Consider the following 72089-nt stretch of genomic DNA (forward strand, 5'->3'; position numbering starts at 1 on the left):
GCCATCTCAAACTTCAAACGTACTTTAGGTGGTCCGTGCTCGTCTCCTCCGGCAGCCATGCTCTGAAAATGCGAACATCTGCAAATAGCACGCAGACAGAAAGTGCTAGCCTGGAAAGCTCTTTTTCAGCCTCATCTGCCCATGGCACTGCTTGCACAGAGGCACAGAGACTGGGGCTGCTTGCTTTTTTTGATACCTCAGAGTTCAAAGGTATCTTAGGTGGTCCTTGCCGATCGCCAACGGCAGCCCTGCTCTGGAAATGTGAACGTCTGCAGATAGCTCGCAGCCAGAAAGAGCTAGCCTCGAAAGCTGTTGCTCAGCCTCATCTGCCCATGGCACTGCTCGCACAGAGGCACAGAGACTGAGGCTGCTTGCTTGTCTTGCCCCCTCAGACTTCAAAGGTATCTTTGTGGTCCATGCCGGGTTCCTCTGGCAGCCCTGTTCAGAAAATGCGGACGTCTGCAGATAGCTCGCAGCCAGAAAGATCTTGCCTGTAAAGCTGTTGCTCAGCCTCATCTGCCCATGGCTCTGCTCGCACAGAGGCACAGAGACTGGGGCTGCTTGCTTGTCTTGCCACCGCAAACCTCAAACGTATCTTTGGGGGTCACTTTCAGGTTCATTTCACAGTCTTGCTCCAAAAATGCGAACATCTTCCTGTAGCTCGCACCCAGAAGGTGCTAGCCTGGAAAGCTGTTGCTCAGCCTCATATGCCCATGGCACTTCTCGCACAGAGGCACAGAGACTGGTACTGTTTGCTTGTGTTGCCACCTCAAACCTCAAACGCTGCTTAGGAGGTGCTTGCTCTGCGCCTCCGGCAGCCCTGCTCCGAAAATTCGAACGGCTGCAGATAGCTCGCAGCCAGAAGGGGCTAACCTGTAAATCTGTTGCTCAGCCTCATCTGCTCATTTCACTGCTCGCACAGAGGCACAGAGACTGGGTCTGTGTGGAGTCCTGGCTGGAAGAGCGGGAACATAGTTTGGTGTGTTGAGCAACCCAGGTTCCGATCCGGAAGTGAGCCTTGGGAGCGGCTGACACGGAACCCTGCTGGGAAGGCAGAGCGACAAGCTCAGGACTCTGGAGCAGGGGGAACGTCACCATTTCCTGCCACACTCTCACTTCCTTCCTGCCACGTTGTTGTTTCCTGCCACAGTACTGTTTTCACTTCGAGATGCAGCTCTGCACCAATCACAACGAGTTGCAGTAATTTTGCCTATATATGTGTTGGGGGTTTAACCATTCAGATGCTGTAATTGTTTTGCTATATAAACCTTGTTTTGCTGACTAATAAAGGGTGAACGATCATACTCATATTGGGGTCACATCGTTGCAACGTATCCGTAACCCACGCCAAAATTTGATAGCAGACGATGGACGGTTTCCCTGCATGAGTCCCTCAGTCTACGGTGAGCAGCTAGAGAGGAGGAGTAGCGGAGACTCAGTCCAAGCGAAAGGCATTGAGCATCGCCCTGCACTGCCTCGCAGAGACGTTGGGAGGAGTGTTGGGACTGTGGCAGGTGATGGAGGGTCAGATGAAGTTTGCAGAATGACTTAAGAGAGGAAATTTGTTTTCAGCTTCCCGTCAAGAGAACCGCCAGACTTTCTCAGCACCCTGAAGGCCACGCCAGACATGAAGCCTGAAGGAGAATCTGAAAGCCAAGACTCACCCTTTTCCTTATCCCCCTCTCAACCTTCTGAGATTGGGTGCTTAAATGTTGCTTCACCTGGAGACACCACAGCCTCCCAGCTGCAGGAGGAGAGTCAGAGTGTCAGCTCTGAGAACTTCTAAACCGGGAGAAATGTTTGTAAAATATTAGCTGGACTGCAAGGTTTTGGGTTCCTGTTGCCATGGGTTGAGAAGGACTGCAGGGGAAGAATTGTCAAATGGACTGACCTGGTGATTTCTGTGATATATTTCACCTAAATTATTCAACAGTTTTTTTTCAACTTACCCAACGGCAAGTGTGTGTGTGTATGTGTGTGTGATCCCAGAGCCACGTGGAGGCTGGAATTTGTAGACAAACTCAGTCAAATGGAAGAGGGGTGGGGTGAAGCATATCTTCCCCGGAACCCTAATTACTTGTCCAGTCAACAAATGCAAGCTTCGTAAAGCAGCAGAAAGCTTAGTAAAGCAACAAGCTGCCAAAAGTTGAAAAAGGCCAAGTGCAAGGTGTGGGTGCAATCGCACGCATAAATCCAGGCTGGGGATGAAGGGGTGGAGAGTAGCCCTGCCGAGAAGGACTTGGGGGTGCCGGAGGATGAAAAGCTGGACACGAGCCGGCGATGTGCGCTCGCAGTCCAGAAGGCAATCGCATCCCGGGCTGCATCCCCAGCAGCGTGGGCAGCAGGGCAAGGGAGGTGACTGTGCCCCTCTGCCCCGCTCTGGTAAGACCCCCCGGGAGTCCTGCGTCCAGGGAAACACCAAGCCCAGGGACGCCCCAAAAGGCACACCAATTGCCCTGGGGCGTAGTGAAAGGCACACCAGGGAAGATGGGGTGCAGCAGAAAGCACACTGCGGGGCCTGCAGAGGCACCCAAAGGCACGCCAAGGAGCTGGGGGAGCCGAAAATGCACTCCGAGGGGCCTTGGGGTGCTCAGAACGGCATCGTTCGGGGTGCTCGGCCAGGGGAATGGCACACCCGTTGCCCCGGAGAGCACTGCAATTCACACAACAGGGGCCTGGGGCACCCTGAAAGGCAGAGCCACGGCCTGAGGCAGCATCCAAAGCCAGAGAGGCACGTGCAGGGGAAGCCCAGAGAGCTGAACGAGCGTCTCGGAGCACCCCAAACGGCACACTGAGGGGAACCGGGCAGACCAGCAAGCAAAAGCGAGGCACAGGGGCATTCCACAGTGGACAGCGGGGGCTTGGGGTGCCCTCCAAGGGACACACCCAGGGCTGCAGAGAGGGGTGCCCCGAGGGGTCCAGGGTGCCCCAGAACACACAGCCAGAGCCCAGGAAGCCCAAAATGGCACACGGGGTGTCCAGCCACCGCCTCTCGTGCTTGCAGGGAGCCTTGGCGGCCAGAGCCCGCCCTGCCGACCCCATGTGTGGGAGAGGAGAGGAGGACGGTGGGTGCCCCGAGCGTGCAGGGTGCTGGGAGCCTTGGAGAGGTGGCCTTGGGCAAGCTGGTGGACCTGGACACCGTGCGCCAGGGGCCGTTTCCCTTGGGCACGTGGCCTGGGTGTGCGCAGAAAGGTGCTGAGCACACGCGCACGTCCGCCCTGCAGGCCTCTGCCCCCAGCACCGCCCAGTTCCCAGCACCTTATGATGTCACTGAGCCGTTCATGACGTCAGCACACGCGTTCGCTAGACCTGGGGCACTGGCACAGACCCTGCACACACAGTACCTGGCGGTGCTGCTGGTGCTGTGCTGGTGCTGCTGGTGCTGTGCTGGTGGTACTGGTGGTACTGGTACCGTGCTGGTGGTAGTGGTGCTGTGCTGGTGCTGGTGCTGCTGTACTGGTGCTTCTGGGCTGTGCCAGTGGTGTTGTGCTGGTGCTGCCATTGCTGCTGGTGGTGGGCTCGGCCCGGAGGCAGTTGCCCGTACCCTGCCGCTCCTCAGGGCTTGGCTCCTCTGCTGGCAGCCGGCACCCGGCAGCGCCCACCCAATCCTGCCTGTCTCCGCTCGTCGGTGAGAGGCAAGGCAGTGCGGTGCCCATTCCTGCTGGGCCATGAAGAGCATCTGGCGGTTCCTGTGCAGGAGGAGGGCACAGAAGCAGCATGTGTCCTTCGGAAGCATCGCTGACAACAAGATCTTGCAGGACGTCTGGAACAAGCCACACTGCATGTCCATCACCGGGGGCTTGGCCCCAGCGCCGCTGCCGGTGAAGAAGCAGGCGGCTGTTGGTGACAACAACTGCCAGGAGAAGGACGAGAGGTAACGGGCGCAGGCAGGCGGGAAGTCTTTGGGAAACTCCTGGGCTGTTCTCCTGCCCTGGGGCTTCGCTTCATGCCTGGGCGTGTTGGTTCCCAAAGGAGGGAAAGATGGAAAGGGCCGTTGTTCTTGCGGTGAGTCCAAGAGGTTGCGCTGTCTGTCTTTCCAGGCCCAGACCCAGCGTGTGCCCTGCGGTCCCCAGGGAGCAGGAAAACGAGGGAGGAGCTGCTCCAGGCCATGCAAAACGGGTGTCAGCACCCAGCGCTCGCCGCAGGGCAGGAGCTGCTGGAGAGGGGCGGTGTGCACCCGCTCTGGGGAGAGCAGGTAGGACTCTCCAGCGCGGAGGAGGCGATGGGGAAAAGGGCTGTCGCCTGCCCTTTTGGTGGGCTGCCAGGGAGACAGGGTGTTTGGAAACGGCGTGGAGGGGTTCCTTGTCATCCGGGAACAAATGCTCTGCCAGGTGTTGTCCCTGGGAAGCAGAATTCTCGAGACACTGCTTCCTTTTTGGCTCCTTTCTCGTCACTTCGAGTGATGTCCCTGGCACATGGCGCAGGCGCGTGCTCTCGAGGAAACAAACTCCCAAGCAGGAGAAGAGATGCATTTCGCATCCGCGTTGTGACAGGTCTCTCACTAGGATTTCATGGGTTTGGGGTGTGTGTTTGTGCTAAGATTGTCTCGGGAAGCACGATGATTCGGGAAGCGCTCTAGGCACCAAGGAGCTGTATTAGATCACTGTGGTTCCAAAAATGTGTGGTTTTAATGTAGATGAGCCTGCCGTATACTGGGAGTCTGCCGGCCGTGAGTCGCCAGCTGATGAAGAAGCCATCGAGGAGGGCAAAAGCTCTGAGGGGGAGGTATGTAAACCCCAAGGCTTTACATTGGAGACTTCCTTTTAGGCTTCTATCACACCCTAATGCAGAAGAAGACTTTTCCATGAGTAATGCCAAAGGCAGGGTTCTTGGAAACTCTTTTCTCATCCGACGTCAAGTTAGTGACAGTCCTCTTCTGGGTCTGTGACATGCTGCCGCTCTCTCCTGTTTTGAGCTGATTTCCTAAGTTCCGTCCATTTTTATTCTTTCCCTTTGAGCAGACAGGAAACATCACAGCCCAAATACCGACCCCAGGGTTGGATTCGTCCCTTTGCCACCGGAGCCTCGGAAGTCCTGGGACAGCAGAAAGTGCCGATGTGCAAGAGATTCTGAGAGCATGTGATGTCCAGCTCACTGTGCCCGCGCACATCTCTGAGGTGCTGGAAACCAACAAGAGCTTGTGTCAGCAGCTGAACAAAGCCAAAAGAAAAGCTGACAGGCTGGAGCAGGAAGTGGAGCAACTGAAAGAAACTCTCCGGGAGAAGACACTGGCTTTAGATAGAGCAGAAAGAGAATTACATCAGGCTCGGAGGCAGGCAAAGGAGCAGCACGCTCTACCCCCGAAGAATGCTCAAGAGAGAAAAGATGTCATCAAGCAGGCAGAAGGGCTGCAGGAACAACTGTCCCAGCTCCAGAGTGAAAATGTTTTCCTCCGTCAGCAGCTGGGAGAGGTGCGGAACAAGGCCGCCCAAGAACATAAGGTGAGCGATGCCTTTATATGCGAGGCGGACAAAGTAGAAAAAGAGGTGAGATGATCACTGAGCAGGAATGACTGAAAGCAGAGCAGTTCCCAAGGCTGTCTGGTGCTCCGGAAAGTCAGCAGGTGTAAGCTACCTGCGTGGGAGTCCATCACTCGAGCTGGTTCTGGTTTTGTTGGAATTGCGGAAGGTGCCGGCAAGCCTTGAGACGTGCTTATAGACACATACTTAGATACAGTCTCCGCATCTTCCCAGCAGAATGTGCTGGAAACAGAAATCATCCTTCAGAGATGGCATTTCTGTAGTTGTCTTCACTTGCCAAGGATGGCTAGAGACCGTCAGCTGTGCAGATGTCGCCTTCTTCCAGGGGATGAGGCTGCTCTGCTTTGCGATGCACTTAGAGAACCGATCTCGGTATATTATCTAGTAACTGCAAGTCAAAAGACAGATTTTGGCTTCTTACCTTTTTCTCTGTCCTCCCGTGACATTGTTTCCCTAGAGAACAGTGGGACGGCTGCAAGAAGAGCTCACTGATGCTTCAAGAAAGCAGTGGATAGCAGAAAAGTCGCTGAAAGCTTCCACACTCCAACGCGATTACCTGAAGGAGGAAAACTCCCGCTTGCAAGAGGACTTGGACAAGGCTAAGGCCAAGGTATGCAAAGTCTGTAAACCTGTCAGTATGGAGGAAGCTGTTCCGTTGCTTCAAAGAGTGCCAGACAAGAAAATAATTTGGGAACAAATACAGGAGAGACTTCTCTGAGGACGTTATGAGCTTCTGCATCACTAACAACAGTTGTCCAGGCTCGAGGGTGCTTTTAGCTCCTTTCTCCTCGCTGCCTCCTCCCCTCTCACCTTGAAAAAGTCAGCTGGCTCTTCAGGGAGCTCGTTCCGAGGCTGTGGGAAGGCAGTGAGCTTGGGACAGCACCTGGGTGGGGAAGAACGAGGCGGCCGTGCTCTTTGGAGACTGGGTTCTGTTCCGACACCGTGCAGAGGTTGTGGCCATGTGATTGAGTTTGGCGGAGATTTGAGAGCCCTTTGCCTAAGACAGATTGTTTATTCCCTGCATCCAGATGTGTGAACTCTCTGCGCAGCTGGAGTTGGAGCGTGAAACATCTCTGCAGCTCGCACCTGCAAACCAGCAGCTGCGAGGGCTGGTGGCTACTCTTGTGCCGCACGGCTTGGCGACTGCTGGCGTGGCTCGTACGGCAGCAGCGCTTTCTGGAGAACAGTGTGAACAGATAGCACAGGCAGAAACGGGACAGAAGCAGCATCTCAGCCCACTTTTGCAGGTCAGTTTATGTACCATTTGCATCTGTAGTCTGCATTGCGTTCATTCGTGGTGGTGGCGATGGCGTTTTAGGTGTTTGGTCTTGGGCATCCGGCTCTCCTTGTTGGTGCTGTGGGTTTGCCTTTCCCGTAGGGAAGCTGGGGAGCTGCAAAAGGCTGCATCAAAGTGCCTCTGTGCGTGTGGTGGGACCTGTGTTCATGAGAAAGATGCCGCCTTTTCCTTCTCCCTGTCCATGCAGCGCTGTAGGCTGTTTAATACCAGCTTTTGTGTACAAATGGCAGGAAGAGCAGGCTTTTTGAGAGCCGGGGGCGTTGTCTTTTTCTTCCTGTTTCTTGAAGTTGCGCCTTCTGCTTTAGACACAGGCAGCCACTCCAGCCAGAAGAGAGGAGATCTGCACCACTGACGCCTCCTGGAGAAAACTGCTGGAGCAGAGAGTGAGCGCTCTGGAATCGGAGCTGGAGAGAGCACAGAGCTTGCAGGAGAAGAGCGCACTGCAAATGGCACGTGCGCAGGCTGAACTTAAAAGTTGGGAGAAATGTTATCTGGTGGACCAGGAAATTAGAAGATGCTTTACAAAGACATTAAAAAAGTAAGTCCAAATGTCTTCTGTTTTTCCCCCACGTTATGGGAATACGACCCTCTTCTTCGTGGCTTTTCCACCCCACTTCCCTTTCTTGGATCTGGTCAGCAGGATGCGTACGCTCAAGACGGCGTACTTCTCAGAAGAGCACGCCTTGGGCTCTCCCATTACGGAGGCCTGTTTGCCTTTCTCTTTACTGACCCTGAAGTAACACAACAAATCAGGCCTGTCTGCAGGACGTTTTGGTTCTTTTTCTTCAAACAGTTTTTTGTAGCCGTCTCTCCTTGCTGCATGGTGGTGGAAAAGAGGAGCTTCATTTCTGCTGCTCTTCTGCTCCACCTTAGGATAGACGCACTTGGAAAGGCAGAGGGGACACAAGAGGAGTCTGTGAGGCAACAGGACTTTGTTCAGCTGCCGTTATGGCGGTGCATCGTCTGTTGGAGTTTACAGCAGGGGGAGGGAGGGAGCCTGCAGTCCCTACCACCTTCAAGGAAAGGTCCTACAAGGGAAGATATAAGACAGGTTGCTCAGAAGAGCCTGAGAAGCAGTACCTTTGGGTGGCTGGGAAGTTTGTGTGCATGAGTCCAACAGCGCAGCATCACCCTTGGGGAACACCTTTGTGCCACGATGAGTAACAGCCGTTCTTGCATGCTCCTGCCTTTTTCACAGGGCTAATGAGATGTTAGCAGAAGCCGTTGCTAAGAGCCCTCAGGACCCGCGGTGCGGATGCTTCAGTGGCAAGGCAGAGAGTCTGGCCCAGACCAGGGCACAGAGCGGAAACCCATCGGGCTCAGGTAAGCAGCTCCAGATGTGGCTCTTCAGTGGTCAGGTGGGCTTGAAGAATTGAACCGATTTCAGGACCCTTGCTCCTCTGGAGTCTTGAGCTCCCAAAGCGCTGATTTGCTTTTGAGGCTTTGTCTGCATAAGGTGGGTGGGCACAGAAGGTGTTCTGGCAGGACAAATTCTACCTATGTCCACCTGGGAAGGATGGACCCGTGCTGTGCTGAGAGAATTTCTTGGCCTGGCTTCGATAGCGGAGCTTTGTCTGCTCAAAGACAGACGATCCTGTGCTTTGGTGGGGAGGAAGGCAGAAGCTGGTGCAAAACCTTGTGCTCCAGAAAAGCCCTCTGCTGAGCTTCCTGGGAAAACGGGGCACTTGAGGGCAAAGGGGCCTCAGGGCTCTGAAGTGTAAGCAGATGCCATTTGGGTGGGTTCATCTGTTGTGTGCGGTCGTGAAGATGAAACTGCATCTGCTGGGGATCCTCCCTGCACATACATCTCCTGCTCCTTGGCAAAAGCAGAATAAAGCCCAGGACGTGCCCTCGCAGGCCAACACCGCCTGACTGTGGCGCTTGCAACAGCAGCTATTAGAGGGGAACTCAATACTCCTGGAAGCTTGTCAGAATTGTTTGTCTGCCCCGATCCTCCTGTGCTTTCCCATGGCGTCCCTGCGTGAGCCCCCACAGCATGGGGCTCAGCAAGGCTCCATGGCTGGGGACAGCAGAGCCCTGGCAGCTGTCCCCCGCCTGCCTCTCCAGCGAGGGGGTCTCCGCTCTGCTGGAGGGGCCACGGTCGCCGTCCCAGCTCGGGGGAGGCCAGCTCGGCCTGCGGGACTCTCCTCAGCGTGGGTGTGGGGGCCGGGGGTCAGGCCGGGGGCCGGCTAGGGGGGTCTGGGGGAGGCCCGGTGCCGGTCCCGGGCAGGGCGGGCGTCCCCGGGGGCTCTCCCTGGGGCCGGGGCAGCCGAGACCTGCACGGAGCTGCTCCATGCTGCGGGGCCGGGGGCCTGGGGCTCGGGCAGGGCGGGGGCTCCATGGAGAGCGGCCTGGAAGAGGGCCCGGGGCCTGGGCTGGGAGTGGGCTGGGCGGCAGTGGCCTGGGCAGGGCACGGGGGATGCTGGGAGCTGTAGTCCCCGGCCCCGGGGCATGCTGGGAGCTGCAGTCCCTCTCCCCCACGCCGGGGCATGCTGGGAGCTGCAGTGCCTCTCCCCCACCCCGGGGCATGCTGGGAGCTGCAGTCCCTCCCTGGGCACTGAGCGCCCCGTCATGACGCCGGGGGATGGCCTGTCCTCTGTCCCTGCCCGCAGGGACACTGCGCTGGGCTGACCTTGGCTGGGAAGAGAGCCTCCACTCGGGGACACTGATTCAGTGGAGGAAAAGAAGGTTATCAGGAGTAGTCAGCATGGATTCACCAAGGGGAAATCATGCCTGACCAGTCTGATAGCTTTTTACGATGGCATGACTGGCTGGGTAGATGAGGAGAGAGCCGTGGATGTTGTCTACCTAGACTTCAGCAAGACTTTCGACACAGTCTCCCAGAACATCCTCCTAGGGTAGCTCAGGAAGTGTGGGCTGGATGAGTGTTCGGTGAGGTGGATTGGGAACTGGCTGAATGGCAGAACTCAGAGGGTTGTCATCAGCGGTGCTGAGTCTAGTTGGAGGCCGGTCACTAGTGGTGTCCCCCAGGGGTCAGTACTGGGCCCAGTCTTGTTTAGCTTCTTCATCAATGACCTGGATGAAGAGTTAGAGTGTACGCTCCGCAAGTTTGCTAATGACACCAAACTGGGAGGAGTGATGGATACACCGTCAGGCTGTGCTGCCATTAAGCGTGACCTGGACAGGCTGGAAAGCTGGGCAGAGAGGAACCTGATAATGTTCAACAAGGGCAAATGCAGGGTCCTGCACCTGGGGAGGAACAACCCCAGGCACCAGTACAGGCTTGGGGCTGAGCTGCTGGAGAGCATCTCTGTGGAGAGGGACCTAGGTGGCCTGGTGGACGACAGGTTGACCATGAGCCAGCAGTGTGCCCTGGCTGCCAAGAAGGCCAATGGTCTCCTGGGGTGTATTAGGAGGAGTGTGGCCAGCAGGTCCAGGGAGGTTCTCCTTCCCATGTACACTGCCCTAGTGAGGCCCCATCTGCAGTGCTGTGTCCAGTTCAAGAGAGATGAAGAGCTACTGGAGAGAGTCCAGCGGAGGGCTACGAGGATGATGAGGGGACTGGAGCTTCTCTCCTACGAGGAGAGGCTGAGAGAGCTGGGCTTGTTCAGCCTGAAGAAGAGAAGGCTGCGAGGGGACCTTCGAAATGCCTCTAAGTATCTGCAGGGTGGGTGTCAGGAGGACGTGGCCAGACTCTTTCCAGTGGTGCCCAGCGACAGGACAAGGGGCAAACGGGCACAAACTGAAGCAGAGGAAGTTCCGTCTGAACATGAGGAAGAACTTCTTCCCTCTGAGGGTGACGGAGTCCTGGAACAGGCTGCCCAGGGAGGCTGTGGAGTCTCCTTCTCTGGAGATATTCAAGACCTGCCTGGACGCAGTCCTGTGCAGCCTGGTCTAGGTGACCCTTCTTCGGCAGAGGGGTTGGACTAGATGATCCACAGAGGTCCCTTCCAAACCTGAACACAGCAAAACTCTGTTATCCTTGTAGAACCGGCCCCGTGCTCAGCCCTGCAAGCGCCTGAGCACCGGGAGGAAGGCGTGAACGAGCGGAGAGCGAGCGCTAAGTCACGGTGTCAACACGCAGAGAAGATCCAGAATTTTAGCAAGGCTTTCTGCAGCGGTAAACAGGCTCTTCAGCAAAATGAACGCTTCGGTAGGAGGCATTCCTTGCCTTTTATTTTAAATAACAAAACTGAAAATCCAATATCAAAATCCTTGTTTGAAACAGAGGTTTGGGGTTGTGTTTTTGTTTTTTTTTGCCAGATTGGGACCAAGAAAGAAGGTATGTTTTTATTTGTGTCTGAATAAAAGTCAAATTTAAGCTGAAATTTCCTGTGCCCAGCATGAAGCTGAAAAGGGAAAAATCTTTGTTCATCTTTTCTATAAGGAAAACTGTCTTCTTGCTAGTTCTGCTTAGGATTAGGATATCAGTGTATATGCGGACAAATTTCTGTCAGTCTGCTCCTAATACATCTTTTCCTATTTCTTGCACTCGAAATACGGGATAGTCTGCATTAACTGGTGTGATGGTTGCAGATGTTTGTTGATTCAGGCTTGGAGGGTTGGTATACAACCACAATTTTTACTGTACTGGCCATTTCGTAAACATAGGTGCTAGCACAGCACTGATACATGAACTGTGACTGTGTTTTGGTTTGCAGCAAATTATGAAATTTGTGATGAAAATAAGAAATATGGATCTTTGGGCTTTTCAAAACTTACCCTAGCTGTTCGTGAAACCCGTACCTAAATATCCGAGGTGAGGCATTTTCCATATTCTAGAGGTAAACTGAGTCTCTGGAATAACTATGGAGGGACCGCTGTAATAAACAGAGCACTGCTATTGAGCCTGGATCTCCAGAAACATAAACCTCTACCATTTGAATAAGAGAAGATGTTCCCATACGTCTGGGGAACTCCTCTCTCTGCTGTCGCACGCGTACACCTGTGCATAAGGGCAGTGCAATTTTGGAACCCTTATTCCTGTGAACCCTTATTCCTCTCTGAGCTTGGTGGAGGTCAAAGTCCAGACCAGGGCTGGTGACCAGGTGTTTTTCCTGTTCTGTACAGACAAAATTGAGTTACAGAAGGCCATGGAACACAACAGCAGACTGGACAAGGAAATCCTGGCGCTGCAAGCATGGGTCCAAGCACCTGACTTGGAAAGGAAAGCGTTCCTTGATTTGGTGAGTAGCCATCTCCCGCTGCCGGGTCTCCTGCGGCACCGAGGAGCCTTTGCGTGGCCGACAGCCCCGGGCTGGCTCTGGACATTCCGCCTCGCTCCTTCACCTGCCTCGCCGCTCTGATTTCCCCTCTCTTTTTCTGCAGTAAGTCTTTCCAGAGTTGCGGTTCTGACGTTGTGTGACTCATGGAGTAACAGACTTTGGGAAATGGGCAGAATAATTATCCAAAGAGTGCTTTAAGGCAGCTGCTGTTACTGCAGCCCTGAAAAAAGGCGGCTCTCAGAGCATCCTCTGGTGCAGGAAGGGTTCGATGCCTCGCCAAACGGAGGGGGCTGCGCGGGCTCACACTGCGTATGTGCTTTAGGGCTTGCAGCAGAGTCCTGAAAGACGCGAGCAGTATCGGCTCGGTGCTTGCTGTTACCGGCCAACGTCTGTACAATTTAAGCGAGCAAACAGAGTACGCAACATTCCTATCTTTTCCTAGGGACTGTTATTAAAGACAACAAATAAGTTAGTCTAAACCCCAATACCTAGCCATTTTTAAACAATTTTTAATTTATGCTTATGTTTTGATACTTCTCTACCTCTTTGGCTTTTTATTGTGGCTGCGTTGATTTGCTCAGTAGCAGATAAACTCATTCCTTTTCATTTTGTGTTGGCTTTCTTAAGTGACTGTCATTACCATTAATGTTTGACGTAATGAATTTAGGATTCTCTAAATGCAGTAGTCTTTATCAACAAGATAGTTCCTTACTGAGATTGCCAACAGTGAATGAACACAACAGTCTGTTTCCCATTAAAAAGTGTCATTTGGCACAAATTTGGTGTCTGTTCTTAACTCCAATTCTTTATATCAGTCCTTCAGCAGCCTGTAATTTCTTGCCGGCAGCCTATAATTACGTATGCTGCCCCAGCACAGATAGCTCAGCAGCTGTCTTGCTGGTCTCTCGGATCAAAATGAGTATTTTTAAATCAATAGAAGTATCTCTGACAGTACCATGCCCGTCTCTTTATGATAATATTGAAAACTTACTTTCTTGAATATAATTTATTCACATTTGAGAATTTAAAAATTTGAGTATGTAGTTCTGTTCCTTCCGCTGAAAGAAGTTGCTGGTTCTTCCTTAGCATAGCATCTAAGCGCGTCTGTAATCTCAAAGCTTGTATTTGCAGGACAGTCTGTTTCTGGGTCTGCAAAAACATTACGTAATTTAGTTCGTACTGCTCAGTTTACTTTTTTTTAATTCCAGATAACATTGTATTTGCTTTAGCACACTGCTTCTTTCGGTCGCTATGTATACATACACTTTTGTGTGTATACCTATGTTTTTATTACATATAAAGAGAGAAATACATAGACACAAAAAATTTGCAGAGAAGTGTAAGATATTGTTTTCTCTGTACAGAAAAAAAATGCAGCCAGAGTGAGACTGCTTCCAACCAACCACGTTGTTAAGCTAAAAGCAAATTACCTTTATTCCTTAGGAATGAGGTTTAACTGTTGGCACAGAAGTTAGAAACCCACCATTTTTAGTATGTAGAAGCTGAAACTCTACTTTGTTAGGAGACACAGAAGTTCTGCATCCTGAGGTCTTTTTGCTGCCGGTGAGTTCCGGACAGCAGGGTGAGGAGCAGGCTGGCCGGCTGGCTCTGGCTTGGTGGTCTGTGGGAGACCGACCCCATCCCTGCCATGTGCTCCACCAGTTGGTGTACTGAGCCTTAACCCTGCAGGATTCGGCATCTGCGTGGCGTGAGCGGGCTCGCCAGGCGCCTGTGGGTGTGGGTGGAGGCATAGCACGAGGCTGAAGAAAGGAAAAATGCGTGCTGAGAAGGTGGCCTGTGAACGCTTTGCGAGGGCTGGTAGCTTCAGAGACTAGCAGTGCTGCTAAATCTGTGAAAAATGATAAAGTGGGGACGGCAGTGTTCTGCTGAACCCATGTGAGGTCCGTGGCATCGACTGCGTGAGTCTCAGCTGGCACCCATGGGTGCTGCTGGCCATGCTTGAAGAGCACGGGATGGTACCTGCATCTGGTGAAGGTGAGCACCCTCTGCGGGGCTTCACCAACACACCCGGCCAGAAGTCACTGCGGTACGACCCCGTGCTTGTGAGTCGATGGCTGGGGTTTGCTTCCCGGCTGCTGCTCCGACTGGTAGCCAAGAGCGAGTGTGAGTGAGTGTGTGAGTGAGTGAGTGAGTGTGTGACGTGAAGAGTTACCTGCTAATAACAGTATTCTATTGATCCCATCGATAACAGCAAAGGCCAAAAGGCATCCTCAGAAAGAGTGATTGTCTACCCCTCTGCACCCAGTCCTGTTCGGTAAAAGGGAAAGTACGACATGTGCGTGATCAGTAATTGAAATAAATGGAGAAAAATCGCTTACCCTTGAACATAGCAGCGTTCCCCCTTTTACTGCTTTTAGCTCTCTGAATAGTCTGAGGCCGCCCGGTTGGAGCAGCCGCATGATCTCAACCGATCCCTCAAGCTGAGTGGTTAATATTAATAAATCTGCGGCGTATCTACAGCGAATTTGAGGGGAATGTTAATTCTCTAAGACAGCAAGATGAACCTTCACCAAAAATACAAGCAAATGTTTTCCTTTTGAAGGATGAACAGCTCAAAGAGGAGATCTCCGAGTATCAGAAGAGCGAGAAGCAAGAACTCCCGTTGCCTGCGCCAGACGAGACCGAAGAAGTCGCAGCGTGTGTGGAGTCCTGGCTGGACGAGAGGGGACATAGTTTGGTGCTGTTGAGCAACCCAGGCTTGGTAACGGAGACAGACCTTGAAAGTAGCGAACACGGAACACTGCTACAGAAGTAGAGTGGCAAACACGGAACACTGGAGCAGGGGGACTGCCACGTTGTTGCTTCCTGCCTTATCGTCACTTCCGCATCGAGATGCAGCTCTGCACCAATCACAGCGAGTTGTAGCTATTTTGACTATATATGGTTAAGATAACTAAACAATCAGAGGCTGTAACTGCTTTGCTATATAAACCTTGTTTTGCTGACTAATAAAGGAGAACGACCATACTCACATTGAGATTTCATTGTTACTCCGGGTCCGTCTCCCACTCCAACAACTGGTAGCAGAGGATGGTTTAGTTTCCTGCGGCAAAAAATGATTCATCTTCCTGCAGAATCTCCGAGTCTGCGGTAAGCAGCTAGAGGAGGGGAGTGGGAAAACAACGGCTGGGAGTGGTGTTGCCTGGGTGCAGCGTCGCAGGGCAGACACGGTCGGCCACATCCCAGGGAGTAAACGAGCCCCACTGGTGCTGCCTGGCGCAGCTAAAATTGAACGTGGAGGCCGGGGTCACAAGCATGGAGATAGAGGCTGCGGCAACGTTGCTTGTCGGTATGCTCTCTAAGAGAGGAATAGACGCAACGGCAAAGCAACTCGTGAAGTTGATTGGGCCGGGGAGGAGATGGGGTCCACACTGATATAGGAAGAGTCAGCAGTGGTTAAGCTCCTCCAACCCATCCTCTCCATGAGATGGTTACAATATGACTCAGCTACCTTGAAGTTTCTGTTGCTGCTGCACCGAGAAAGGACTTAAGCTGTTACTTCTGCTTTCGCTACATTAACACCCGAGGGAGGGACCTGCTTGGCAACAACTCTGCTGTTTCAGGGTCCTAGCCTCCTTATGCCATCTTTGAAAGCAGGAGGGGGTCCGAGTCAGCAGCCCGTGGAGGAAGGGAAACCTGCGGTCCAGGAAAAGCAGTACGCGCGGCGAGACCCACTGGCACAGGGTTTTCCACCCCCACTGCCAGAGTCACCACCACCGCCATCGTGCCGCGGAGAGGGATTCGCTGAGGCGCCACCGCCCGCAGGTTGGCCGGGTGCCGCCGCTGCCCCTTCCGATTGTCCCATGTCCCCGAATCCTATACCGCGGTATCCTCCACTTCCTCTGCCTACGCCGCCGTCTCCAAGGACTCCAGTGACTCGTTGTACAGATGAGAAGGTTACGGATACTTTGCTGCCGGAGCCACCAGTCCCTAACCCATATAACCCATTTTCTCTTCCAGCCCCACCTTGCGCCGTGCCATGGAACGGGGGGTTGGGAACCAGGGGAGGGTCGGGGGTACGGTGGAGAGGGATAGCTAAAGTGGCGTGTGAACTGTAAGGGGGGTAATCACAATACCAGCGAGTGCAAAAAATCAGGAAATAGATGAGTTGTTTGACTTGGATGTGTGGCAGAGAATCGTGGACTCTGTGCATGCAGGTTGGCAACAAAGAGGAGCGATAATTAGTCCCTGTTTTTCGAGCTGTTGTTAGCCTGACTCAGAAGTAATGGAGTGCCCATGGAATCACCGCGTGTTTTTGGTATTTTAACTTGGAAGGTGTTAGGAGATTTACCTTTTAAACATACTTCAAGGCGTGACGTGAATGCGAGCCAAGTATTAACAACTTGGCGTTTGGTTTATGAAGCGTTAAAAAATGTGTTAGCAGAGAAAAAAAGTGGCCAGAGTCATTCAGAAAAGTCCTTTTGTTGCAAATGTACCACCTGAAAAAAGCCGTGAGCAGGGGCTGGGTCCAACAGACCCTGAGCAGTAATCGGGTCTGCGCCCCGCCTCCGGCTCCCTGGAGAATGGGACAGTCACCGAAAAAAGGAGCGAAGGCTCCATTAAAAACTTTTTTACAGTGAAGTTTGAAAGAACAAAGCCTTGCAGTTTAAAATCCCTGAGAAAATCATTACTTGGAAATCAGTGCATACAGCTTTAAATGCTCTAAAACTTACAGAGACTATCTTAGAAGCAGCTGCTATACCTCTGTCCTTATCTCAAAAAAAGGACAGAGCAGCAGTCTGTTGAAATTTAACCCTACATACGACGAAATTCCTACCGAACATGAGAAATGTGGGAAGTAAATCTGCCAAAACCTGACGATCCTTTGAATCCAGAGAAATGGGAAGTGGGGTGTAAAAATCCGGCATCCCAAAAGTGCACGACAGGGTCTCGCGACAGCAATTGGCGTACCCGACCTGAGATCAAAACGAGGTGAATTCCAACATAAAAATGCACAGTCCCTCAGACGCTGTACAGCCGCTGCGCCAGCAGCCACCGCATCGAACGGGTCAGCAAACCTTACACCTGGTGGGGCACATGGCTCCCCCCGGGCAACTGGCGGCGTGGTTCTCTCCCACTCCACCCCCCCCCCCCCCCTTCCCTGGATCCCAGCGCGCCGGCCCGTCCTGGCCAGCCCAGAAGCGGCACGGCGAGAACCATCTTTCTGACATTAAAGGACTTGGTTACCAAAAAATGTATACAATTCAATTACTGCAGTAGAATTCCTTGTGAACAAACAGCTGGACTTTATTATCTTTCCAGGGTTCAGATGGTCTACCTAGATGATGTTATTCACTCTGCTGAAAGGTGAAAATATTGACTTTACAGCTGAAGATTTGTCCCCTCTATTTACTTTGTTAAAAGGGACTCAAATTTATTATTTTCCCGAAGATCAATAACAAAAGCAAAAACTGTTTTACAAAAGATTTCAGATAGAATTGCAATTGCCTTTACCTTCAGAATTAATGTCGAATTGCCAACAAATTTGTATATCATTTATGAAGGTTTTGTTTTACAGCCTTACCCTCTTTTCGATCAGTGGTGTGTTAACACGCAGCAGTTGAAGACTCTGGAATGAATCTCTTTGTCTCATACGCCCATGAAAACATTGACTTCAAAGGTACACATCATAGTGTCCTTAATAGCACAAGGTTGGAATCACTGTCAGCAAGTTGATATTATTTGCCTGCTGCTGGCTAAAGATGACTTTGTCGCTTTAAACAGTGAATCCTTATCACTGCAAGCCGCTCTAGCTGATTATTTAAATAACATACGTTATACCCTTCCACAAAATAAGCTGTTACATTCCCTCTCTCAAATTTCATTGCAGCGAAAAAAACAACGTGTTTCTGTTCCTATTAAAGGAGCACGAATAGTGTTTTGGAAACAAACAAATTCATCAGATTAACAATCATCTATTTTAGTCATTGAAGGATCCACACAAATTTTTAAGCTATCAGCGGCCTTGCACTTTTTTTCAATTGTTTTCGACTGAACCACTCAATGTTGTCACAGATTCTGCATGTTGTGAATATTGTTCAATGCATTGCAGATGAAATTGCTATTGAAATTAGAAAATCGTGTACGTGTGTATTTTATAATGCATATATAGTTACATACTACTCTACTAAAACCAATAACTGAAGAAAAAGTTGTAGCAGATAAATTGACAATGGCAGCAGTACTGCCACACGGTTTCAAGCAAGCCCGATTATCTCATGACTTCTTTCATCAAAACGCCTCTTCCTTGCATAAACAATTTGCTTTGCCCCAGGGGAAAGCTACAAAAAATGTTCATGCATGCCCTGATTGTCAATGTATTACACCCGTACCATCGTGTGCAGGAGGGAACCCTCGTGGTTTACGAGCTGATGAGTTGTGGCAAAGTGATGTTCCACATATATCAACATTTGGTCGACTGCATTGTGTACATGTTAGTGTGGATACTTTCTCAGGATTTCTGGTAGCCACGGCACATACGGGAGAAAAGGACAATTTCTGTTTTCCTACAGGACTGGAGTATACAACGTGTTACAGGTATACAACATTCTTCTACTGCACAAGCCATTGTCGAAAGTGTCCACGGGACCCTCAAAGCTATGCTAAATAAACAAAAAAGGGGGAATCCTATGGGCAGTGTTACCCCACAGGAACAGTTAATGTACTTAATTTTTAAAATCGTTCTGATGATCAATTATTTACAACAGCAGCTGACCGTCAATTCGGGATGGTCCCTCCATTTGTGGTTCGACCAAAAGTATGGTATAAAGAATTTGGGGAATCACAATGGACAAGTCCTGTAGACCTAATAATGTGGGGAAGAGGGTATGCGTGTGTTCTTCTTTCAACAGGCCCTTCACGTTTACCAGCAAAATATGTGAAGCTATATCATGAGCTGAAAGAACGTAATACAGAATCCGATGCCAGAGGTGACCACACTCACTCTCAGGGAGCAACGTCTGACATGGAAGCAGAAGAGACCCACTCTGGATGATCCTATTACACAGGGAACACTGAAAAAATTACAGCAAAAGCAAGTACTCTGATGACTGCAGTGGGTGCACCACCCACACCAGTTAATACATTCCTTGCATATTTGGCAATTATCTCCCACAACAGCTTTTGTATAACGAAGCTATCTTGGAGGACACGGTATACACGATTTTAGAACTGCGTCTGCACAAGAGCAAAGGTCAACTAGCAGACACCATGAGGAAAAGTATAAACCTTCACCTGAGGGCTCCTGACAACTGCCTAGAGGTGCCAATATGCATGTACAAAAGACATTAATATTAAAAAAAAAAAAAAAAAAGGGGGGGGGAGAAATGGAGAATGATAAGTACTTTGCAGAAATGTAATGATTATGTATGTTAACATGGCATAAATATCTAGTAAGAGTGTCTTTTCGGTACACACATTTGAGTAGAACTATTCCCTGTGCGTTCAGTACTGCAGTAAAGAATGCCTTCTTTCTAGAACTCCAACATTAAGTTTTAGGACGTTAATTATTTTGCTGTTTTCTAGTAATAGATTTTGGGTACCCAGGTAGGACGCTGCTCTTGAACTTCAATGGTCCGAGGGATTGCAGGACCTCCAGCCGGCACCGAGGGATTCTCGGGGAGAACCTCTGATCACTGGACCAAAATGTTCTGAGCACGAACCATTAATAAGGCAAAGGCATTCTTCCAGTATTGTTTTTTGTTGCCTATTTGTTAGTCATAGTAAAAGCTTCACAGCATTGAGCTATATCCCTGATGAGAAGGGAAAGTGTCCTTTCTAATCCAAAATTGAAAAGAGAGTACTCTTCCTGAAACTGAAGCTTGGGAATTTGTCTGGTAAATGTTGAATATTATTGTAAGTCCTGTCTTTGCAATATTTGGATTTATGCTGAAAACTTGGTGTGCCTGTGTGTGTGTGTGGTCGCGACCATGAACGTGTGATTTTATGTTACCGTGTTTGTATTTCTGTGATCTGATGGATTTATTTGGTTTCTGTGATCTAACGGATTTGTCTGGACTAAGTAACTGTTTTGTGTCTTTTGGTTTGGTAAGTTCTGCAGGTATTGACTATTTCTGGTTTTTGACTTTAGATTGTTGTATTTGGACTCTGATTTGTCGGGGCTTCGGAAGCATTTGATACAGCAGGGAATAGATGTGGTGATGTTTGCAGCTTTATGCTTTTCTGTACATTAATTTTAGCCTATATAGTTAATGAGTCATAGTTCTAGGTACATTGATCTTAACCTAGGTTATTAATATCGATAGCCAATACTAAATGTTATGGATGTTTGTATATATGATAAGTATACCTATAACCCAAGTGCAAATTTACTGCGCTCATACTATCGATACACTGCTATTTCGATGCCTGACGTGGTGAGATGCATTCCCTCCCATTGACAATAATGATATGTTGTGGTCAAGCGGTACTTTAGTCCCACCATCCACACAGGAAGAAAATTGGATACAAGTAAATCCAGCAAGAAAATTGAATACAAGTAAATCAATCTACACCAATATGCTAGGTAACAGATTTACCATCAGTATGAATCATTCTCAAGTTAATTTAATCTTTCTTTATATCCAGCAGGTTGTGGTATGCACTTCACATCTCTATGTCTTCGACTAGCATTCGTGTTCTTATACTGTTAGTATTGTAGTTTGTGTGGGCCTCTGAAAGAGTGGTAGCAAGCTGAAGACCAAAATTAATGTCAGCTCTCATCATCATCAACAACCTCATCAACCATACCTGGCTTGCTCAAAAAACAAAAAAGGGGAATTGTGGAGTCCTGGCTGGATGAGAGGGGACATAGTTTGGTGCTGTTGAGCAACCCAGGCTTGGTAACGGAGATAGACCTTGAAAGTAGCGAACACGGAACACTGCTACAGAAGTAGAGTGGCGAACACGGAACGCTGGGCAGAGAAGCAAGCCAGTGTTACCACAAAAGTCTTGCAATCCCTGCTAGAAGATCAGAGTAGTCTACGACATGCGGTATTGCAAAATAGAGCCGCAATTGATTTTTTACTGCTGGCCCAGGGACATGATTGTGAGGATTTCGAAAGCATGTGCTGTATGAACTTCTCCGATCATAATAAGTCCATCCACAAGCAATTTTAATGGCTTGAACAGCACGCCAATCAAATACAACAAAGCCAGGGATTTTTTGATGGATTTCTCACCTCGCTCTTTGGTAATCTGCCCGCTTGGCTTAACGGTTTAATTATAGAAATTTTGCGCATATGTATCGTGTTACTTGCTGTTGGAGTTATAATATGTATTTGCTTTAGCTGTCTTAAAAAGGCTCTCTCCAAGATGACGAAGCAAACCTGGCTTGCTCAAAAACAAGAAGGGGGAATTGTGGAGTCCTGGCTGGACGAGAGGGGACATAGTTTGGTGCGTTGAGCAACCCAAGTTCCGATCCGGAAGTGAGCCTTGGGAGCGGCTGACACGGAACCCTGCTGGGAAGGCAGAGCGACGAGCTCAGGACACTGGAGCAGGGGGAACGTCACCGTTTCCTGCCACACTCTCACTTCCTTCCTGCCACGTTGTTGTTTCCTGCCACAGTACTGTTTTCACTTCGAGATGCAGCTCTGCACCAATCACAACGAGTTGCTGTAGTTTTGCCTATATATGGGTTGGGGTTTTAACCATTCAGATGCTGTAATAGTTTTGCTATATAAACCTTGTTTTGCTGACTAATAAAGCTGTACGATCATACTCATATTGGGGTCACATCGTTACAACGGTCCGTTACCCACGCCTACATTGCTATAGATCTCCAGCTTTTTGCATTGTCTCTCTATGTCTGTTTTAGTGTGCTGCCCTCAGATTTTTCGTTTTTGCCTTGACTTCCTGAATCTTCCTCTCTAGTTCAGTTTTCTTTCTAAGTCGAAGGGTTTCCAGAGTGGCTGTGCTTTCTACATTGTCTTTCTACGGCTGTTTTAGTTTGCTGCCGTGGGTTATTAGTTTTGCCCTTGACTTCATTAATCTTCCTCCCAATTTCAGTGTTCATATGAAGTCTGAGGATTTCATATATTGTTGTCTTCAAGAGTTTTGTGCCATTCCTTCGTACTTACTTCTATTGTTCTATTATTTTTCCTTTGTTTCTTTAATCTCTGTCGGTTTTTCACTTTTTGACATTCATTTCTTGGTCTTCCTTTCTGTTGTAGTCATTCTGTCTTGGTTTGTGTCTTTATGCTGGCTTTTTACATTGTCTTTCCACAGCCGTTTCAGTCTGCTGCCACTCTTTTGTTTAGTATTTCCCTTGACTTCCTTCATCCTCCTTTCTATTGAGATCTTATTGAAGGCTAAGTTTTTGAAATCATTGCCTGTATTTGTAGGTATTTCTTGATTTGCTTTAAATCTTTAGCTTTTTGCGTAGCCTTGCTATGTCTGTTTTAATGTGCTGCCCTCAGTTTTTAGTTTTTGCCTTGATTTCCTGAATCTTCCTCCCTCTTTCAAGGTTCATTTGAAGTGTAAGATTTTGAAATCGCTGTCTTCAAGAGTTTTGTGTCATTCCTTTTGTCTCCGTCTTCCATTCTATTCTAGCCACCAAAAGAAATGCTGGGTGCGCACCAAGATGCCAGGTGGTCACCAAAACACCATATGCCTACCGAAAGAAATGCTGGGTGCTCAGTAAGATGCCAGCTGGCCACCAAATCATGACATGCCTACCAAAGAAACACTGGGTCCCACAGGGATGAAAAGTTGCAACCAGAACACCATGTGCAGACCAAATTAAACGCTGGGTACCCACCAGAGGAAACATTGGGTGCCCACCAAAACGCAACATGGCCCGCAAAAGAAACGCTGGGTGACTAAGAATTAGCCAGGTGCCCACCAAGATGCCAGGTGCCTACCAAAAGTAATGCCAGGTGCCCATTCATATGCCAAGTGACCACCAAAATGCTCCATGAACGCCTAAAGAATTGCCAGGTGCCCACAAATTAAAAACATGGGAGCCCACCATGATTTATGCCCCATGGCCACCAAAAGAGACACTGGGTACACACCAAAAGATGACGTGCCCAGGAAAATAAATGCTGGGTGCCCAAAAAGAGGCCTGCTTGTCACCAAAAAGCCACGTACCCAACAAAAAATATCGTCTGGTGCTCAGCAGTTTTCCAGGTTGCACGCAAAAGCCAGGTGGTCACCAAAAAAACGCTAGCAGCCCACCATAACAAATGCCATGTGGCCACCAAAATAAAGGCTGGTTGCCCATCAAGATGGCACTTGGCCACGACAACGCTACATACCCAACAAACAAAATGCTGGGTGCCCACCAAGATGCTGGGTACCAATGAAAAGAAATGCTGGGTGCTTGCAAAGATGCTAGGTGGCCATCTAAGTGCTTGGTGGTGACCCAGAAAAATACCGGGTGCCCACCAAGACGGCAACTGGCAAACAGAATAAACACCAGATGTCCACCAAGAGGCCAGGTGGCCAGCAAAAATCAGGTGCCCATCGAAATTAACTCTGGGTGCCCACCTAGATGCCAGGTGGCACCCAAAATGCCACATGCCCACCAAAGGAAAGGCTGGGTCCATACCAAATATTGGTGCTCTCCAGAATACATGCTGGGTGTCCAGCAAGATGCCAGGTGGCACCCAAAATGCCGGGTGCCCACCAAAAGAAAAGCTGGGTGCCCAAAAATAGGCCAGGTAGCCACAAAAAAGCCATGTGTCCACCAACTAAAGTCTGGTTGCCTGTCAAGATGCAAGGTGGGTACCAGAAGAAAAGCTGGGTGCCCACCATGATGCCAGGTGGCCACCGAAAAAATGCCATGCGCTCAGCAAGATGACACGTGGCCAGCAAAAGAAATGTCAGCTGCCTACCAAAAGAAATCCTGCGTGCCCACCAAAATGCCATGTGGCCACCAAAACACCAGGTGCCCACATGAATAAGCGATGGGTGGCCAGCAAACAAAATGCCAGGTGCCCACCAAAGGAAACGGTGGGTGCCAACCAAGAAGCCAGGTGGCCAACAAAATAAAAGCTGGCTGCATACCAAGATGCCAGCTGGCCACCAAAAGAAACGCTGGGTGTCCATCAATATTCCAGGTGGCAATCAATACGCCAGGTGCCCACGAAAAGAAATGCCAGGTGGCCACCAAAACACCACGTGCTCACCAAAACTAATGCTGGGTGCGCACGAAGATGCCAGATGGACACCAAAAAGCCATGCGCTCAGGAAAATAAATGCTGGGTGCCCACCAAGATGCTAGGTGGCCACAAAAACGCCACATGCCCACCAAAAGAAACACTGGGTGCCCATGAAGATGCTGGGTGGCCAAAGACATTCCACATGCCCACCGAAAGAAACGCTGTGTGCCCACCAAGATGCCAGGTGGCCACCAAAAGAAATGCCAGCTGCCCACCAAAATGCCACGTGCCAACCAAAATCAATGCCACGTGCCCACCAAAAGAAAACCTGGGTGCCCACCAAAACACCATGTGGCCACCAAAACACCACATGCCCACAAGAATAAATGATGGGTGCCCAGCAAACGAAATGCCAAGTGCCCAACAAAACGCCAGGTGCCCACCAATAGAAATGGTGGGTGCCAACCACGATGGCTAGTATCCAACAAAATAAATGCTGGCTGCACACCGAGACGCCAGGTGGCCACAGAAATACCACGTGCCCACCAAAACTAGTGCTGAGTGCCCACCAAGATGCCAGGTGGCCACCAAAATGCCACGTGGCCACAAAAAGAAGTGCCAGGTGCTCACCAAGATGCTGTGTGCCCACCAAAAGGAACACTGGCTGCTCACCAAGATGCCAGGTGACCACCAAAATGCCATGTGCCTGCCAAGAGAAACACCGAATGCCCACCAAGATGCCATGTGCTCACCAAAAGTAATGCTGGGTGCCACCAAGATGCTGGGTGCTCACCAAAATAAAGCTGGGTGCCCACCAAGATGCCAGGTGACCACAAGAACACCACGTGCCCACAAAAATAAATGGTACTTCCCTAGGAAGATGCCAGATGGCCACCACAAAAGTTCTGGGTGCCCACCAAGTTACCAGGTGGCCACCAAAACACCAGGTGTAAATTAAAAGAAAATCGAGGTGCCCACCAAGATGCCAGCTGGCAACCAAAACACAACATGCCCAGCAAAAGAAATGCCAGGTGCCTACCAAGATTGCAGGTGGCCATCAAAATGACACATGGCCACGAAAATAAACGCTGTGTGCCCATCCAGATGAATGCCACGTGCCTACCAACAGAAAAACTGGGTGCCAACCAAAGGACCATGTGCCCACCAAAAGAAATGCTCTGTACCCACCAAGATGCTGGGTGCCAATGAAAAGAAATGCTGGGTACTTGCAAAGACGCCAGGTGGCCACCTAGTGAAAAACAGAGGGGTAGCATTTAGGTGGCCTCCAAGAAAAAGAGCAGGTGCCCAGCAAGATGCTTGGTGGCCACCAGAATGCCAGGTGTGCACCACTAGAAACGCTGAGTGCCCATAAAGATGCTGGGTGCCCACCAAGATGCTGGGTGGCCACCAAAAAGCAAGGTGACCCAAAAAACACGAGCCGCCCACAAAAAGAAACACCCGGTGTACACAAAAATGCCAGGTGCCCACAAAAATACCATATGCCCATCAAAAGAAATGCTGGGTGTCCACCAAAAGACCATGCAGCCACCAAAATAAATGCTGGTTGCCAATCAAAACACCATGTGCCAACCAAAATAAACACTTGGTGCCCATAAAAGTGCCAGGTGACCGCCAAAATAATTGCTGGGTGTCAAGCAAAATAAATGCGGGTTCCCACCAAGATGCCCGGTGGCCATCACAATGCCATGTACCCACCAACAGAAACAGCAGGTGCCCACAAAAATGTCAGGTGGCCACCAAAATGCCACGTACTCATGAAAAGAAACGCTTGGTTCCCAGCAAGATGCCAGGTGCTCAGCAAAACTAATGCCGAGTGCCCATTTAGATGTCAGGTGGCAACCAAAGTGCCACCAGCCCACCAAAAGAAACACCAGGTACCCACCAAGATGAATGTCACATGCCCACCAGAAGACACAATGGATGACCACCAAAAGAAGAGCTGGGTGCATACCAAGGTGCCAGGTGGACACCAAATCATGACATGCCTACCAGAGAAATGCTGGTTGCCCACAGGGATGCAAGGTGGCCACCAGAACGTCATGTGCAGACCAAATTAAATGCCGGGTGCCCACCAAAGAAAACACTGGGTGCCCACCAAAACGCCACATGGCCACCAAATAAACACCTGGTGCCCACCAAGATGCCAGCAGGCCACAAAAATGCCATGTGCTCAGCAAAATAAATGCTGGATTCCCACCAAGATGCCAGGTGGCCCCAAAAATGCCCCATGCCCACCAAAAGAAATGCAGGGTGCCCACCAAAATAACACTGGATGCCCACCACAAGACACAATGGCTGCCCACCAAAAGATTATGTGCCCAGCAAAAGAAATGCTGAGTGCCCAACAAGATGCCAGGTTGTCACAAAACTCCATGTACCCACCAAACAACATCGCCTGGTGCCCACCAACATTCCAGGTGGCACCCAAAATGCCAGGTGCCCACGAAAAGAAACGTAGGCTGCCCACCAAAATAAATGCCAGATGGACACCAAAATGCCATGTGCCCACCAAATAAAGGCTGGTTGCCTATCAAGATGGCGGCTGGCCACGAAAATGCGACATGCCCACCAACAAAATGCTGGGTGCCCACCAAGATGCCGTGTGCCAAAAGGAATAAATTCTGGATGCTTATAAAAATGCCAGGTGGCCACCTGGTGAAAAACACCAGGTTAGCATTTAGGTGACCACCAAGAAAAGAAATCCTGGGTGCCAACCAAGATGCCAGCTGGCCACCAAAATAAACGCTGGGTGCCCATCAATATGCCAGGTGGCCACCAAGACACCATGTGCACAACAAACCTAATGCTGGGTGCACACAAAATGGCAGGTAGGCACTACAACGCCATGTGCTTACCTCGATAATAACCAAATGCCGACCAAAAGATATGCCAGGTGCCCACCATGATGCCAGGTGACCACCAAAAGGGCATGTGTGCACAAAAATGAATGCTGGACGCCCACCAAGATGCCAGGTGGCCACCAAATAGTCGTGTGCCCAGGAAAATAAACACTGGGTGCCCACCAAGATGTCATGTGCCTACCAAAAGTAACAGCGGGCTCCCATTAAGATGCCAGGTGGCCACAAAAATACTACGTGCCCAGTAAAACTAGTGCTGAGTGCCCACAAAGATGCCAGGTGGCCACCAAAATGCCATGTGTCCACCAAAAGAACTGCCAGCTGTGCACCAAGATGCTGCGTGCCCACCAAAAGGAACACCGGCTGCTCACCGAGATTCCAGGTGACCACCAAAATGCCATGTGCCTGCCAAGAGAAACTCCGGGTGCCCACCAAGATGCCATGCGCTCACCAAAATAAATGCTGGGTGCCCACCAAGATGCTGGGTGCTCACCAAAATAAAGCTGGCTGCACAACAAGATGCCAGGTGACCACAACAACACCATGTGCCCACAAACATAAATGGTGCGTCCCTATGAATATGCCAGGTGGCCACCACAAGAAGTGCTGGTGCCCACCAAGATACCAGGTGGCCACCAAAACACCAGGTGTAAATTAAAAGAAACTCGAGGTGCCCACCAAGATGCCAGCTGGCAACGAAAACACAACGTGCCAAGCACAAGAAATGCCAGGTGCCTACCAAGATTGCAGGTGGCCAACAAAATGACACATGGCCACGAAAATAAACGCTCTCTGCCCAACAAGATGAATGCCACGTGCCTACAAACAGAAAAACTGGGTGCCAACCAAAGGACCATGTGCCCACCAAAAGTAATGCTGGGTGCCCACCAAGGTGCTGGGTGCTCACCAAAATAAAGCTGGGTGCCCAACCAAGATGCCAGATGGCAACCAAAACACAACGTGCCCAGCAAAAGAAATGCCAGGTGCCTACCAAGATTGCAGGTGGCCACCAAAATGACACATGGCCACGAAAAGAAACGCTGTCTACCCACCAAGATTATTGCCACGTGCCTACCAACAGAAAAACTGGTTGCCAACCAAAGGACCATGTGCCCACCAAAAGAAATGCTCTGTACCCACCAAGATGCTGGGTGCCAATGAAAAGACATGCTGGGTGCTTGCAAAGATGCTAGGTGGCCATCTAAGTGCTTGGTGGTGACCCAGAAAAATACCGGGTGCCCACCAAGACGGCAACTGGCAACCAGAATAAACACCAGGTGTCCACCAAGAGGCCAGGTGGCCAGCAAATACCAGGTACCCACCAAAACAAACTCTGGGTGCCCCCCAAGATGCCAGGTGCACGCCAAAACTCCACGTGGCCAGCAAAAGAAACGCCGGGTGACTAAGAAGTAGCCAGGAGCACCCCAATATGCCAGGTGCCTACCAAAAGTAACAGCGGGTGCCCTTTAAGATGCCAGGTGGCCACAAAAATGCCCCATGCACACCAAAACAAACGCCAGGTGCCCACCAATCAAAAACCTGTGTGACCACCACGATTAATGCCACACGCCCACCAAAAGAGACACTGGCTACGCACCAAAAGACCACGTGCCCAGCAAAATAAATGCTGGGTGCCCAACAAGATGTCAGCTTGTCACCAAAACGCCACGTACCCACCAAAAATATCACAGGGTGCCCACCAACATTCCAGGTAGCACCCAAAATGCCAGGTGGCAACCAAAAGAAACGCCGGCTGCCTACCAAAGGAAATGCCAGGTGGCCACGAAAAGAAAGGCTGGTTGCCTATCAAGATGGCAGTTGGCCACCACAACGCGACATGCCCAACAAACAAAATGCTGGGTGCCCACCGAGATGCCAGGTGCCTACCAAAGGAAATGCTGGCTGGTTAAGGTGATGCCAGGTGGCCACCTGGTGAAAAACTCGGGCTAAGCATTTAGGTGGCAATCAAGATAAAGACTAGGTGCCCACCAAGATGCCAGCTGGCCACCAAAAGAAACGCTTACGGCTCTTCAGTATTCCAGGTGGCAACCAATACGCCATGGGCCCACGAAAGCAAATGCCAGGTGGCCACCAAAACACCATGTGGCCACCAAAAATAATGCTGCGTGCGCACAAAGATGCCAGGTGGTCTCTATAACGCCATGTGCTCACCCAGATAAATGCCAGATGCCCACCAAGATGGCAGGTGGCCACCAAATAGTCATGTGCCCAGGAAAATCAACACTGGGTGACCACCAAGATGCCAGGTGCCCACCAAAATGCCACATGCCTACCAAAAGAAAGGCTGGGTCTTTACCAAATGTTGGTGCTCTCCAAAACACATGCTGGGTGCCCAGCAAGATGCCAGGTGGCATGCAAAATGCTGATTGCACAACAAAAGATACACTGGGTGGCCATGAAGATGCCGGCTGGCGAACTAAATGTCACATGCCCACCAAAAGAAAAGCTGTGTACACACATAGATGACAGGTGTCCACGAAAAAGTCATGTGTGCACCAAATAAAGGGGGGTTGCCTGTCAAGATGCCAGGTGGGCACCAGAAGAAAAGCTGGGTGCCCACCAAGATGCATGGTGGCCACCAAAAGAAATGCCTTCTGCCCAGCAAGACGACACATGGCCAGCAAAAGAAATGACAGCTGCCCACCAGAAGAAATCCTGCGTGCCAAGCAAAACGCCATGTGGCCACCAAAACACCACATGCCCACAAGAATAAGCGATGGGTGCCCAGCAAACAAAATGCCAGGTGCCCACCAAAAGAAACGGTGGGTGCCAACCAAGATGCCAGGTGGAAAACAAAATAAAAGCTGGCTGCATACCAAGATGCCAGGTGCCCACGAAAAGAAATGCCAGCTGCCCACCAAAATGCCACCTGCCAACCAAAATAAATGCCACGTGCCCAACAAAAGAAAACCTGGCTGCCCACCAAAACACCATGTGGCCACCAAAACACCACATGCCCACAAGAATAAACGATGGGTTCCAAGCAAATTAAATGCCAAGTGCCCAACAAAACGCCAGGTGCCCACCAATAGAAATGGTGGGTGCCAAACACGATGGCTGGTGTCCACCAAAATAAATGCTGGCTGCACACCGAGACGCCAGGTGGCCACAAAAATAGCACGTTCCCACCAAAACTAGTGCCGAGTGCCCACCAAGACGCCAGGTGGCCACCAAAATGTCATGTGGCCATCAAAAGAAGTGCCAGGTGCCCACCAAGATGCTGCGAGCCCACCAAAAGTAGCACCGGCTGGTCACCTAGATACCAGGTGGCCACAAAAATGCCCCGTGCCCACCAAAACAAATGCCAGGTGCCCACCAATCAAAAACCTGGGTGCCCACAACGATTAATGCGACATGCCCACCAAAAGTCACACTGGGTACCCACCAAAAGACGACGTGCCCAGCAAAATAAATGCTGGGTGCCCAACAAGATGCCAGCTTGTAACCAAAATGCCACGTACCCACCAAAAATATCACAGGGTGCCCACCAATATTCCAGGTGGCAGCCAAAATGCCAGGTGGCCACCAAAAGAAACGCCGGCAGCCCACCATAGTAAAAGCCAGGTGACCACCAAAACTAGTGCCGAGGGCCCACCAAGATGCCATGTGCCTGCCAAAAGAAACACCGGGTGTCCACGAAGATGCCATGTGCCCACCAAAATAAATGATCAGCGCCCTCCAAGATGCCAGGTGACCACAAGAACACCATGTGCCCACAAAAATAAATGGTGCGTCCCTAGGAAGATGCCAGGTGGCCACCACAAGAATTGCTGGCTGCCCACCAAGATACCAGGTGGCCACCAAAACAACAGGTGTAATATAAACGAAACTCGAGGTGCCCACCAAGATGTCAGGTGGCAACCAAAACACAACGTGCCCAGCAAAAGAAATGCCAGGTGCCAGCAAGATTGCAGGTGGCCACCAAAATGACACATGGCCACGAAAAGAAACGCTGTCTGCTCAAAAAGATGAATGTCACGTGCCTAACAACAGAAAAACTGGGTGCCAACCAAAGGACCATGTGCCCACCAAAACAAATGCTGGGTACTCACCAAGATACTGGGTGCCAATGAGAAGACATGCTGGGTGCTTGCAAAGATGCTAGGTGGCCACCTAAGTGCTTGGTGGTGACCCAGAAAAATACCGGGTGCCCACCAAGACGGCAACTGGCAACCAGAATAAACACCAGGTGTCCACCAAGAGGCCAGGTGGCCAGCAAAAACCAGGTGCCCACCAAAAGGAACTCTGGGTGCCCCCCAAGATGCCAGGTGCACTCCAAAACGCCACGTGGCCAGCAAAAGAAACGCCAGGTGACTAAGAAGTAGCCAGGTGCCCTCAAGATGCCAGGTGCCTACCAAAAGTAACAGCGGGTGCCCATTAAGATGCCAGGTGGCCACAAAAATGCCCCATGCCCACCAAAAGAAATGCCAGGTAGCCACCAATCAAAAACCTGGGTGCCCACCATGATTAATGCCACATGCCCACCAAAAGAGACACTGGGTACCAACCAAAAGACCACGTGCCCAGCAAGATAAATGCTGGGTGCCCAACAAGATGCCAGCTTGTCACCAAAACGCCATGTACCCACAAAAATATCACAGGGTGCACACCAATATTCCAGGTGGCACCCAAAATGCCAGGTGGTCACCAAAAGAAACACTGTGTGCCTACCAAAGTAAATGGTGGGTGGTTAAGGAAATGCCATGTGTCCACCTGGTGAAAAACTCCGGGTAAGCATTTAGGTGGCCATCAAGATAAAGACTAGGTGCCCACCAAGATGCCAGCTGGCCACCAAAAGAAACGCTTGCTGCTCATCAGTATTCTAGGTGGCAACCAATACGCCAGAGGCCCACGAAAGGAAATGCCAGGTGGCCACCAAAACACCATGTGGCCACCTAAACTAATGTTGCGTGCGCACAAAGAATCCAGGTGTTCTCTATAACGCCATGTGCTCACTCAGATAAATGCCAGATGCCCACCAAGATGTCAGGTGGCCACCAAATAGTCATGTGCCCAGGAAAAAAACACACTGGGTGCCCAGCAAGACGCCAGGTGCCCACCAAAATGCCACATGTCCACCAAAAGAAAGGCTGGGTCCTTACCAAATGTTGGTGCTCTCCAAAATACATGCTGGGTGCACAGCAAGATGCCAGGTGGCACCCAAAATCACAGGTGCCAACCAAAAGAAACACTGGGTGCCCAAGAAGATGCTGGGTGGCCAAAGACATTCCACATGCACACCGAAAGAAACGCTGTGTGCTCACAAATATGACAGTTGGCCACGAAAAGAAATGCCAGCTGCCCACCAAAATGACACCTGCCAACCAAAATCAATGCGACGTGCCTACCAAAAGAAAACCTGGGTGCCCACCAAAACACCATGTGGCCACCAAAACACCACATGCCCGCAAGAATAAACGATGGGTGCCCAGCAAACGAAATGCCAAGTGCGCAACAAAACGCCAGGTGACCCCCAATAGAAATGGTGGGTGCCAACCACGATGGTTGGTGTACACCAAAATAAATGCTGGCTGCCCACCGAGACGCCAGGTGGCCACAAAATACCACGTGCCCCACAAAACTAGTGCCAGGTGCCCACCAAGATGCTAGGTGCACACCAAAAGGAACACCGGCTGGTCACCAAGATGCCAGGTGACCAACAAAATGCCATGTGACTGCCAAGAGAAACACCGGGTGCCCACCAAAATGCCATGTGCTCACCACAATAAATGCTGGGTGCCCACCAAGGTTATGGCTGCTCACCAAAATAAAGAACAACGTGCCCACCAAGATGCCAGGTGCCTACCAAGATTGCAGGTGGCCACCAAAATGACACATGGCCACGAGAAGAAACGCTGTGTGCAAAACAAGATGAATGGCACCTGCCTACCAACAGAAAAACTGGGTGCCAACCAAAGGACCATGTGCCCACCACAGAAATGCTGGGTACCCACCAAGATGCTGGGTGCCAATGAAAAGACATGCTGGGTGCTTGCAAAGATTCTAGGTGGCCACCTAAGTGCTTGTTGGTGACCCAGAAAAATACCGGGTGCCCACCAAGACGGCAACTGGCAACCAGAATAAACACCAGGTGTCCACCAAGAGGCCAGGTGGCCAGCAAAAGCCAGGTGCTCACCGAAAGGAACTCTGGGTGCCCCCCAAGATGCTAGGTGCCTGCCAAAACACCACATGGCCCGCAAAAGAAACGCCGGGTGACTAAGAAGTAGACAGGTGCCCCCCAAGATGCCAGGTGCCTACCAAAAGTTACAGCGGGTGCCCATTAAAATGCCAGGTGGCCACAAAAATGCCCCATGCACACCAAAAGAAATGCCAGGTGCCAACGAATAAAAAACCTGGGTGCCCACCATGATTAATGCATTATGCCCACCAAAAGAGACACTGGCTACCCAGCAAAAGACCACGTGCCCAGCAAAATCAATGCTGGGTGCCCAACAAGATGCCAGCTTGTCACCAAAATGCCACATACTCACCAAAAATATCACACGGTGCACACCAATATTCCAGGTGGCACCCAAAATGCCAGGTGGCCACCAAAAAAATGCCACCAGCCCACCAAAATAAATGCCAGGTGGCCACCAAAAGAAAGACTGGTTGCCTATCAAGATGGCAGTTGGCCACGACAACGCGACATGCCCAACAAACAAAATGCTGGGTGCCCACCGAGATGCCAGGTGCCCACCAAAGGAAATGCTGGGTGGTTAAGGAGATGCCAGGTGGCCACCTGGTGAAAAACTCGGGGTAAGTATTTAGGTGGCCATCAAGATAAAGACTAGGTGCCCACCAAGATGCCAGATGGCCACCAAATTAAACGCTTGCTGCTCATCAGTATTCCAGGTGGCAACCAATACGTCAGGGGCCCATGAAAGGAAATGCCATATGGCCACCAAAACACCATGTGGCCACCAAAAATAATGCTGCGTGCGCACAAAGATGCCAGGTGGTCTCTATAACGCCATGTGCTCACCCAGATAAATGCCAGATGCCCACCAAGATGGCAGGTGGCCACCAAATAGTCATGTGCCCAGGAAAATCAACACTGGGTGACCACCAAGATGCCAGGTGCCCACCAAAATGCCACATGCCTACCAAAAGAAAGGCTGGGTCTTTACCAAATGTTGGTGCTCTCCAAAACACATGCTGGGTGCCCAGCAAGATGCCAGGTGGCATGCAAAATGCTGATTGCACAACAAAAGATACACTGGGTGGCCATGAAGATGCCGGCTGGCGAACTAAATGTCACATGCCCACCAAAAGAAAAGCTGTGTACACACATAGATGACAGGTGTCCACGAAAAAGTCATGTGTGCACCAAATAAAGGGGGGTTGCCTGTCAAGATGCCAGGTGGGCACCAGAAGAAAAGCTGGGTGCCCACCAAGATGCATGGTGGCCACCAAAAGAAATGCCTTCTGCCCAGCAAGACGACACATGGCCAGCAAAAGAAATGACAGCTGCCCACCAGAAGAAATCCTGCGTGCCAAGCAAAACGCCATGTGGCCACCAAAACACCACATGCCCACAAGAATAAGCGATGGGTGCCCAGCAAACAAAATGCCAGGTGCCCACCAAAAGAAACGGTGGGTGCCAACCAAGATGCCAGGTGGAAAACAAAATAAAAGCTGGCTGCATACCAAGATGCCAGGTGCCCACGAAAAGAAATGCCAGCTGCCCACCAAAATGCCACCTGCCAACCAAAATAAATGCCACGTGCCCAACAAAAGAAAACCTGGCTGCCCACCAAAACACCATGTGGCCACCAAAACACCACATGCCCACAAGAATAAACGATGGGTTCCAAGCAAATTAAATGCCAAGTGCCCAACAAAACGCCAGGTGCCCACCAATAGAAATGGTGGGTGCCAAACACGATGGCTGGTGTCCACCAAAATAAATGCTGGCTGCACACCGAGACGCCAGGTGGCCACAAAAATAGCACGTTCCCACCAAAACTAGTGCCGAGTGCCCACCAAGACGCCAGGTGGCCACCAAAATGTCATGTGGCCATCAAAAGAAGTGCCAGGTGCCCACCAAGATGCTGCGAGCCCACCAAAAGTAGCACCGGCTGGTCACCTAGATACCAGGTGGCCACAAAAATGCCCCGTGCCCACCAAAACAAATGCCAGGTGCCCACCAATCAAAAACCTGGGTGCCCACAACGATTAATGCGACATGCCCACCAAAAGTCACACTGGGTACCCACCAAAAGACGACGTGCCCAGCAAAATAAATGCTGGGTGCCCAACAAGATGCCAGCTTGTAACCAAAATGCCACGTACCCACCAAAAATATCACAGGGTGCCCACCAATATTCCAGGTGGCAGCCAAAATGCCAGGTGGCCACCAAAAGAAACGCCGGCAGCCCACCATAGTAAAAGCCAGGTGACCACCAAAACTAGTGCCGAGGGCCCACCAAGATGCCATGTGCCTGCCAAAAGAAACACCGGGTGTCCACGAAGATGCCATGTGCCCACCAAAATAAATGATCAGCGCCCTCCAAGATGCCAGGTGACCACAAGAACACCATGTGCCCACAAAAATAAATGGTGCGTCCCTAGGAAGATGCCAGGTGGCCACCACAAGAATTGCTGGCTGCCCACCAAGATACCAGGTGGCCACCAAAACAACAGGTGTAATATAAACGAAACTCGAGGTGCCCACCAAGATGTCAGGTGGCAACCAAAACACAACGTGCCCAGCAAAAGAAATGCCAGGTGCCAGCAAGATTGCAGGTGGCCACCAAAATGACACATGGCCACGAAAAGAAACGCTGTCTGCTCAAAAAGATGAATGTCACGTGCCTAACAACAGAAAAACTGGGTGCCAACCAAAGGACCATGTGCCCACCAAAACAAATGCTGGGTACTCACCAAGATACTGGGTGCCAATGAGAAGACATGCTGGGTGCTTGCAAAGATGCTAGGTGGCCACCTAAGTGCTTGGTGGTGACCCAGAAAAATACCGGGTGCCCACCAAGACGGCAACTGGCAACCAGAATAAACACCAGGTGTCCACCAAGAGGCCAGGTGGCCAGCAAAAACCAGGTGCCCACCAAAAGGAACTCTGGGTGCCCCCCAAGATGCCAGGTGCACTCCAAAACGCCACGTGGCCAGCAAAAGAAACGCCAGGTGACTAAGAAGTAGCCAGGTGCCCTCAAGATGCCAGGTGCCTACCAAAAGTAACAGCGGGTGCCCATTAAGATGCCAGGTGGCCACAAAAATGCCCCATGCCCACCAAAAGAAATGCCAGGTAGCCACCAATCAAAAACCTGGGTGCCCACCATGATTAATGCCACATGCCCACCAAAAGAGACACTGGGTACCAACCAAAAGACCACGTGCCCAGCAAGATAAATGCTGGGTGCCCAACAAGATGCCAGCTTGTCACCAAAACGCCATGTACCCACAAAAATATCACAGGGTGCACACCAATATTCCAGGTGGCACCCAAAATGCCAGGTGGTCACCAAAAGAAACACTGTGTGCCTACCAAAGTAAATGGTGGGTGGTTAAGGAAATGCCATGTGTCCACCTGGTGAAAAACTCCGGGTAAGCATTTAGGTGGCCATCAAGATAAAGACTAGGTGCCCACCAAGATGCCAGCTGGCCACCAAAAGAAACGCTTGCTGCTCATCAGTATTCTAGGTGGCAACCAATACGCCAGAGGCCCACGAAAGGAAATGCCAGGTGGCCACCAAAACACCATGTGGCCACCTAAACTAATGTTGCGTGCGCACAAAGATGCCAGGTGTTCTCTATAACGCCATGTGCTCACTCAGATAAATGCCAGATGCCCACCAAGATGTCAGGTGGCCACCAAATAGTCATGTGCCCAGGAAAAAAACACACTGGGTGCCCAGCAAGACGCCAGGTGCCCACCAAAATGCCACATGTCCACCAAAAGAAAGGCTGGGTCCTTACCAAATGTTGGTGCTCTCCAAAATACATGCTGGGTGCACAGCAAGATGCCAGGTGGCACCCAAAATCACAGGTGCCAACCAAAAGAAACACTGGGTGCCCAAGAAGATGCTGGGTGGCCAAAGACATTCCACATGCACACCGAAAGAAACGCTGTGTGCTCACAAATATGACAGTTGGCCACGAAAAGAAATGCCAGCTGCCCACCAAAATGACACCTGCCAACCAAAATCAATGCGACGTGCCTACCAAAAGAAAACCTGGGTGCCCACCAAAACACCATGTGGCCACCAAAACACCACATGCCCGCAAGAATAAACGATGGGTGCCCAGCAAACGAAATGCCAAGTGCGCAACAAAACGCCAGGTGACCCCCAATAGAAATGGTGGGTGCCAACCACGATGGTTGGTGTACACCAAAATAAATGCTGGCTGCCCACCGAGACGCCAGGTGGCCACAAAATACCACGTGCCCCACAAAACTAGTGCCAGGTGCCCACCAAGATGCTAGGTGCACACCAAAAGGAACACCGGCTGGTCACCAAGATGCCAGGTGACCAACAAAATGCCATGTGACTGCCAAGAGAAACACCGGGTGCCCACCAAAATGCCATGTGCTCACCACAATAAATGCTGGGTGCCCACCAAGGTTATGGCTGCTCACCAAAATAAAGAACAACGTGCCCACCAAGATGCCAGGTGCCTACCAAGATTGCAGGTGGCCACCAAAATGACACATGGCCACGAGAAGAAACGCTGTGTGCAAAACAAGATGAATGGCACCTGCCTACCAACAGAAAAACTGGGTGCCAACCAAAGGACCATGTGCCCACCACAGAAATGCTGGGTACCCACCAAGATGCTGGGTGCCAATGAAAAGACATGCTGGGTGCTTGCAAAGATTCTAGGTGGCCACCTAAGTGCTTGTTGGTGACCCAGAAAAATACCGGGTGCCCACCAAGACGGCAACTGGCAACCAGAATAAACACCAGGTGTCCACCAAGAGGCCAGGTGGCCAGCAAAAGCCAGGTGCTCACCGAAAGGAACTCTGGGTGCCCCCCAAGATGCTAGGTGCCTGCCAAAACACCACATGGCCCGCAAAAGAAACGCCGGGTGACTAAGAAGTAGACAGGTGCCCCCCAAGATGCCAGGTGCCTACCAAAAGTTACAGCGGGTGCCCATTAAAATGCCAGGTGGCCACAAAAATGCCCCATGCACACCAAAAGAAATGCCAGGTGCCAACGAATAAAAAACCTGGGTGCCCACCATGATTAATGCATTATGCCCACCAAAAGAGACACTGGCTACCCAGCAAAAGACCACGTGCCCAGCAAAATCAATGCTGGGTGCCCAACAAGATGCCAGCTTGTCACCAAAATGCCACATACTCACCAAAAATATCACACGGTGCACACCAATATTCCAGGTGGCACCCAAAATGCCAGGTGGCCACCAAAAAAATGCCACCAGCCCACCAAAATAAATGCCAGGTGGCCACCAAAAGAAAGACTGGTTGCCTATCAAGATGGCAGTTGGCCACGACAACGCGACATGCCCAACAAACAAAATGCTGGGTGCCCACCGAGATGCCAGGTGCCCACCAAAGGAAATGCTGGGTGGTTAAGGAGATGCCAGGTGGCCACCTGGTGAAAAACTCGGGGTAAGTATTTAGGTGGCCATCAAGATAAAGACTAGGTGCCCACCAAGATGCCAGATGGCCACCAAATTAAACGCTTGCTGCTCATCAGTATTCCAGGTGGCAACCAATACGTCAGGGGCCCATGAAAGGAAATGCCATATGGCCACCAAAACACCATGTGGCCACCAAAAATAATGCTGCGTGCGCACAAAGATGCCAGGTGGTCTCTATAACGCCATGTGCTCACCCAGATAAATGCCAGATGCCCACCAAGATGGCAGGTGGCCACCAAATAGTCATGTGCCCAGGAAAATCAACACTGGGTGACCACCAAGATGCCAGGTGCCCACCAAAATGCCACATGCCTACCAAAAGAAAGGCTGGGTCTTTACCAAATGTTGGTGCTCTCCAAAACACATGCTGGGTGCCCAGCAAGATGCCAGGTGGCATGCAAAATGCTGATTGCACAACAAAAGATACACTGGGTGGCCATGAAGATGCCGGCTGGCGAACTAAATGTCACATGCCCACCAAAAGAAAAGCTGTGTACACACATAGATGACAGGTGTCCACGAAAAAGTCATGCGTGCACCAAATAAAGGCTGGTTGCCTGTCAAGATGCCAGGTGGGCACCAGAAGAAAAGCTGGGTGCCCACCAAGATGCATGGTGGCCACCAAAATAAATGCCTTCTGCCCAGCAAGACGACACATGGCCAGCAAAAGAAATGACAGCTGCCCACCAGAAGAAATCCTGCGTGCCAAGCAAAACGCCATGTGGCCACCAAAACACCACATGCCCACAAGAATAAGCGATGGGTGCCCAGCAAACAAAATGCCAGGTGCCCACCAAAAGAAACGGTGGGTGCCAACCAAGATGCCAGGTGGAAAACAAAATAAAAGCTGGCTGCATACCAAGATGCCAGGTGCCCACGAAAAGAAATGCCAGCTGCCCACCAAAATGCCACCTGCCAACCAAAATAAATGCCACGTGCCCAACAAAAGAAAACCTGGCTGCCCACCAAAACACCATGTGGCCACCAAAACACCACATGCCCACAAGAATAAACGATGGGTTCCAAGCAAATTAAATGCCAAGTGCCCAACAAAACGCCAGGTGCCCACCAATAGAAATGGTGGGTGCCAAACACGATGGCTGGTGTCCACCAAAATAAATGCTGGCTGCACACCGAGACGCCAGGTGGCCACAAAAATAGCACGTTCCCACCAAAACTAGTGCCGAGTGCCCACCAAGACGCCAGGTGGCCACCAAAATGTCATGTGGCCATCAAAAGAAGTGCCAGGTGCCCACCAAGATGCTGCGAGCCCACCAAAAGTAGCACCGGCTGGTCACCTAGATACCAGGTGGCCACAAAAATGCCCCGTGCCCACCAAAACAAATGCCAGGTGCCCACCAATCAAAAACCTGGGTGCCCACAACGATTAATGCGACATGCCCACCAAAAGTCACACTGGGTACCCACCAAAAGACGACGTGCCCAGCAAAATAAATGCTGGGTGCCCAACAAGATGCCAGCTTGTAACCAAAATGCCACGTACCCACCAAAAATATCACAGGGTGCCCACCAATATTCCAGGTGGCAGCCAAAATGCCAGGTGGCCACCAAAAGAAACGCCGGCAGCCCACCATAGTAAAAGCCAGGTGACCACCAAAACTAGTGCCGAGGGCCCACCAAGATGCCATGTGCCTGCCAAAAGAAACACCGGGTGTCCACGAAGATGCCATGTGCCCACCAAAATAAATGATCAGCGCCCTCCAAGATGCCAGGTGACCACAAGAACACCATGTGCCCACAAAAATAAATGGTGCGTCCCTAGGAAGATGCCAGGTGGCCACCACAAGAATTGCTGGCTGCCCACCAAGATACCAGGTGGCCACCAAAACAACAGGTGTAATATAAACGAAACTCGAGGTGCCCACCAAGATGTCAGGTGGCAACCAAAACACAACGTGCCCAGCAAAAGAAATGCCAGGTGCCAGCAAGATTGCAGGTGGCCACCAAAATGACACATGGCCACGAAAAGAAACGCTGTCTGCTCAAAAAGATGAATGTCACGTGCCTAACAACAGAAAAACTGGGTGCCAACCAAAGGACCATGTGCCCACCAAAACAAATGCTGGGTACTCACCAAGATACTGGGTGCCAATGAGAAGACATGCTGGGTGCTTGCAAAGATGCTAGGTGGCCACCTAAGTGCTTGGTGGTGACCCAGAAAAATACCGGGTGCCCACCAAGACGGCAACTGGCAACCAGAATAAACACCAGGTGTCCACCAAGAGGCCAGGTGGCCAGCAAAAACCAGGTGCCCACCAAAAGGAACTCTGGGTGCCCCCCAAGATGCCAGGTGCACTCCAAAACGCCACGTGGCCAGCAAAAGAAACGCCAGGTGACTAAGAAGTAGCCAGGTGCCCTCAAGATGCCAGGTGCCTACCAAAAGTAACAGCGGGTGCCCATTAAGATGCCAGGTGGCCACAAAAATGCCCCATGCCCACCAAAAGAAATGCCAGGTACCCACCAATCAAAAACCTGGGTGCCCACCATGATTAATGCCACATGCCCACCAAAAGAGACACTGGGTACCAACCAAAAGACCACGTGCCCAGCAAGATAAATGCTGGGTGCCCAACAAGATGCCAGCTTGTCACCAAAACGCCATGTACCCACAAAAATATCACAGGGTGCACACCAATATTCCAGGTGGCACCCAAAATGCCAGGTGGTCACCAAAAGAAACACTGTGTGCCTACCAAAGTAAATGGTGGGTGGTTAAGGAAATGCCATGTGTCCACCTGGTGAAAAACTCCGGGTAAGCATTTAGGTGGCCATCAAGATAAAGACTAGGTGCCCACCAAGATGCCAGCTGGCCACCAAAAGAAACGCTTGCTGCTCATCAGTATTCTAGGTGGCAACCAATACGCCAGAGGCCCACGAAAGGAAATGCCAGGTGGCCACCAAAACACCATGTGGCCACCTAAACTAATGTTGCATGCGCACAAAGATGCCAGGTGTTCTCTATAACGCCATGTGCTCACTCAGATAAATGCCAGATGCCCACCAAGATGTCAGGTGGCCACCAAATAGTCATGTGCCCAGGAAAAAAACACACTGGGTGCCCAGCAAGACGCCAGGTGCCCACCAAAATGCCACATGTCCACCAAAAGAAAGGCTGGGTCCTTACCAAATGTTGGTGCTCTCCAAAATACATGCTGGGTGCACAGCAAGATGCCAGGTGGCACCCAAAATCACAGGTGCCAACCAAAAGAAACACTGGGTGCCCAAGAAGATGCTGGGTGGCCAAAGACATTCCACATGCACACCGAAAGAAACGCTGTGTGCTCACAAATATGACAGTTGGCCACGAAAAGAAATGCCAGCTGCCCACCAAAATGACACCTGCCAACCAAAATCAATGCGACGTGCCTACCAAAAGAAAACCTGGGTGCCCACCAAAACACCATGTGGCCACCAAAACACCACATGCCCGCAAGAATAAACGATGGGTGCCCAGCAAACGAAATGCCAAGTGCGCAACAAAACGCCAGGTGACCCCCAATAGAAATGGTGGGTGCCAACCACGATGGTTGGTGTACACCAAAATAAATGCTGGCTGCCCACCGAGACGCCAGGTGGCCACAAAATACCACGTGCCCCACAAAACTAGTGCCAGGTGCCCACCAAGATGCTAGGTGCACACCAAAAGGAACACCGGCTGGTCACCAAGATGCCAGGTGACCAACAAAATGCCATGTGACTGCCAAGAGAAACACCGGGTGCCCACCAAAATGCCATGTGCTCACCACAATAAATGCTGGGTGCCCACCAAGGTTATGGCTGCTCACCAAAATAAAGAACAACGTGCCCACCAAGATGCCAGGTGCCTACCAAGATTGCAGGTGGCCACCAAAATGACACATGGCCACGAGAAGAAACGCTGTGTGCACAACAAGATGAATGGCACGTGCCTACCAACAGAAAAACTGGGTGCCAACCAAAGGACCATGTGCCCACCACAGAAATGCTGGGTACCCACCAAGATGCTGGGTGCCAATGAAAAGACATGCTGGGTGCTTGCAAAGATTCTAGGTGGCCACCTAAGTGCTTGTTGGTGACCCAGAAAAATACCGGGTGCCCACCAAGACGGCAACTGGCAACCAGAATAAACACCAGGTGTCCACCAAGAGGCCAGGTGGCCAGCAAAAGCCAGGTGCTCACCGAAAGGAACTCTGGGTGCCCCCCAAGATGCTAGGTGCCTGCCAAAACACCACATGGCCCGCAAAAGAAACGCCGGGTGACTAAGAAGTAGACAGGTGCCCCCCAAGATGCCAGGTGCCTACCAAAAGTTACAGCGGGTGCCCATTAAAATGCCAGGTGGCCACAAAAATGCCCCATGCACACCAAAAGAAATGCCAGGTGCCAACGAATAAAAAACCTGGGTGCCCACCATGATTAATGCATTATGCCCACCAAAAGAGACACTGGCTACCCAGCAAAAGACCACGTGCCCAGCAAAATCAATGCTGGGTGCCCAACAAGATGCCAGCTTGTCACCAAAATGCCACATACTCACCAAAAATATCACACGGTGCACACCAATATTCCAGGTGGCACCCAAAATGCCAGGTGGCCACCAAAAAAATGCCACCAGCCCACCAAAATAAATGCCAGGTGGCCACCAAAAGAAAGACTGGTTGCCTATCAAGATGGCAGTTGGCCACGACAACGCGACATGCCCAACAAACAAAATGCTGGGTGCCCACCGAGATGCCAGGTGCCCACCAAAGGAAATGCTGGGTGGTTAAGGAGATGCCAGGTGGCCACCTGGTGAAAAACTCGGGGTAAGTATTTAGGTGGCCATCAAGATAAAGACTAGGTGCCCACCAAGATGCCAGATGGCCACCAAATTAAACGCTTGCTGCTCATCAGTATTCCAGGTGGCAACCAATACGTCAGGGGCCCATGAAAGGAAATGCCATATGGCCACCAAAACACCATGTGGCCACCAAAACTAATGCTGCGTGCGCACAAAGATGCCAGGTGGTCTCTATAACGCCATGTGCTCACCCAGATAAATGCCAGATGCCCACCAAGATGGCAGGTGGCCACCAAATAGTCATGTGCCCAGGAAAATCAACACTGGGTGCCCAGCAAGATGCCACGTGCTCACCAAGAGAAAGGCTGGGTCTTTACCAAATGTTGGTGCTCTCCAAAATACATGCTGGCTGCCCAGCAAGATGCCAGGAAGCACCCAAAATGTCAGATGCCCACCAAAAGATACACTGGGTGCCCATGAAGATGCTGGGTGGCCAACTAAATGTCACATGCCCACCAAAAGAAACGCTGTGTACCCACATAGATGCCAGGTGGCCACGAAATAGCCATGTGTCCACCAAATAAAGGCTGGTTGCCTGTCAAGATGCCAGGTGGGCACTAGAAGAAACGCTGGGTGCCCACCAAGATGCCAGATGGCCACCAAAAGAAATGCCACGTGCCCAGCAAGATGACACGTGGCCAGCAAAAGAAATGTCAGTTGCCCACGATAAGAAAACCTGCGTGCCCCCCACAATGCCATGTGGCCTCCAAAACACCAGATGCCCACAAGAATAAGCGATGGGTGCCCAGCAAATAAAATGCCAGGTGCCCACCAAAAAAAACAGTGGGTGAAAACCAAGATGCCAGGTGGCCAACAAAATAAAAGATGGCTGCATACCAAGATGCCAGCTGGCCACCAAAAGAAACGCTGAGTACCCATCAATATTCCAGGTGGCAATCAATACGCCAGGTGCCCACCAAAAGAAATTCCAGGTGGCCACCAAAACACCACGTGCTCACCAAAACTAATGCTGGGTGCGCACAAAGATGCCAGATTAACACCAAAAAGCCATGTGCTCAGGAAAATAAATGCTGGGTGCCCACCAAGATGCCAGGTGCTCACCGAAATGCCACGTGCCCACCAAAAGAAACACTGAGTGCCCATGAAAATGCTGGGTGGCCAAATAAATTCCAAATGCCCACCGAAAGAAATGCTGTGTGCCCACAGAGATGCCAGGTGGCCACAAAAAGAAATGTCAGCTGCACAACAAAATGCCACGTGCCAACTAAAATCAATGCCACAAGCCCACCAAAAGAAAACCTGGGTGCCCAACAAAACACATTGTGGCCACCAAAACACCACATGCCCACAAGAATAAACGATGGGTGCCCAGCAAACGAAATGCCAAGTGCCCAACAAAACGCCAGGTGCCCACCAATAGAAATGGTGGGTGCCAATCACGCTGGCGGGTGCTCACCAAAATAAAAGCTGGGTGCCCACCAAGATGTCAGCTGACCACAAGAACACCATGTGCCCACTAAAAATAAATGGTGTGTCCCTAGGAAGATGCCAGATGGACAGCTCAAGAAGAGCTCAGTGCCCACCAAGATACCAGGTGGCCAACAAAACATCAGGTGTAAATTAAAAGAAACTCGAGGTGCCCACCAAGATATCACCTGGCAACGGAAACACAACGTGCCCAGCAAAAGAAATGCCAGGTGCCTACCAAGATTGCAGGTGGCCACCAAAATGACACATGGCCACGAAAAGAAACGCTGTCTGCCCAACCAGATGAATGCCATGTTCCTACCAACAGAAAAACTGGGTGCCAACCAAAGGACCATGTGCCCACCAAAAGAAACGGTGGGTGCCAACCAAGATGCCAGGTGGCCAGCAAAATAAAAGCTGGCTGCATAGCAAGATGCCAGGTGCCCACGAAAAGAAATGCCAGCTGCCCACCAAAATGCAACCTGCCAACCAAAATAAATGCCACGTGCCCAACAAAAGAAAACCTGGCTGCCCACCAAAACACCATGTGGCCACCAAAACACCACATGCCCACAAGAATAAACGATGGGTTCCAAGCAAATTAAATGCCAAGTGCCCAACAAAACGCCAGGTGCCCACCAATAGAAATGGTGGGTGCCAAACACGATGGCTGGTGTCCACCAAAATAAATGCTGGCTGCACACCGAGACGCCAGGTGGCCACAAAAATAGCACGTTCCCACCAAAACTAGTGCCGAGTGCCCACCAAGACGCCAGGTGGCCACCAAAATGTCATGTGGCCATCAAAAGAAGTGCCAGGTGCCCACCAAGATGCTGCGAGCCCACCAAAAGTAGCACCGGCTGGTCACCTAGATACCAGGTGGCCACAAAAATGCCCCGTGCCCACCAAAACAAATGCCAGGTGCCCACCAATCAAAAACCTGGGTGCCCACAACGATTAATGCGACATGCCCACCAAAAGTCACACTGGGTACCCACCAAAAGACGACGTGCCCAGCAAAATAAATGCTGGGTGCCCAACAAGATGCCAGCTTGTAACCAAAATGCCACGTACCCACCAAAAATATCACAGGGTGCCCACCAATATTCCAGGTGGCAGCCAAAATGCCAGGTGGCCACCAAAAGAAACGCCGGCAGCCCACCATAGTAAAAGCCAGGTGACCACCAAAACTAGTGCCGAGGGCCCACCAAGATGCCATGTGCCTGCCAAAAGAAACACCGGGTGTCCACGAAGATGCCATGTGCCCACCAAAATAAATGATCAGCGCCCTCCAAGATGCCAGGTGACCACAAGAACACCATGTGCCCACAAAAATAAATGGTGCGTCCCTAGGAAGATGCCAGGTGGCCACCACAAGAATTGCTGGCTGCCCACCAAGATACCAGGTGGCCACCAAAACAACAGGTGTAATATAAACGAAACTCGAGGTGCCCACCAAGATGTCAGGTGGCAACCAAAACACAACGTGCCCAGCAAAAGAAATGCCAGGTGCCAGCAAGATTGCAGGTGGCCACCAAAATGACACATGGCCACGAAAAGAAACGCTGTCTGCTCAAAAAGATGAATGTCACGTGCCTAACAACAGAAAAACTGGGTGCCAACCAAAGGACCATGTGCCCACCAAAACAAATGCTGGGTACTCACCAAGATACTGGGTGCCAATGAGAAGACATGCTGGGTGCTTGCAAAGATGCTAGGTGGCCACCTAAGTGCTTGGTGGTGACCCAGAAAAATACCGGGTGCCCACCAAGACGGCAACTGGCAACCAGAATAAACACCAGGTGTCCACCAAGAGGCCAGGTGGCCAGCAAAAACCAGGTGCCCACCAAAAGGAACTCTGGGTGCCCCCCAAGATGCCAGGTGCACTCCAAAACGCCACGTGGCCAGCAAAAGAAACGCCAGGTGACTAAGAAGTAGCCAGGTGCCCTCAAGATGCCAGGTGCCTACCAAAAGTAACAGCGGGTGCCCATTAAGATGCCAGGTGGCCACAAAAATGCCCCATGCCCACCAAAAGAAATGCCAGGTACCCACCAATCAAAAACCTGGGTGCCCACCATGATTAATGCCACATGCCCACCAAAAGAGACACTGGGTACCAACCAAAAGACCACGTGCCCAGCAAGATAAATGCTGGGTGCCCAACAAGATGCCAGCTTGTCACCAAAACGCCATGTACCCACAAAAATATCACAGGGTGCACACCAATATTCCAGGTGGCACCCAAAATGCCAGGTGGTCACCAAAAGAAACACTGTGTGCCTACCAAAGTAAATGGTGGGTGGTTAAGGAAATGCCATGTGTCCACCTGGTGAAAAACTCCGGGTAAGCATTTAGGTGGCCATCAAGATAAAGACTAGGTGCCCACCAAGATGCCAGCTGGCCACCAAAAGAAACGCTTGCTGCTCATCAGTATTCTAGGTGGCAACCAATACGCCAGAGGCCCACGAAAGGAAATGCCAGGTGGCCACCAAAACACCATGTGGCCACCTAAACTAATGTTGCATGCGCACAAAGATGCCAGGTGTTCTCTATAACGCCATGTGCTCACTCAGATAAATGCCAGATGCCCACCAAGATGTCAGGTGGCCACCAAATAGTCATGTGCCCAGGAAAAAAACACACTGGGTGCCCAGCAAGACGCCAGGTGCCCACCAAAATGCCACATGTCCACCAAAAGAAAGGCTGGGTCCTTACCAAATGTTGGTGCTCTCCAAAATACATGCTGGGTGCACAGCAAGATGCCAGGTGGCACCCAAAATCACAGGTGCCAACCAAAAGAAACACTGGGTGCCCAAGAAGATGCTGGGTGGCCAAAGACATTCCACATGCACACCGAAAGAAACGCTGTGTGCTCACAAATATGACAGTTGGCCACGAAAAGAAATGCCAGCTGCCCACCAAAATGACACCTGCCAACCAAAATCAATGCGACGTGCCTACCAAAAGAAAACCTGGGTGCCCACCAAAACACCATGTGGCCACCAAAACACCACATGCCCGCAAGAATAAACGATGGGTGCCCAGCAAACGAAATGCCAAGTGCGCAACAAAACGCCAGGTGACCCCCAATAGAAATGGTGGGTGCCAACCACGATGGTTGGTGTACACCAAAATAAATGCTGGCTGCCCACCGAGACGCCAGGTGGCCACAAAATACCACGTGCCCCACAAAACTAGTGCCAGGTGCCCACCAAGATGCTAGGTGCACACCAAAAGGAACACCGGCTGGTCACCAAGATGCCAGGTGACCAACAAAATGCCATGTGACTGCCAAGAGAAACACCGGGTGCCCACCAAAATGCCATGTGCTCACCACAATAAATGCTGGGTGCCCACCAAGGTTATGGCTGCTCACCAAAATAAAGAACAACGTGCCCACCAAGATGCCAGGTGCCTACCAAGATTGCAGGTGGCCACCAAAATGACACATGGCCACGAGAAGAAACGCTGTGTGCACAACAAGATGAATGGCACGTGCCTACCAACAGAAAAACTGGGTGCCAACCAAAGGACCATGTGCCCACCACAGAAATGCTGGGTACCCACCAAGATGCTGGGTGCCAATGAAAAGACATGCTGGGTGCTTGCAAAGATTCTAGGTGGCCACCTAAGTGCTTGTTGGTGACCCAGAAAAATACCAGGTGCCCACCAAGACGGCAACTGGCAACCAGAATAAACACCAGGTGTCCACCAAGAGGCCAGGTGGCCAGCAAAAGCCAGGTGCTCACCGAAAGGAACTCTGGGTGCCCCCCAAGATGCCAGGTGCCTGCCAAAACACCACATGGCCCGCAAAAGAAACGCCGGGTGACTAAGAAGTAGACAGGTGCCCCCCAAGATGCCAGGTGCCTACCAAAAGTTACAGCGGGTGCCCATTAAAATGCCAGGTGGCCACAAAAATGCCCCATGCACACCAAAAGAAATGCCAGGTGCCAACGAATAAAAAACCTGGGTGCCCACCATGATTAATGCATTATGCCCACCAAAAGAGACACTGGCTACCCACCAAAAGACCACGTGCCCAGCAAAATCAATGCTGGGTGCCCAACAAGATGCCAGCTTGTCACCAAAATGCCACATACTCACCAAAAATATCACAGGGTGCACACCAATATTTCAGGTGGCACCCAAAATGCCAGGTGGCCACCAAAAAAATGCCACCAGCCCACCAAAATAAATGCCAGGTGGCCACCAAAAGAAAGGCTGGTTGCCTATCAAGATGGCAGTTGGCCACGACAACGCGACATGCCCAACAAACAAAATGCTGGGTGCCCACCGAGATGCCAGGTGCCCACCAAAGGAAATGCTGGGTGGTTAAGGAGATGTCAGGTGGCCACCTGGTGAAAAACTCGGGGTAAGCATTTAGGTGGCCATCAAGATAAAGTCTAGGTGCCCACCAAGATGCCAGCTGGCCACCAAAAGAAACGCTTGCTGCTCATCAGTATTCCAGGTGGCAACCAATACGTCAGGGGCCCATGAAAGGAAATGCCAGGTGGCCACCAAAACACCATGTGGCCACCAAAACTAATGCTGTGTGCGCACAAAGATGCCAGGTGGTCTCTATAACGCCATGTGCTCACCCAGATAAATGCCAGATGCCCACCAAGATGGCAGGTGGCCACCAAATAGTCATGTGCACAGGAAAATCAACACTGGGTGCCCAGCAAGATGCCACGTGCTCACCAAGAGAAAGGCTGGGTCTTTACCAAATGTTGGTGCTCTCCAAAATACATGCTGGCTGCCCAGCAAGATGCCAGGAAGCACCCAAAATGTCAGATGCCCACCAAAAGATACACTGGGTGCCCAGCAAGATGCTGGGTGGCCAACTAAATGTCACATGCCCACCAAAAGAAACGCTGTGTACCCACATAGATGCCAGGTGTCCACGAAATAGCCATGTGTTAACCAAATAAAGGCTGGTTGCCTGTCAAGATGCCAGGTGGGCACTAGAAGAAACGCTGGGTGCCCACCAAGATGCCAGATGGCCACCAAAAGAAATGCCACGTGCCCAGCAAGATGACACGTGGCCAGCAAAAGAAATGTCAGTTGCCCACGATAAGAAAACCTGCGTGCCCCCCACAATGCCATGTGGCCTCCAAAACACCAGATGCCCACAAGAATAAGCGATGGGTGCCCAGCAAATAAAATGCCAGGTGCCCACCAAAAAAAACAGTGGGTGAAAACCAAGATGCCAGGTGGCCAACAAAATAAAAGATGGCTGCATACCAAGATGCCAGCTGGCCACCAAAAGAAACGCTGAGTACCCATCAATATTCCAGGTGGCAATCAATACGCCAGGTGCCCACCAAAAGAAATTCCAGGTGGCCACCAAAACACCACGTGCTCACCAAAACTAATGCTGGGTGCGCACAAAGATGCCAGATTAACACCAAAAAGCCATGTGCTCAGGAAAATAAATGCTGGGTGCCCACCAAGATGCCAGGTGCTCACCGAAATGCCACGTGCCCACCAAAAGAAACACTGAGTGCCCATGAAAATGCTGGGTGGCCAAATAAATTCCAAATGCCCACCGAAAGAAATGCTGTGTGCCCACAGAGATGCCAGGTGGCCACAAAAAGAAATGTCAGCTGCACAACAAAATGCCACGTGCCAACTAAAATCAATGCCACAAGCCCACCAAAAGAAAACCTGGGTGCCCAACAAAACACATTGTGGCCACCAAAACACCACATGCCCACAAGAATAAACGATGGGTGCCCAGCAAACGAAATGCCAAGTGCCCAACAAAACGCCAGGTGCCCACCAATAGAAATGGTGGGTGCCAATCACGCTGGCGGGTGCTCACCAAAATAAAAGCTGGGTGCCCACCAAGATGTCAGCTGACCACAAGAACACCATGTGCCCACTAAAAATAAATGGTGTGTCCCTAGGAAGATGCCAGATGGACAGCTCAAGAAGAGCTCAGTGCCCACCAAGATACCAGGTGGCCAACAAAACATCAGGTGTAAATTAAAAGAAACTCGAGGTGCCCACCAAGATATCACCTGGCAACGGAAACACAACGTGCCCAGCAAAAGAAATGCCAGGTGCCTACCAAGATTGCAGGTGGCCACCAAAATGACACATGGCCACGAAAAGAAACGCTGTCTGCCCAACCAGATGAATGCCATGTTCCTACCAACAGAAAAACTGGGTGCCAACCAAAGGACCATGTGCCCACCAAAAGAAACGGTGGGTGCCAACCAAGATGCCAGGTGGCCAGCAAAATAAAAGCTGGCTGCATAGCAAGATGCCAGGTGCCCACGAAAAGAAATGCCAGCTGCCCACCAAAATGCAACCTGCCAACCAAAATAAATGCCACGTGCCCAACAAAAGAAAACCTGGCTGCCCACCAAAACACCATGTGGCCACCAAAACACCACATGCCCACAAGAATAAACGATGGGTTCCAAGCAAATTAAATGCCAAGTGCCCAACAAAACGCCAGGTGCCCACCAATAGAAATGGTGGGTGCCAAACACGATGGCTGGTGTCCACCAAAATAAATGCTGGCTGCACACCGAGACGCCAGGTGGCCACAAAAATAGCACGTTCCCACCAAAACTAGTGCCGAGTGCCCACCAAGACGCCAGGTGGCCACCAAAATGTCATGTGGCCATCAAAAGAAGTGCCAGGTGCCCACCAAGATGCTGCGAGCCCACCAAAAGTAGCACCGGCTGGTCACCTAGATACCAGGTGGCCACAAAAATGCCCCGTGCCCACCAAAACAAATGCCAGGTGCCCACCAATCAAAAACCTGGGTGCCCACAACGATTAATGCGACATGCCCACCAAAAGTCACACTGGGTACCCACCAAAAGACGACGTGCCCAGCAAAATAAATGCTGGGTGCCCAACAAGATGCCAGCTTGTAACCAAAATGCCACGTACCCACCAAAAATATCACAGGGTGCCCACCAATATTCCAGGTGGCAGCCAAAATGCCAGGTGGCCACCAAAAGAAACGCCGGCAGCCCACCATAGTAAAAGCCAGGTGACCACCAAAACTAGTGCCGAGGGCCCACCAAGATGCCATGTGCCTGCCAAAAGAAACACCGGGTGTCCACGAAGATGCCATGTGCCCACCAAAATAAATGATCAGCGCCCTCCAAGATGCCAGGTGACCACAAGAACACCATGTGCCCACAAAAATAAATGGTGCGTCCCTAGGAAGATGCCAGGTGGCCACCACAAGAATTGCTGGCTGCCCACCAAGATACCAGGTGGCCACCAAAACAACAGGTGTAATATAAACGAAACTCGAGGTGCCCACCAAGATGTCAGGTGGCAACCAAAACACAACGTGCCCAGCAAAAGAAATGCCAGGTGCCAGCAAGATTGCAGGTGGCCACCAAAATGACACATGGCCACGAAAAGAAACGCTGTCTGCTCAAAAAGATGAATGTCACGTGCCTAACAACAGAAAAACTGGGTGCCAACCAAAGGACCATGTGCCCACCAAAACAAATGCTGGGTACTCACCAAGATACTGGGTGCCAATGAGAAGACATGCTGGGTGCTTGCAAAGATGCTAGGTGGCCACCTAAGTGCTTGGTGGTGACCCAGAAAAATACCGGGTGCCCACCAAGACGGCAACTGGCAACCAGAATAAACACCAGGTGTCCACCAAGAGGCCAGGTGGCCAGCAAAAACCAGGTGCCCACCAAAAGGAACTCTGGGTGCCCCCCAAGATGCCAGGTGCACTCCAAAACGCCACGTGGCCAGCAAAAGAAACGCCAGGTGACTAAGAAGTAGCCAGGTGCCCTCAAGATGCCAGGTGCCTACCAAAAGTAACAGCGGGTGCCCATTAAGATGCCAGGTGGCCACAAAAATGCCCCATGCCCACCAAAAGAAATGCCAGGTACCCACCAATCAAAAACCTGGGTGCCCACCATGATTAATGCCACATGCCCACCAAAAGAGACACTGGGTACCAACCAAAAGACCACGTGCCCAGCAAGATAAATGCTGGGTGCCCAACAAGATGCCAGCTTGTCACCAAAACGCCATGTACCCACAAAAATATCACAGGGTGCACACCAATATTCCAGGTGGCACCCAAAATGCCAGGTGGTCACCAAAAGAAACACTGTGTGCCTACCAAAGTAAATGGTGGGTGGTTAAGGAAATGCCATGTGTCCACCTGGTGAAAAACTCCGGGTAAGCATTTAGGTGGCCATCAAGATAAAGACTAGGTGCCCACCAAGATGCCAGCTGGCCACCAAAAGAAACGCTTGCTGCTCATCAGTATTCTAGGTGGCAACCAATACGCCAGAGGCCCACGAAAGGAAATGCCAGGTGGCCACCAAAACACCATGTGGCCACCTAAACTAATGTTGCATGCGCACAAAGATGCCAGGTGTTCTCTATAACGCCATGTGCTCACTCAGATAAATGCCAGATGCCCACCAAGATGTCAGGTGGCCACCAAATAGTCATGTGCCCAGGAAAAAAACACACTGGGTGCCCAGCAAGACGCCAGGTGCCCACCAAAATGCCACATGTCCACCAAAAGAAAGGCTGGGTCCTTACCAAATGTTGGTGCTCTCCAAAATACATGCTGGGTGCACAGCAAGATGCCAGGTGGCACCCAAAATCACAGGTGCCAACCAAAAGAAACACTGGGTGCCCAAGAAGATGCTGGGTGGCCAAAGACATTCCACATGCACACCGAAAGAAACGCTGTGTGCTCACAAATATGACAGTTGGCCACGAAAAGAAATGCCAGCTGCCCACCAAAATGACACCTGCCAACCAAAATCAATGCGACGTGCCTACCAAAAGAAAACCTGGGTGCCCACCAAAACACCATGTGGCCACCAAAACACCACATGCCCGCAAGAATAAACGATGGGTGCCCAGCAAACGAAATGCCAAGTGCGCAACAAAACGCCAGGTGACCCCCAATAGAAATGGTGGGTGCCAACCACGATGGTTGGTGTACACCAAAATAAATGCTGGCTGCCCACCGAGACGCCAGGTGGCCACAAAATACCACGTGCCCCACAAAACTAGTGCCAGGTGCCCACCAAGATGCTAGGTGCACACCAAAAGGAACACCGGCTGGTCACCAAGATGCCAGGTGACCAACAAAATGCCATGTGACTGCCAAGAGAAACACCGGGTGCCCACCAAAATGCCATGTGCTCACCACAATAAATGCTGGGTGCCCACCAAGGTTATGGCTGCTCACCAAAATAAAGAACAACGTGCCCACCAAGATGCCAGGTGCCTACCAAGATTGCAGGTGGCCACCAAAATGACACATGGCCACGAGAAGAAACGCTGTGTGCACAACAAGATGAATGGCACGTGCCTACCAACAGAAAAACTGGGTGCCAACCAAAGGACCATGTGCCCACCACAGAAATGCTGGGTACCCACCAAGATGCTGGGTGCCAATGAAAAGACATGCTGGGTGCTTGCAAAGATTCTAGGTGGCCACCTAAGTGCTTGTTGGTGACCCAGAAAAATACCAGGTGCCCACCAAGACGGCAACTGGCAACCAGAATAAACACCAGGTGTCCACCAAGAGGCCAGGTGGCCAGCAAAAGCCAGGTGCTCACCGAAAGGAACTCTGGGTGCCCCCCAAGATGCCAGGTGCCTGCCAAAACACCACATGGCCCGCAAAAGAAACGCCGGGTGACTAAGAAGTAGACAGGTGCCCCCCAAGATGCCAGGTGCCTACCAAAAGTTACAGCGGGTGCCCATTAAAATGCCAGGTGGCCACAAAAATGCCCCATGCACACCAAAAGAAATGCCAGGTGCCAACGAATAAAAAACCTGGGTGCCCACCATGATTAATGCATTATGCCCACCAAAAGAGACACTGGCTACCCACCAAAAGACCACGTGCCCAGCAAAATCAATGCTGGGTGCCCAACAAGATGCCAGCTTGTCACCAAAATGCCACATACTCACCAAAAATATCACAGGGTGCACACCAATATTTCAGGTGGCACCCAAAATGCCAGGTGGCCACCAAAAAAATGCCACCAGCCCACCAAAATAAATGCCAGGTGGCCACCAAAAGAAAGGCTGGTTGCCTATCAAGATGGCAGTTGGCCACGACAACGCGACATGCCCAACAAACAAAATGCTGGGTGCCCACCGAGATGCCAGGTGCCCACCAAAGGAAATGCTGGGTGGTTAAGGAGATGTCAGGTGGCCACCTGGTGAAAAACTCGGGGTAAGCATTTAGGTGGCCATCAAGATAAAGTCTAGGTGCCCACCAAGATGCCAGCTGGCCACCAAAAGAAACGCTTGCTGCTCATCAGTATTCCAGGTGGCAACCAATACGTCAGGGGCCCATGAAAGGAAATGCCAGGTGGCCACCAAAACACCATGTGGCCACCAAAACTAATGCTGTGTGCGCACAAAGATGCCAGGTGGTCTCTATAACGCCATGTGCTCACCCAGATAAATGCCAGATGCCCACCAAGATGGCAGGTGGCCACCAAATAGTCATGTGCACAGGAAAATCAACACTGGGTGCCCAGCAAGATGCCACGTGCTCACCAAGAGAAAGGCTGGGTCTTTACCAAATGTTGGTGCTCTCCAAAATACATGCTGGCTGCCCAGCAAGATGCCAGGAAGCACCCAAAATGTCAGATGCCCACCAAAAGATACACTGGGTGCCCAGCAAGATGCTGGGTGGCCAACTAAATGTCACATGCCCACCAAAAGAAACGCTGTGTACCCACATAGATGCCAGGTGTCCACGAAATAGCCATGTGTTAACCAAATAAAGGCTGGTTGCCTGTCAAGATGCCAGGTGGGCACTAGAAGAAACGCTGGGTGCCCACCAAGATGCCAGATGGCCACCAAAAGAAATGCCACGTGCCCAGCAAGATGACACGTGGCCAGCAAAAGAAATGTCAGTTGCCCACGATAAGAAAACCTGCGTGCCCCCCACAATGCCATGTGGCCTCCAAAACACCAGATGCCCACAAGAATAAGCGATGGGTGCCCAGCAAATAAAATGCCAGGTGCCCACCAAAAAAAACAGTGGGTGAAAACCAAGATGCCAGGTGGCCAACAAAATAAAAGATGGCTGCATACCAAGATGCCAGCTGGCCACCAAAAGAAACGCTGAGTACCCATCAATATTCCAGGTGGCAATCAATACGCCAGGTGCCCACCAAAAGAAATTCCAGGTGGCCACCAAAACACCACGTGCTCACCAAAACTAATGCTGGGTGCGCACAAAGATGCCAGATTAACACCAAAAAGCCATGTGCTCAGGAAAATAAATGCTGGGTGCCCACCAAGATGCCAGGTGCTCACCGAAATGCCACGTGCCCACCAAAAGAAACACTGAGTGCCCATGAAAATGCTGGGTGGCCAAATAAATTCCAAATGCCCACCGAAAGAAATGCTGTGTGCCCACAGAGATGCCAGGTGGCCACAAAAAGAAATGTCAGCTGCACAACAAAATGCCACGTGCCAACTAAAATCAATGCCACGAGCCCACCAAAAGAAAACCTGGGTGCCCAACAAAACACATTGTGGCCACCAAAACACCACATGCCCACAAGAATAAACGATGGGTGCCCAGCAAACGAAATGCCAAGTGCCCAACAAAACGCCAGGTGCCCACCAATAGAAATGGTGGGTGCCAATCACGCTGGCGGGTGCTCACCAAAATAAAAGCTGGGTGCCCACCAAGATGCTGGGTGCTCACCAAAATAAAGCTGGGTGCCCACCAAGATGTCAGCTGACCACAAGAACACCATGTGCCCACTAAAAATAAATGGTGTGTCCCTAGGAAGATGCCAGATGGACAGCTCAAGAAGAGCTCAGTGCCCACCAAGATACCAGGTGGCCAACAAAACATCAGGTGTAAATTAAAAGAAACTCGAGGTGCCCACCAAGATATCACCTGGCAACGGAAACACAACGTGCCCAGCAAAAGAAATGCCAGGTGCCTACCAAGATTGCAGGTGGCCACCAAAATGACACATGGCCACGAAAAGAAACGCTGTCTGCCCAACCAGATGAATGCCATGTTCCTACCAACAGAAAAACTGGGTGCCAACCAAAGGACCATGTGCCCACCAAAAGAAACGGTGGGTGCCAACCAAGATGCCAGGTGGCCAGCAAAATAAAAGCTGGCTGCATAGCAAGATGCCAGGTGCCCACGAAAAGAAATGCCAGCTGCCCACCAAAATGCAACCTGCCAACCAAAATAAATGCCACGTGCCCAACAAAAGAAAACCTGGCTGCCCACCAAAACACCATGTGGCCACCAAAACACCACATGCCCACAAGAATAAACGATGGGTTCCAAGCAAATTAAATGCCAAGTGCCCAACAAAACGCCAGGTGCCCACCAATAGAAATGGTGGGTGCCAAACACGATGGCTGGTGTCCACCAAAATAAATGCTGGCTGCACACCGAGACGCCAGGTGGCCACAAAAATAGCACGTTCCCACCAAAACTAGTGCCGAGTGCCCACCAAGACGCCAGGTGGCCACCAAAATGTCATGTGGCCATCAAAAGAAGTGCCAGGTGCCCACCAAGATGCTGCGAGCCCACCAAAAGTAGCACCGGCTGGTCACCTAGATACCAGGTGGCCACAAAAATGCCCCGTGCCCACCAAAACAAATGCCAGGTGCCCACCAATCAAAAACCTGGGTGCCCACAACGATTAATGCGACATGCCCACCAAAAGTCACACTGGGTACCCACCAAAAGACGACGTGCCCAGCAAAATAAATGCTGGGTGCCCAACAAGATGCCAGCTTGTAACCAAAATGCCACGTACCCACCAAAAATATCACAGGGTGCCCACCAATATTCCAGGTGGCAGCCAAAATGCCAGGTGGCCACCAAAAGAAACGCCGGCAGCCCACCATAGTAAAAGCCAGGTGACCACCAAAACTAGTGCCGAGGGCCCACCAAGATGCCATGTGCCTGCCAAAAGAAACACCGGGTGTCCACGAAGATGCCATGTGCCCACCAAAATAAATGATCAGCGCCCTCCAAGATGCCAGGTGACCACAAGAACACCATGTGCCCACAAAAATAAATGGTGCGTCCCTAGGAAGATGCCAGGTGGCCACCACAAGAATTGCTGGCTGCCCACCAAGATACCAGGTGGCCACCAAAACAACAGGTGTAATATAAACGAAACTCGAGGTGCCCACCAAGATGTCAGGTGGCAACCAAAACACAACGTGCCCAGCAAAAGAAATGCCAGGTGCCAGCAAGATTGCAGGTGGCCACCAAAATGACACATGGCCACGAAAAGAAACGCTGTCTGCTCAAAAAGATGAATGTCACGTGCCTAACAACAGAAAAACTGGGTGCCAACCAAAGGACCATGTGCCCACCAAAACAAATGCTGGGTACTCACCAAGATACTGGGTGCCAATGAGAAGACATGCTGGGTGCTTGCAAAGATGCTAGGTGGCCACCTAAGTGCTTGGTGGTGACCCAGAAAAATACCGGGTGCCCACCAAGACGGCAACTGGCAACCAGAATAAACACCAGGTGTCCACCAAGAGGCCAGGTGGCCAGCAAAAACCAGGTGCCCACCAAAAGGAACTCTGGGTGCCCCCCAAGATGCCAGGTGCACTCCAAAACGCCACGTGGCCAGCAAAAGAAACGCCAGGTGACTAAGAAGTAGCCAGGTGCCCTCAAGATGCCAGGTGCCTACCAAAAGTAACAGCGGGTGCCCATTAAGATGCCAGGTGGCCACAAAAATGCCCCATGCCCACCAAAAGAAATGCCAGGTACCCACCAATCAAAAACCTGGGTGCCCACCATGATTAATGCCACATGCCCACCAAAAGAGACACTGGGTACCAACCAAAAGACCACGTGCCCAGCAAGATAAATGCTGGGTGCCCAACAAGATGCCAGCTTGTCACCAAAACGCCATGTACCCACAAAAATATCACAGGGTGCACACCAATATTCCAGGTGGCACCCAAAATGCCAGGTGGTCACCAAAAGAAACACTGTGTGCCTACCAAAGTAAATGGTGGGTGGTTAAGGAAATGCCATGTGTCCACCTGGTGAAAAACTCCGGGTAAGCATTTAGGTGGCCATCAAGATAAAGACTAGGTGCCCACCAAGATGCCAGCTGGCCACCAAAAGAAACGCTTGCTGCTCATCAGTATTCTAGGTGGCAACCAATACGCCAGAGGCCCACGAAAGGAAATGCCAGGTGGCCACCAAAACACCATGTGGCCACCTAAACTAATGTTGCGTGCGCACAAAGATGCCAGGTGTTCTCTATAACGCCATGTGCTCACTCAGATAAATGCCAGATGCCCACCAAGATGTCAGGTGGCCACCAAATAGTCATGTGCCCAGGAAAAAAACACACTGGGTGCCCAGCAAGACGCCAGGTGCCCACCAAAATGCCACATGTCCACCAAAAGAAAGGCTGGGTCCTTACCAAATGTTGGTGCTCTCCAAAATACATGCTGGGTGCACAGCAAGATGCCAGGTGGCACCCAAAATCACAGGTGCCAACCAAAAGAAACACTGGGTGCCCAAGAAGATGCTGGGTGGCCAAAGACATTCCACATGCACACCGAAAGAAACGCTGTGTGCTCACAAATATGACAGTTGGCCACGAAAAGAAATGCCAGCTGCCCACCAAAATGACACCTGCCAACCAAAATCAATGCGACGTGCCTACCAAAAGAAAACCTGGGTGCCCACCAAAACACCATGTGGCCACCAAAACACCACATGCCCGCAAGAATAAACGATGGGTGCCCAGCAAACGAAATGCCAAGTGCGCAACAAAACGCCAGGTGACCCCCAATAGAAATGGTGGGTGCCAACCACGATGGTTGGTGTACACCAAAATAAATGCTGGCTGCCCACCGAGACGCCAGGTGGCCACAAAATACCACGTGCCCCACAAAACTAGTGCCAGGTGCCCACCAAGATGCTAGGTGCACACCAAAAGGAACACCGGCTGGTCACCAAGATGCCAGGTGACCAACAAAATGCCATGTGACTGCCAAGAGAAACACCGGGTGCCCACCAAAATGCCATGTGCTCACCACAATAAATGCTGGGTGCCCACCAAGGTTATGGCTGCTCACCAAAATAAAGAACAACGTGCCCACCAAGATGCCAGGTGCCTACCAAGATTGCAGGTGGCCACCAAAATGACACATGGCCACGAGAAGAAACGCTGTGTGCAAAACAAGATGAATGGCACCTGCCTACCAACAGAAAAACTGGGTGCCAACCAAAGGACCATGTGCCCACCACAGAAATGCTGGGTACCCACCAAGATGCTGGGTGCCAATGAAAAGACATGCTGGGTGCTTGCAAAGATTCTAGGTGGCCACCTAAGTGCTTGTTGGTGACCCAGAAAAATACCGGGTGCCCACCAAGACGGCAACTGGCAACCAGAATAAACACCAGGTGTCCACCAAGAGGCCAGGTGGCCAGCAAAAGCCAGGTGCTCACCGAAAGGAACTCTGGGTGCCCCCCAAGATGCTAGGTGCCTGCCAAAACACCACATGGCCCGCAAAAGAAACGCCGGGTGACTAAGAAGTAGACAGGTGCCCCCCAAGATGCCAGGTGCCTACCAAAAGTTACAGCGGGTGCCCATTAAAATGCCAGGTGGCCACAAAAATGCCCCATGCACACCAAAAGAAATGCCAGGTGCCAACGAATAAAAAACCTGGGTGCCCACCATGATTAATGCATTATGCCCACCAAAAGAGACACTGGCTACCCAGCAAAAGACCACGTGCCCAGCAAAATCAATGCTGGGTGCCCAACAAGATGCCAGCTTGTCACCAAAATGCCACATACTCACCAAAAATATCACACGGTGCACACCAATATTCCAGGTGGCACCCAAAATGCCAGGTGGCCACCAAAAAAATGCCACCAGCCCACCAAAATAAATGCCAGGTGGCCACCAAAAGAAAGACTGGTTGCCTATCAAGATGGCAGTTGGCCACGACAACGCGACATGCCCAACAAACAAAATGCTGGGTGCCCACCGAGATGCCAGGTGCCCACCAAAGGAAATGCTGGGTGGTTAAGGAGATGCCAGGTGGCCACCTGGTGAAAAACTCGGGGTAAGTATTTAGGTGGCCATCAAGATAAAGACTAGGTGCCCACCAAGATGCCAGATGGCCACCAAATTAAACGCTTGCTGCTCATCAGTATTCCAGGTGGCAACCAATACGTCAGGGGCCCATGAAAGGAAATGCCATATGGCCACCAAAACACCATGTGGCCACCAAAACTAATGCTGCGTGCGCACAAAGATGCCAGGTGGTCTCTATAACGCCATGTGCTCACCCAGATAAATGCCAGATGCCCACCAAGATGGCAGGTGGCCACCAAATAGTCATGTGCACAGGAAAATCAACACTGGGTGCCCAGCAAGATGCCACGTGCTCACCAAGAGAAAGGCTGGGTCTTTACCAAATGTTGGTGCTCTCCAAAATACATGCTGGCTGCCCAGCAAGATGCCAGGAAGCACCCAAAATGTCAGATGCCCACCAAAAGATACACTGGGTGCCCATGAAGATGCTGGGTGGCCAACTAAATGTCACATGCCCACCAAAAGAAACGCTGTGTACCCACATAGATGCCAGGTGGCCACGAAATAGCCATGTGTCCACCAAATAAAGGCTGGTTGCCTGTCAAGATGCCAGGTGGGCACTAGAAGAAACGCTGGGTGCCCACCAAGATGCCAGATGGCCACCAAAAGAAATGCCACGTGCCCAGCAAGATGACACGTGGCCAGCAAAAGAAATGCCAGTTGCCCACGATAAGAAAACCTGCGTGCCCCCCACAATGCCCTGTGGCCTCCAAAACACCAGATGCCCACAAGAATAAGCGATGGGTGCCCAGCAAACAAAATGCCAGGTGCCCACCAAAAAAAACAGTGGGTGAAAACCAAGATGCCAGGTGGCCAACAAAATAAAAGATGGCTGCATACCAAGATGCCAGCTGGCCACCAAAAGAAACGCTGAGTACCCATCAATATTCCAGGTGGCAATCAATACGCCAGGTGCCCACCAAAAGAAATTCCAGGTGGCCACCAAAACACCACGTGCTCACCAAAACTAATGCTGGGTGCGCACAAAGATGCCAGATTAACACCAAAAAGCCATGTGCTCAGGAAAATAAATGCTGGGTGCCCACCAAGATGCCAGGTGCTCACCGAAATGCCACGTGCCCACCAAAAGAAACACTGAGTGCCCATGAAAATGCTGGGTGGCCAAATAAATTCCAAATGCCCACCGAAAGAAATGCTGTGTGCCCACAGAGATGCCAGGTGGCCACAAAAAGAAATGTCAGCTGCACAACAAAATGCCACGTGCCAACTAAAATCAATGCCACGAGCCCACCAAAAGAAAACCTGGGTGCCCAACAAAACACATTGTGGCCACCAAAACACCACATGCCCACAAGAATAAACGATGGGTGCCCAGCAAACGAAATGCCAAGTGCCCAACAAAACGCCAGGTGCCCACCAATAGAAATGGTGGGTGCCAATCACGCTGGCGGGTGCTCACCAAAATAAAAGCTGGGTGCCCACCAAGATGCTGGGTGCTCACCAAAATAAAGCTGGGTGCCCACCAAGATGTCAGCTGACCACAAGAACACCATGTGCCCACTAAAAATAAATGGTGTGTCCCTAGGAAGATGCCAGATGGACAGCTCAAGAAGAGCTCAGTGCCCACCAAGATACCAGGTGGCCAACAAAACATCAGGTGTAAATTAAAAGAAACTCGAGGTGCCCACCAAGATATCACCTGGCAACGGAAACACAACGTGCCCAGCAAAAGAAATGCCAGGTGCCTACCAAGATTGCAGGTGGCCACCAAAATGACACATGGCCACGAAAAGAAACGCTGTCTGCCCAACCAGATGAATGCCATGTTCCTACCAACAGAAAAACTGGGTGCCAACCAAAGGACCATGTGCCCACCAAAAGAAACGGTGGGTGCCAACCAAGATGCCAGGTGGCCAGCAAAATAAAAGCTGGCTGCATAGCAAGATGCCAGGTGCCCACGAAAAGAAATGCCAGCTGCCCACCAAAATGCAACCTGCCAACCAAAATAAATGCCACGTGCCCAACAAAAGAAAACCTGGCTGCCCACCAAAACACCATGTGGCCACCAAAACACCACATGCCCACAAGAATAAACGATGGGTTCCAAGCAAATTAAATGCCAAGTGCCCAACAAAACGCCAGGTGCCCACCAATAGAAATGGTGGGTGCCAAACACGATGGCTGGTGTCCACCAAAATAAATGCTGGCTGCACACCGAGACGCCAGGTGACCACAAAAATAGCACGTTCCCACCAAAACTAGTGCCGAGTGCCCACCAAGACGCCAGGTGGCCACCAAAATGTCATGTGGCCATCAAAAGAAGTGCCAGGTGCCCACCAAGATGCTGCGAGCCCACCAAAAGTAGCACCGGCTGGTCACCTAGATACCAGGTGGCCACAAAAATGCCCCGTGCCCACCAAAACAAATGCCAGGTGCCCACCAATCAAAAACCTGGGTGCCCACAACGATTAATGCGACATGCCCACCAAAAGTCACACTGGGTACCCACCAAAAGACGACGTGCCCAGCAAAATAAATGCTGGGTGCCCAACAAGATGCCAGCTTGTAACCAAAATGCCACGTACCCACCAAAAATATCACAGGGTGCCCACCAATATTCCAGGTGGCAGCCAAAATGCCAGGTGGCCACCAAAAGAAACGCCGGCAGCCCACCATAGTAAAAGCCAGGTGACCACCAAAACTAGTGCCGAGGGCCCACCAAGATGCCATGTGCCTGCCAAAAGAAACACCGGGTGTCCACGAAGATGCCATGTGCCCACCAAAATAAATGATCAGCGCCCTCCAAGATGCCAGGTGACCACAAGAACACCATGTGCCCACAAAAATAAATGGTGCGTCCCTAGGAAGATGCCAGGTGGCCACCACAAGAATTGCTGGCTGCCCACCAAGATACCAGGTGGCCACCAAAACAACAGGTGTAATATAAACGAAACTCGAGGTGCCCACCAAGATGTCAGGTGGCAACCAAAACACAACGTGCCCAGCAAAAGAAATGCCAGGTGCCAGCAAGATTGCAGGTGGCCACCAAAATGACACATGGCCACGAAAAGAAACGCTGTCTGCTCAAAAAGATGAATGTCACGTGCCTAACAACAGAAAAACTGGGTGCCAACCAAAGGACCATGTGCCCACCAAAACAAATGCTGGGTACTCACCAAGATACTGGGTGCCAATGAGAAGACATGCTGGGTGCTTGCAAAGATGCTAGGTGGCCACCTAAGTGCTTGGTGGTGACCCAGAAAAATACCGGGTGCCCACCAAGACGGCAACTGGCAACCAGAATAAACACCAGGTGTCCACCAAGAGGCCAGGTGGCCAGCAAAAACCAGGTGCCCACCAAAAGGAACTCTGGGTGCCCCCCAAGATGCCAGGTGCACTCCAAAACGCCACGTGGCCAGCAAAAGAAACGCCAGGTGACTAAGAAGTAGCCAGGTGCCCTCAAGATGCCAGGTGCCTACCAAAAGTAACAGCGGGTGCCCATTAAGATGCCAGGTGGCCACAAAAATGCCCCATGCCCACCAAAAGAAATGCCAGGTACCCACCAATCAAAAACCTGGGTGCCCACCATGATTAATGCCACATGCCCACCAAAAGAGACACTGGGTACCAACCAAAAGACCACGTGCCCAGCAAGATAAATGCTGGGTGCCCAACAAGATGCCAGCTTGTCACCAAAACGCCATGTACCCACAAAAATATCACAGGGTGCACACCAATATTCCAGGTGGCACCCAAAATGCCAGGTGGTCACCAAAAGAAACACTGTGTGCCTACCAAAGTAAATGGTGGGTGGTTAAGGAAATGCCATGTGTCCACCTGGTGAAAAACTCCGGGTAAGCATTTAGGTGGCCATCAAGATAAAGACTAGGTGCCCACCAAGATGCCAGCTGGCCACCAAAAGAAACGCTTGCTGCTCATCAGTATTCTAGGTGGCAACCAATACGCCAGAGGCCCACGAAAGGAAATGCCAGGTGGCCACCAAAACACCATGTGGCCACCTAAACTAATGTTGCGTGCGCACAAAGATGCCAGGTGTTCTCTATAACGCCATGTGCTCACTCAGATAAATGCCAGATGCCCACCAAGATGTCAGGTGGCCACCAAATAGTCATGTGCCCAGGAAAAAAACACACTGGGTGCCCAGCAAGACGCCAGGTGCCCACCAAAATGCCACATGTCCACCAAAAGAAAGGCTGGGTCCTTACCAAATGTTGGTGCTCTCCAAAATACATGCTGGGTGCACAGCAAGATGCCAGGTGGCACCCAAAATCACAGGTGCCAACCAAAAGAAACACTGGGTGCCCAAGAAGATGCTGGGTGGCCAAAGACATTCCACATGCACACCGAAAGAAACGCTGTGTGCTCACAAATATGACAGTTGGCCACGAAAAGAAATGCCAGCTGCCCACCAAAATGACACCTGCCAACCAAAATCAATGCGACGTGCCTACCAAAAGAAAACCTGGGTGCCCACCAAAACACCATGTGGCCACCAAAACACCACATGCCCGCAAGAATAAACGATGGGTGCCCAGCAAACGAAATGCCAAGTGCGCAACAAAACGCCAGGTGACCCCCAATAGAAATGGTGGGTGCCAACCACGATGGTTGGTGTACACCAAAATAAATGCTGGCTGCCCACCGAGACGCCAGGTGGCCACAAAATACCACGTGCCCCACAAAACTAGTGCCAGGTGCCCACCAAGATGCTAGGTGCACACCAAAAGGAACACCGGCTGGTCACCAAGATGCCAGGTGACCAACAAAATGCCATGTGACTGCCAAGAGAAACACCGGGTGCCCACCAAAATGCCATGTGCTCACCACAATAAATGCTGGGTGCCCACCAAGGTTATGGCTGCTCACCAAAATAAAGAACAACGTGCCCACCAAGATGCCAGGTGCCTACCAAGATTGCAGGTGGCCACCAAAATGACACATGGCCACGAGAAGAAACGCTGTGTGCACAACAAGATGAATGGCACGTGCCTACCAACAGAAAAACTGGGTGCCAACCAAAGGACCATGTGCCCACCACAGAAATGCTGGGTACCCACCAAGATGCTGGGTGCCAATGAAAAGACATGCTGGGTGCTTGCAAAGATTCTAGGTGGCCACCTAAGTGCTTGTTGGTGACCCAGAAAAATACCGGGTGCCCACCAAGACGGCAACTGGCAACCAGAATAAACACCAGGTGTCCACCAAGAGGCCAGGTGGCCAGCAAAAGCCAGGTGCTCACCGAAAGGAACTCTGGGTGCCCCCCAAGATGCTAGGTGCCTGCCAAAACACCACATGGCCCGCAAAAGAAACGCCGGGTGACTAAGAAGTAGACAGGTGCCCCCCAAGATGCCAGGTGCCTACCAAAAGTTACAGCGGGTGCCCATTAAAATGCCAGGTGGCCACAAAAATGCCCCATGCACACCAAAAGAATTGCCAGGTGCCAACGAATAAAAAACCTGGGTGCCCACCATGATTAATGCATTATGCCCACCAAAAGAGACACTGGCTACCCAGCAAAAGACCACGTGCCCAGCAAAATCAATGCTGGGTGCCCAACAAGATGCCAGCTTGTCACCAAAATGCCACATACTCACCAAAAATATCACACGGTGCACACCAATATTCCAGGTGGCACCCAAAATGCCAGGTGGCCACCAAAAAAATGCCACCAGCCCACCAAAATAAATGCCAGGTGGCCACCAAAAGAAAGACTGGTTGCCTATCAAGATGGCAGTTGGCCACGACAACGCGACATGCCCAACAAACAAAATGCTGGGTGCCCACCGAGATGCCAGGTGCCCACCAAAGGAAATGCTGGGTGGTTAAGGAGATGCCAGGTGGCCACCTGGTGAAAAACTCGGGGTAAGTATTTAGGTGGCCATCAAGATAAAGACTAGGTGCCCACCAAGATGCCAGATGGCCACCAAATTAAACGCTTGCTGCTCATCAGTATTCCAGGTGGCAACCAATACGTCAGGGGCCCATGAAAGGAAATGCCATATGGCCACCAAAACACCATGTGGCCACCAAAACTAATGCTGCGTGCGCACAAAGATGCCAGGTGGTCTCTATAACGCCATGTGCTCACCCAGATAAATGCCAGATGCCCACCAAGATGGCAGGTGGCCACCAAATAGTCATGTGCCCAGGAAAATCAACACTGGGTGCCCAGCAAGATGCCACGTGCTCACCAAGAGAAAGGCTGGGTCTTTACCAAATGTTGGTGCTCTCCAAAATACATGCTGGCTGCCCAGCAAGATGCCAGGAAGCACCCAAAATGTCAGATGCCCACCAAAAGATACACTGGGTGCCCATGAAGATGCTGGGTGGCCAACTAAATGTCACATGCCCACCAAAAGAAACGCTGTGTACCCACATAGATGCCAGGTGGCCACGAAATAGCCATGTGTCCACCAAATAAAGGCTGGTTGCCTGTCAAGATGCCAGGTGGGCACTAGAAGAAACGCTGGGTGCCCACCAAGATGCCAGATGGCCACCAAAAGAAATGCCACATTGCCAGAAGTATGGCAGGTGGCCACCAAAAGAAATGCCACGTGCCCAGCAAGATGACACGTGGCCAGCAAAAGAAATGCCAGTTGCCCACGATAAGAAAACCTGCGTGCCCCCCACAATGCCCTGTGGCCTCCAAAACACCAGATGCCCACAAGAATAAGCGATGGGTGCCCAGCAAACAAAATGCCAGGTGCCCACCAAAAAAAACAGTGGGTGAAAACCAAGATGCCAGGTGGCCAACAAAATAAAAGATGGCTGCATACCAAGATGCCAGCTGGCCACCAAAAGAAACGCTGAGTACCCATCAATATTCCAGGTGGCAATCAATACGCCAGGTGCCCACCAAAAGAAATTCCAGGTGGCCACCAAAACACCACGTGCTCACCAAAACTAATGCTGGGTGCGCACAAAGATGCCAGATTAACACCAAAAAGCCATGTGCTCAGGAAAATAAATGCTGGGTGCCCACCAAGATGCCAGGTGCTCACCGAAATGCCACGTGCCCACCAAAAGAAACACTGAGTGCCCATGAAAATGCTGGGTGGCCAAATAAATTCCAAATGCCCACCGAAAGAAATGCTGTGTGCCCACAGAGATGCCAGGTGGCCACAAAAAGAAATGTCAGCTGCACAACAAAATGCCACGTGCCAACTAAAATCAATGCCACGAGCCCACCAAAAGAAAACCTGGGTGCCCAACAAAACACATTGTGGCCACCAAAACACCACATGCCCACAAGAATAAACGATGGGTGCCCAGCAAACGAAATGCCAAGTGCCCAACAAAACGCCAGGTGCCCACCAATAGAAATGGTGGGTGCCAATCACGCTGGCGGGTGCTCACCAAAATAAAAGCTGGGTGCCCACCAAGATGCTGGGTGCTCACCAAAATAAAGCTGGGTGCCCACCAAGATGTCAGCTGACCACAAGAACACCATGTGCCCACTAAAAATAAATGGTGTGTCCCTAGGAAGATGCCAGATGGACAGCTCAAGAAGAGCTCAGTGCCCACCAAGATACCAGGTGGCCAACAAAACATCAGGTGTAAATTAAAAGAAACTCGAGGTGCCCACCAAGATATCACCTGGCAACGGAAACACAACGTGCCCAGCAAAAGAAATGCCAGGTGCCTACCAAGATTGCAGGTGGCCACCAAAATGACACATGGCCACGAAAAGAAACGCTGTCTGCCCAACCAGATGAATGCCATGTTCCTACCAACAGAAAAACTGGGTGCCAACCAAAGGACCATGTGCCCACCAAAAGAAACGGTGGGTGCCAACCAAGATGCCAGGTGGCCAGCAAAATAAAAGCTGGCTGCATAGCAAGATGCCAGGTGCCCACGAAAAGAAATGCCAGCTGCCCACCAAAATGCAACCTGCCAACCAAAATAAATGCCACGTGCCCAACAAAAGAAAACCTGGCTGCCCACCAAAACACCATGTGGCCACCAAAACACCACATGCCCACAAGAATAAACGATGGGTTCCAAGCAAATTAAATGCCAAGTGCCCAACAAAACGCCAGGTGCCCACCAATAGAAATGGTGGGTGCCAAACACGATGGCTGGTGTCCACCAAAATAAATGCTGGCTGCACACCGAGACGCCAGGTGGCCACAAAAATAGCACGTTCCCACCAAAACTAGTGCCGAGTGCCCACCAAGACGCCAGGTGGCCACCAAAATGTCATGTGGCCATCAAAAGAAGTGCCAGGTGCCCACCAAGATGCTGCGAGCCCACCAAAAGTAGCACCGGCTGGTCACCTAGATACCAGGTGGCCACAAAAATGCCCCGTGCCCACCAAAACAAATGCCAGGTGCCCACCAATCAAAAACCTGGGTGCCCACAACGATTAATGCGACATGCCCACCAAAAGTCACACTGGGTACCCACCAAAAGACGACGTGCCCAGCAAAATAAATGCTGGGTGCCCAACAAGATGCCAGCTTGTAACCAAAATGCCACGTACCCACCAAAAATATCACAGGGTGCCCACCAATATTCCAGGTGGCAGCCAAAATGCCAGGTGGCCACCAAAAGAAACGCCGGCAGCCCACCATAGTAAAAGCCAGGTGACCACCAAAACTAGTGCCGAGGGCCCACCAAGATGCCATGTGCCTGCCAAAAGAAACACCGGGTGTCCACGAAGATGCCATGTGCCCACCAAAATAAATGATCAGCGCCCTCCAAGATGCCAGGTGACCACAAGAACACCATGTGCCCACAAAAATAAATGGTGCGTCCCTAGGAAGATGCCAGGTGGCCACCACAAGAATTGCTGGCTGCCCACCAAGATACCAGGTGGCCACCAAAACAACAGGTGTAATATAAACGAAACTCGAGGTGCCCACCAAGATGTCAGGTGGCAACCAAAACACAACGTGCCCAGCAAAAGAAATGCCAGGTGCCAGCAAGATTGCAGGTGGCCACCAAAATGACACATGGCCACGAAAAGAAACGCTGTCTGCTCAAAAAGATGAATGTCACGTGCCTAACAACAGAAAAACTGGGTGCCAACCAAAGGACCATGTGCCCACCAAAACAAATGCTGGGTACTCACCAAGATACTGGGTGCCAATGAGAAGACATGCTGGGTGCTTGCAAAGATGCTAGGTGGCCACCTAAGTGCTTGGTGGTGACCCAGAAAAATACCGGGTGCCCACCAAGACGGCAACTGGCAACCAGAATAAACACCAGGTGTCCACCAAGAGGCCAGGTGGCCAGCAAAAACCAGGTGCCCACCAAAAGGAACTCTGGGTGCCCCCCAAGATGCCAGGTGCACTCCAAAACGCCACGTGGCCAGCAAAAGAAACGCCAGGTGACTAAGAAGTAGCCAGGTGCCCTCAAGATGCCAGGTGCCTACCAAAAGTAACAGCGGGTGCCCATTAAGATGCCAGGTGGCCACAAAAATGCCCCATGCCCACCAAAAGAAATGCCAGGTACCCACCAATCAAAAACCTGGGTGCCCACCATGATTAATGCCACATGCCCACCAAAAGAGACACTGGGTACCAACCAAAAGACCACGTGCCCAGCAAGATAAATGCTGGGTGCCCAACAAGATGCCAGCTTGTCACCAAAACGCCATGTACCCACAAAAATATCACAGGGTGCACACCAATATTCCAGGTGGCACCCAAAATGCCAGGTGGTCACCAAAAGAAACACTGTGTGCCTACCAAAGTAAATGGTGGGTGGTTAAGGAAATGCCATGTGTCCACCTGGTGAAAAACTCCGGGTAAGCATTTAGGTGGCCATCAAGATAAAGACTAGGTGCCCACCAAGATGCCAGCTGGCCACCAAAAGAAACGCTTGCTGCTCATCAGTATTCTAGGTGGCAACCAATACGCCAGAGGCCCACGAAAGGAAATGCCAGGTGGCCACCAAAACACCATGTGGCCACCTAAACTAATGTTGCGTGCGCACAAAGATGCCAGGTGTTCTCTATAACGCCATGTGCTCACTCAGATAAATGCCAGATGCCCACCAAGATGTCAGGTGGCCACCAAATAGTCATGTGCCCAGGAAAAAAACACACTGGGTGCCCAGCAAGACGCCAGGTGCCCACCAAAATGCCACATGTCCACCAAAAGAAAGGCTGGGTCCTTACCAAATGTTGGTGCTCTCCAAAATACATGCTGGGTGCACAGCAAGATGCCAGGTGGCACCCAAAATCACAGGTGCCAACCAAAAGAAACACTGGGTGCCCAAGAAGATGCTGGGTGGCCAAAGACATTCCACATGCACACCGAAAGAAACGCTGTGTGCTCACAAATATGACAGTTGGCCACGAAAAGAAATGCCAGCTGCCCACCAAAATGACACCTGCCAACCAAAATCAATGCGACGTGCCTACCAAAAGAAAACCTGGGTGCCCACCAAAACACCATGTGGCCACCAAAACACCACATGCCCGCAAGAATAAACGATGGGTGCCCAGCAAACGAAATGCCAAGTGCGCAACAAAACGCCAGGTGACCCCCAATAGAAATGGTGGGTGCCAACCACGATGGTTGGTGTACACCAAAATAAATGCTGGCTGCCCACCGAGACGCCAGGTGGCCACAAAATACCACGTGCCCCACAAAACTAGTGCCAGGTGCCCACCAAGATGCTAGGTGCACACCAAAAGGAACACCGGCTGGTCACCAAGATGCCAGGTGACCAACAAAATGCCATGTGACTGCCAAGAGAAACACCGGGTGCCCACCAAAATGCCATGTGCTCACCACAATAAATGCTGGGTGCCCACCAAGGTTATGGCTGCTCACCAAAATAAAGAACAACGTGCCCACCAAGATGCCAGGTGCCTACCAAGATTGCAGGTGGCCACCAAAATGACACATGGCCACGAGAAGAAACGCTGTGTGCACAACAAGATGAATGGCACGTGCCTACCAACAGAAAAACTGGGTGCCAACCAAAGGACCATGTGCCCACCACAGAAATGCTGGGTACCCACCAAGATGCTGGGTGCCAATGAAAAGACATGCTGGGTGCTTGCAAAGATTCTAGGTGGCCACCTAAGTGCTTGTTGGTGACCCAGAAAAATACCGGGTGCCCACCAAGACGGCAACTGGCAACCAGAATAAACACCAGGTGTC

This window comes from Opisthocomus hoazin, chromosome 10 (genome assembly GCF_030867145.1).
Source record: "Opisthocomus hoazin isolate bOpiHoa1 chromosome 10, bOpiHoa1.hap1, whole genome shotgun sequence".
Classification (NCBI taxonomy): domain Eukaryota; kingdom Metazoa; phylum Chordata; class Aves; order Opisthocomiformes; family Opisthocomidae; genus Opisthocomus; species Opisthocomus hoazin.